This window comes from Eubalaena glacialis, chromosome 18 (genome assembly GCF_028564815.1).
Source record: "Eubalaena glacialis isolate mEubGla1 chromosome 18, mEubGla1.1.hap2.+ XY, whole genome shotgun sequence".
Classification (NCBI taxonomy): Eukaryota; Metazoa; Chordata; class Mammalia; order Artiodactyla; family Balaenidae; genus Eubalaena; species Eubalaena glacialis.
The window spans coordinates 65,636,440-65,708,528 of NC_083733.1; the positions used below are offsets into that span (position 1 = coordinate 65,636,440).

Genomic DNA, 72,089 nt, shown 5'->3' on the forward strand with positions numbered 1-72,089 from the left:
GAATTTAGGAATTTTTTAAGGAATTGGCTGCACCAATTTACATTCCCACCAACAGTGTAGGAGGGTTCCCTTTTCTCCACACCCTCCCCAGCATTTACTGTTTGTAGATTTTTTTGATGATGGCCATTCTGACCACTGTGAGGTGATACCCCATTGTACTTTTGATTTGCATTTCTCTAATAATTAGTGATGCTGAGCATCTTTTCCTGTGCTTTTTAGCCATCTGTATGCCTTCTTTGGAGAAATGTCTATTTAGATCTTCTGCCCAATTTTTATTGGGTTGTTTGTTTTTTTGATATTGAGCTGCATGAGCCGTTTGTATATATTGAAGATTAATCCCTTGTCCCTGACTCCATTTTAAATGAGGTTTCTGTTTATTAATTTTCACACACCCTTACTCTGTTTGGGGACCTCAAGGAAATAACTTACATTATTTTATTACTTCCATCAGTTAATAAGTTCCTGGTAATGGAATAACTGGCCACCCATCCCATGGCCATGGCAGTATTTATCTACGAATAGTCCAAGGAGGTACCAACCACAGGGTTTGGGGGAACTAGGGTAGCCCAAAGTGAGAAGGACCTGTCTACTATCACCTGGTTTGTCTTTGTTTCCTCTGGTGGAAGAGCTCTTCAGGGCATGCTTCTCAGATTCAGTTTTTATTTCCTGTTATACTACCTGACAAGCTTCACACACTTGAGGGTGACACACTCTCTTCATTTCTTTGGCCAATGGTCTCACCAGGACCCAGTTCAAGAATGTGTTTTCTGTCTTCTCTGTTCTCTTCTGGAAGTAAAGAAATAGGAAAAGGAGAGGAGGAAAGAGAAGAGAAAACAGAATGCGTGGAGATGGGAGAGTAGAAGAGTTGAGAAAGGAGAGGTGGGAAGAGTAGGGGAGGGAGAAAGCAAAGGTGGGGGATTTAAGGAGAGGAGGAGAGAGAACACAAGAGGTGGAGGTGGGGAAAAGGGGAGGAGGAGGAGGAGGAGAAGGAGGGAAGGCGAGAAAGCAAGCAGGGGGGAGGGTGGTTGGGAAGGTGAGTGCAAAGCAGTTAGTGTGATCAACTCTCCCCATTTGCCTAGGAATTTCCCAGTTTTAGCACAGAAATCCTGCTTCTCGGGAACTTGTTCAGTCCTTGAAGAAGCAGGACAATTGGTTGCTTGAACAGCAGCAGCAGCAGCAATTACCAGAGATAGTCTGTGTAACCAACCGAATCTGGCAGAGGTAACAGTATGTTATTTCTGTGGTTAGGTTATAAAAGACATTGTTGATTCCACCTTGGTCTCTCTCTCTTTCTGGAGTCACTGCCTCTGGGAAAAGCCAGCTGCCCTGTTGTAAGCAGGCCTCTGGAGAGAACAATTAGGCTTCCTCCCAGCGGATCACCTGAGTGATCACATTCCAATTTCCTTCGCTTACAAGACACATATCTCCATCCACTCGCACAAAAAACTTTTGAATTTTGCCATCTTCAACTTGTTGAGGAAACATCTCAGCTTCCCATACATGTGGCCCTTACAGTTCTTCTCTTTCGCCTTAAATTGTTTGAAACATTAACTTAGAACAGGCAGGAAGCAGCTCTGCTCCAGAGGAAATCAAGGAGATTTAAAGGAATCAAAAGGCAGAGAAAACAAGCACAGTTGGACACAAGGGGCAACAGATCCGGAAACAGCCAGGGGCGGAGTGAGGGGAAGCCAGGCCCCGCCCCCACACTGACCCCGCCCCTACTCTGTTGTGCTTCCTGCCTAGTCCCGCCCATTCTCCTCGTCCCCCCCTCTCGTTGGGCGCAGCCCAGACACCGCCCTCTGTACCGCCTCTTCCGCCCACGCGGGCTCAAGGTCCCGCAGACCCGGAAGTGAATCGGAATGAGCGGCAGACGCGTTCCGGTGAGTGAGTTTCGCTTTTTTTTTTTTGGTTTAAAAGCCGGATTTCGCAGCCCCACAGCCTCCTGTCCTCCACACCTGCGGTTCGGGGGTCTCTATTTTTATTGGGGTTTTACTACATAGGCATGATTGATAAGAATCTCCAGGATTCTCCCCTCCTCAGAGGTTGGGCTAGTATTACCTGGCTCAGAGCCCCAAACCTCTAGTCACTTGGTTGGTCTTTGTGAAATGACCAGCCTTCCAGCCTGAGTCATCCCATTATCAAACTAGGGGCCCACCATAAGTCATCTTTTTAGCATAAATTATCAGGGCCCACCATGAGTAATAAAGACACTGCAACCACTAAGGAAATTGCCAGTGTTAAAATGTTAACTTCTGGAAACCGGGGACCAAGCCCTGCCAAATTCTTCAGTACACAGCATTGAAACCTAAATCTTTCCTTTATGCCCTCTGATTTTTGATCTTGCTTTGGAATACCTCACCTGTTGCACGATTACAAAAAATATTACGTTACATTTAGTCCTAATATTTTATTGTTCAGAATAACGTCTAAGTCTCTCTTTAGTTGAGATTCTTTGGATATCTTGTAGCTATTTTATTTCATTTATTTTAAAGTTTCAGGTAGTATATGCAGTAATAGCTTCATTTGAAATTTCGCAGGTCCCTCTATTTAGTTTTTTTCTTTTTTTAAATTCAAAATTATGTTGAGTCTCCTAGATACAGCAGACTTTTGTTTGAAAAATCCATATTTCCTTCGAGTTTGAATTGCTCTGAATTTGCAATCACTGAGGTCTTTATGTCACCACATCTTCCAGGTAAGAATTGTGATTTTCAGACTTTATGTCCTTCAGGAAAGTTTTATAGTTTCTTCTAGGTCTAGAAATGTATTGTAAATAGGTGTCGTGGTATATTTGCTAATGGAAATGCAGACTGTTTCTCATGGCGTTTGTATTGTTTTAAATTACCGTTACTAAAGAAGAAAAATTATTTTCAGTATGTTGTTATTACTTCTTATAGTTAAAACACCTTTTTCTAGGTTGCCGTCGTGTCATCTGAATAATAACATTTCCAACTCTTTGACTCTATTTTTGTGTTTCCTTCTTTTCCCTCTTCTGCTGGTCCCAATTCAGGCATAATATGCAATGGTGAATGGCAGGAGTCCTGGCCATAATATCCCTTGCATCATCCTCATCGTCAGTGGAAATGCTTCTTCTGTTACATACTACTGATCATGGTGTTTGCTGGAATTCTCTTGCTTAATAACTTTTAAGTTCCTATTTGGCATGATTTTTTTTTTTAAAGGAATTCCTTTATTTTTATTATTTATTTATTTATTTATTTATTTATTTATTTATTTATGGCTGTGTTGGGTCTTCGTTTCTGTGCGAGGGCTTTCTCTAGTTGCGGCAAGTGGGGGCCACTCTTCATCGCGGTGCGCGGGCCTCTCACTATCGCGGCCTCTCTTGTTGCGGAGCACAAGCTCCAGACGCACAGGCTCAGTAGTTGTGGCGCACGGGCCTAGTTGCTCCGCGGCATGTGGGATCTTCCCAGACCAGGGCTCGAACCCGTGTTCCCTGCATTGGCAGGCAGATTCTCAACCACTGCGCCACCAGGGAAGCCCTGGCATGATTTTTAATTATCCAATAAGTTCTTCAAAAATTTGCCTTTATAAATCTTTTCTTCTGTTTTAATCTGTTAAACTATGGTGTTAATAAATTTTCTACTCTTCAATCATTGTTTTATTATTGCATAAAGTTTATTTGGCTTATGTTAATGGCCAAATATCAAAATTTAAATGAATAGAACTTTTTATATTTATTGTACATATTTGTACAATAAATATTTAGTGGAGATTGAAGGTAAAACTTTCTATATTTTAAAAAATTTCTGTAGTTTTTTTACACTAGGAAAATATAGAATAATGTTGACAACAACCTAATTAGAATTAAGTACAATTTATAAATGTTTGTTTTACCAAGAATGCTAAAATACACGAGTAAAAAATTGATAGATTAAAAAAACTTATTCAGAAAGATCTGTCATTCACAGAAGATTGCTTTTATCGAAAGTATGTTTATGTGTGCATGTGTGTATGCAAGCAGAAACCTACGGTGTGTATAAAAGACACATCATCATTTCATGAATAACTTTTATATTTATTTTAACCTTTGAAAATTGTTCTTAAATACTTTCCATGGCCTTAGATTTTTTTCTACACTATTGCATTACTGAGTTAATAGTAATAAGGAGAGAAATACATTATGTGCACACGTGTGTATGTATATAATGATCTGTTTTTTATATATAAATTTATTTATTTATTTTTGGCTGCGTTGGGTCTTTGTTGCTGCGCGGGGCTCTCCCTAGCTGTGGCGAGTGGGGGCCACTCCTTGCTGCAGTGCGCTGGCCTGTCCCTGCAGTGGTCTCTCCTGTTGCAGAGCACGGGCTCTAGGCACGCGGGCTTCAGTAGTTGTGGCACACGGGCTCAGTAGCTGTAGCTCGTGGGCCCTAGAGCGCAGGCTCAGTAGTTGCGGCGCACGGGGCTTAGTTGCTCCGCAGCATGTGGGATCCTCCCGGACCAGGGCTCGAACCCGTGTCCCCTGCACTGGCAGGCGGACTCCTAACCACTGCGCCACCAGGGAAGTCCTATAATGATCTTTTATGCAGTTTCACGTTGTTAGCTTTGAACTTCCTTCAAGTTTTCTCGTTTAGGAAACCCACTATCAGTGCACTTTTAATGCTGCATCTGTTACTTAACTGTGATTCTTTAGGTTCAGTTCTAAATTTGGACCACCTAGTTCAGGAGCTGGCTCTGCCATTGCTTAGCTGTGTGACCTGAGGTGAGTTTCTTAGAGTCTCTGTGACACAGATGTCTCCTCGACAAGGTGGGAACAGATATTTCTCTAATGTTACTACACAAAATGGTACACAATTAGAGTAATGCTTACTACATGGTAAATGTTGAAAACCTTTTTGTCTTTGCTATTATAACCATCATCACAATTTTTAGATTCTAAACTTTCTTTAAAGCCACTGTGAACTTTGTAATCCCTAAAGACACCACTTATGTGCCAGCTCATCAAAGAAATTAAATATCATTGGTGTGTAGAATGTACCAGCTAGCACTCCTATATAGACCACCTTGTGATGATGAGTTTTTTATTTGTAGATTTCTTTTACCGCCCACGAAATGTGAAATGCATAGTGATTTTGTGAATTTTATGCTCTGTGGTTGAAAAGTGTAAGAGCACAGAGTTAGGGATATATGACCTGCTCAAAATTATCTTACACTGATCTGTCAAAATGCTCTCTACAACCAAATCAATCCTTACACCTCTCTCCTATCATTTTGTGTGAAGATAAGAACTCTCCCCATGGTCCCTTAGTGAAATGTGTTTTTCATTATAGGTGCTGTTGACCTTCAGGGATGTGGCCATCGAATTCTCTCAGGAGGAGTGGGAATGCCTGGACCCTGCTCAGAGGGCCTTGTACAGAGATGTGATGTTGGAGACCTACAGGAACCTGCTCTCCCTGGGTGAGGATAACTTCCCTCTAGAAGTTGGGATCTGCCCTGTATATCATTACATTTTTCCCTTGAGAGTCTCTGGGGAGCCCTGCTTTGCTGATTGAGTTTTAGATCCTTGTTTTTCAGGGAGATTTGAAGCTGTGTTGATTCAGACATGAAAAGCTTCATGATGTGGGATCTGGACTTTAACCTTCCCCTTTCTTCAGATGATCTGCCCACTTTACACTAGATTAGTGATGCTTCCACAACCTGAATAATTACAAAACCTTGTAGTAAAATAAAAAATATCTGATTCCCTGGTTTTACCCCTGTACTTTTGATTCAGTAATTCTTGGGAGAGAGTTAGATGTCTATATGTAAAATATTCTTTAAGCATTCAGAAGAAGGCAGTTGGTAGACAAATTAGTGAAATATTTTTGTAGGTCCACCTGTACTATTCTCTCATTTTAGGTGAACAAAGGGCTGGGTTTATATTCTGGAAAAGCCCCAGCACATCATGTTTCTCCTTTCTTATAAGCAGGCATCTGTCTTTCTGATCTTAATATTTTTTTCCATTTTGAAGCAAGGGAAAGAGCCCTGGGCTGTGGAGGGTGAAGTAAAATTAGTGAAAAAAACCAGATGGGGGGAACGTTTCAAAGATGTGAACACAGCTAAGAGCTCAGATGGTCAGAGAGGAAGCTACTTCATCAAATATTGTTTGAGAAGCTTTCCCCAAATAAGCGAGGTCTGTGGGAAAAGAAAAGTACTTGTGAGCAGTCAAAGGAAATCTCCTCCTATTACTCTGTTCTGCAGACATGCAAAAAGTTATCCTCCAACCTTCCAGTGGTGTTTCAGCTGTTGCAGAGACAAAGGCAAAGTCTTTTTCACGCCCTACAACACTGTATTATCTGGCTCCTGTGACCTTTTTGGTGCCTTGGCTTTGAGAGGGATGAGGAGGGCTGTTTCAGAGGGACCCTCTTTCCCCTTTGGTCTCTCCTTTTGTACTCAATTCCATCTGATTCCAGCTAATCCTTCAGTTTCTCTGTAGTCCTGGCTCCAGGGCCTGACCAGGTTTCCATCCTCAGTTCCCGTATTTGGGAGACCTTCTTAGGAGATGGAGAAACATTGGCTTCCCTTCCATTGTATTTGGGTCCCCGAGCAACTGCATGGGACTATCTCAGGGCCTCTCTGCTTCATCAGGCTGCACAGCCATTTCCTTAGGCGTGCTTTTGCCACATGTCAGGAGTGTATAACAGGTGGGGCGGATCTTCTGAGATTGTTACTCAGCAGTACTGTGAAGACAGTGGACACAGAGATTGTCTCTTTGAAACCCAGTCCCACATGGGAAGCATATCTGTCTTTCAGGCACGCAGCCTGGGGTCTGTGGGCAGAGCACACAGCTCCTTTTAAAGGACCCTGCAAAATCTGACCTCCTTGCTTTACTTCCATATCTTGTCTTTTCCTCCTTCTAATGCTCTACCTAGTCTGGGAATGTGGACAAACCTTGGCTCTTCCAGATCTCATATTCTCCTAAGTTTGTGTAATTTTGCTTTTCTGAAATTGGAATATCATCCTCTTTTTTTGCTGTGATAACTCACTTTGGATGATGGACAACTGGTGAACTTACCTATGGAGGGAGTTTACTTTGTAACAGAAAATTTTTGAAGAACACTCTGATTAATATACCACAGTGCCATCCCGCTACTTACAGAAGTGCCTATTTAAGCCACTGAGTGATCCCAAGTCCTAGGATGCTGAGATAGAAAGTATCAGGAGAGTCTGACCAATAAGTGTTTGTAGTTGTCTTTCTGCTCTTTGTGGAGTGTTACACTGTCTTTGAAGGAGAGCGTGGCATTGTTGATCAAATATCTAGTTAGCATTCCCTTTGAACCAGCAATCACAGGCATACACATTTATCCCAGGGAGAACGTTGTCGCAGCTGTGTATCTGTGAGGCGTTGGTCAAACTATTCTTCATGCCAAATTGTTCATCCCATGCATGCACCATTGTTCAGTCTTCTTCAAACAAATATGATTGTGATGCATCATGTTGACGGAACTTAGGAAGGTAAATGATGCCCCCATTTTTTAAGTCTACCCTAATTTGTTATGTTTAAGCCCCTGCCGTTTTCATTATGCACATTTCCATGTTTTGTGAATGAACTTTAAAAAATTTATTTAATCATTAATTACATATTTTTGACGACACTCAGGATTCTGTTTTGTATCTGCAATTCATGGGGCTGTTGGATGGAGTAATAAATATTTTTAATATATTTTACAACATTTCCTTTTTGAGCTTTGAAGGTTATGGCTCAGAAGCAGTTTCCCCCAAATTTATTCACTACTGAATTTTGTGAAAAAATTATCTTAGTCCCTTTATTTTTCTTTCACCTGATGTAGTATCTACTATTAAAGTACCTTTTTTCTCAAATTGATTGGGTTTTTAAAACTGGGCCTATTGCATATTTTGAGAATATACTTTTTTCTATTAAGTTACTGTGTTCATCCCAGAAATACCATTAAATTGATTTCCCATAACTTGTATAGGGTATATTAAGCTTTTCTTTTCTTTTTCTGTAGTATACCTTAAGTTTTCTAAATACAACTTCTTGGATTTTATTTGAATCTTACTGACTTTTTATATTTTGGTTCAAATGCTTTATTCTAATAATGAATCTCCCTTTCTAGATGCATTTTGTACATCTTGGTATATTAAACTAATATTTAAATATCTTATTGTATTTCACTGGGAACTTAGCCAATCTCTTCTGCTCCATGTACGTCCTCACCACTATTGCTTGTAACACTTGTGTTTTCCCCAAAATTTCTAATGTTTTGGAAACTACATTCTTCAGTTAACACTTGATGGCTATTTTGATCCTCATGTTTTAAACTGGATTCCATAACAAGTTCACCTGGTCCTTGTTCACCCACATCCTGGTGCTCTCTTGTTCTCTGGCTACAGTCAGCTGCTTATGTTACTGACCACCTCTTCCCACGTCGACCTCTTCCATGGCACTGCCAAAAGTTGTTTCTACAATCTCCTGCTACTAACAACTGCCCTTCAGTAGAATCAGTAGAATCCATTCCCCACTATGAGTCATTGAGTTGTTTTTCCCTTGAGGTTGCTTATGTTCTGATGATCATTATGAAGTCCGAATTTATTAATTTTGGATAAGTACATGTTAATTTCCATTGATTCATAATAACTATATATCCACTGCTATGTATACTAAGAGCATTCCTCATCTCATGTCTCTATGTTTGTGATTGTATTAAGAGATCCAAATACATGATTTCAGATAGAGGAGGCTAGCAAAATAAACACTATTATCTTTATATAACAAATGTAAGGACACAGCCTCAAAAAGGTTAACATGCCAAAACTGGTGAATTTCTATTTAGAAAATATGTTATGTAATTAATAATTTTGTTTGTATGTTATTTCTTTTTAGCTAAAATAATCACATCTTCCCTAAAGTTCAAACCTTGACAAAAGCCTGCTGCTAACTTTGTTTCCCTTCCACTCTTTGTCCTCACCTTGCACTCATGGTTACCCTCCACTGATGGATTCTTTTTTTTCTTTTTTTTAATTAATTTATTTATTTTTGGCTGCACTGGGTCTTCATTGCTGTGCGGCTTTCTCTAGTTGTGGCGAGCGGGGGCTACTCTTTGTTGCGGTGCGTGGGCTTCTCATTGCGGTGGCTTCTTTTGTTGTGGAGCATGGGCTCTAGGTGCGCGGGCTTCAGTAGTTGTGGCACGCGGGCTCAGTCGTTGTGGCTCACAGGCTCTAGAGCGCAGGCTCAGTAGTTGTGGCACACGGGCTTAGCTGCTCTGCGGCATGTGGGATCTTCCCGGACCAGGGATCGAACCTGTGTCCCCTGCACTGGCAGGTGGATTCTTAACCACTATGCCACGAGGGAAGCCCAGTCGCTGGATTCTTGACAGTTTCATTGCATCTGCAGGTGTATGTACAAAGTGGATTTATTCATTCTCCTTTTGATGGCCATTTCTAGAATTTTGCTTTTAATACCTATTAACATTTTTGTCCATATCTCATGGAATATTCAAGACTCTTGAATATATGCCTATAAATGGGAATCCAGGGATATTCATTTTGGTACATTTCAGGGCAAATAGCAGAGTAGTGGTAAATGTCCCACTGTATCACGCTGACTCCCTCTTTAATCTCTTCCATTATTCCCCCACACCCATGGTATATTTCCCACAGAATGGGTCAGTGTATTCTTTTTTGCACTGTCCCAGCACAGTTGTAAGCACAAGCTCTGTTCTTCCACCTTTCCTCAGATTGTTTATTGATCTGGATGGAGCATACTGTTACCTCCTTAGCACATTGATTTTAGCCGCTGAACGTCCAAGTTGCTTCAGAACTCCCTCCCCTTACCTCTTCCCCCACCCTGTATAAAGATCTCTACTCTTCCAGAGGACAGCTTGATCAGGACAACACCATGGTCTACTAGCTGTCTAAACCAACACGTTCAGCAAGTGATGGCTCAGGTGCCGCTTTCCAGGAGAGAGAGTTCAGTAGCACTGTTAGTAACACAGCTGCCTTCCTGTGATTTTCTTGAAGCATCTCTCTATCCTGCTGGGATTTGCTGTGACCTTTGTGCTTACTTCCTGAGTGGGCAGTGGTGGGCTCTTTAGTGCCTAAGAGCGTGTGATGTGAGCCTGCAGCCCAGGTTCAAATCTTGGCTCTCAAGTTTACTTTCTGTGTAAATTGTTATTGGCTATATAAACCCCACAGGCCATTGTTTTTTTAATCTGAAAAATTATGATAATTTACCTCAAGAATATTTAAATGAGTTAATGACTTCAGAGGCCTTAGAACATTGCATGGTATATAGTAAGGAATGAAAATGTAGCTTTATTTCCTAAGATTTTTAAACTTTCTCTTATGTTTAAAACTATGAGATTTACCTTTGCTTGCATTATATTTTGTCTGTATTCATTTTGTAATTTATTCCATGTCACTGTTGTCTCTGACCCTAGTTAATACATTTTCAAAGCACATACTCTGTAGTACACATATTTTGTGACTGCAGAATTGCATACGTAAAGGTTTCTCCATAGTTAGGAAATTGCTCTTTTTTATTGACTGTTATTTAACTGCAGGCATGAAATCATAATTCTTACTTCTGATTACTTCCCCAATTCTTAGCCTTTAAAATATCATGTATTTAGCTGAACTGGATATTTCAAAAGTCAGTGGTTCTTAACATATTTTCCAGTTCTCATATTATGTACTCCTCTAGAACAGAAGTCCCTTCTTTGTACTGAAGGAAGAAGTATTTAGAATACACAGATTACATTGTTTTATAATTGTATTTACTTATTATTTATCTTCTGGATTTATCATGGGTTTCTAAAATGTTTGATCTTTTTAAATTATGATTTATAGATAATGGGTTTTCAGTATGTTTTATGTATTGTGACTGTCATACACGAGTGGTTGATTTTTCAAAATGCCTATTCTGCATGAGTATAGATAGTTTTATTATAGGAATTCAGAACAATATTATGTTATTCTTACAATGATTTTCTATCAAGTTCTTTTTTATTTTCCCAGTGCTATTTTTATTTTATACTTGTGAATAGCCACTTATCTAACAAACTTAAATAAGTTTGTTAGAGATTATTTACCATTACAGTATATAATGTTCTGCTTTAACATTTATTTGGGTACAATTATTATACAGTAAATGTTAATATAATATTGCTTTTCTTCAAATATGAGACACCCATGTGTCTACTGACAGTTGGTGTGTACTTTGAGGTGGTAACAGAAGGATACCACCTGTTTCAGGGCCTATGTAAATTTTCATACTGTGAGTGGTTTGATCCCAGGGTGTTGTAACTAGGCTTTCCTACAAATGATTTTGTCTACCTGTAATCACCTGGGGTTTTTTAAATATTTATTTATTTATTTGGCTGCGCTGGGTGTTAGTTGCGGTGTGCGGGATCTTTAGTTGCGGCCTGCGAGATCTTTAGTTGCGGCATGTGGAATCTTTAGTTGTGGCATGTGGGATCTTTAGTTGTGGTATTCAGGATCTTTTTTTAGTTGCAGCATGCGGGATCTAGTTCCCTGACCCGGGATTGAACCTGGGCCCTGCATTGGGAGCATGGAGTCTTAACCGCTGGACCACCAGGGAAGTCCCTGTAATCACCCTTTCTTTATTGAGGAATCCTATTCTCTTTGTATTCCTAATATTTGCATACTATGGTTGAGGAGTTTTATAACTGTAAGTATTACTTTTGGTCTAATACGATGTTTTCAGTATAAAATATTTATTTTACAACTCTAGTTAATAGGAAACCTATGGTTGTTTATATCTTTCAGATATCTCTACTCGATGTGTGATCAAGGAATTGTCACCAAAAGAGGATATTAACAAAGGAGAATTATTCCGAACGTTGATGTTGGGAAGACACAAAAGAAATGACATCAAGGATTTTGATTTCAGGGAAGTCCAGCAAAATATGCATGAGTTTGAAAGTCACTGTGGATATGATGAAACAAATTACAAAGGAGTTGTTACAACCTATAACAAAAATCTCACTAGTAGAAGAGATCAACAACAGAACAAATCCTGGAATGATTTCCTTCTAAAGCAGAGTGTATCTGTAAGAAAAAGTACTTATCAATATTATAAACATGAGAAGTCATATATAAGGTATTTGTTAAAACTAAAAAATAACATAACCTATGCAGAAAACACATATATAACATGTTTTGAGAATGAAGTTGGATTAAGGTTTCAGTCTCATCTGGCTGAACTTCAGAAGTTTCAAACCAAAGAGAAAATTTATAAATGCAAGCAAGTTGAGAAGTTGATCAACAATAGTTGTTCTGCTCCACCACTTAAAAGAATTCTTCCTAGTGTCAGCATCAACATTTGTAGTAAATCTGGGAAAATTTTTGTACATCCTTCATTACTTATACAACATCAGAGAGCACATATTACTGAAAAGCCTTACAAATGTAATGATTGTGGGAAAGCTTTTAGAGAAGGCTCAAACCTCACTAGTCATCAGAGAATTCATTCTGGGCAGAGACCTTACAAATGTAATGAATGTGATAAAGCCTTTATCCAATTTGCAAACCTTGCTAGACATCGGAGAATCCATACCAGAGAGAAACCCTATAAATGTAATATATGTGGCAAGAGCTGTAGTCAGAATTCAAATCTTGCAAGTCATCAGAAAATTCATACTGGAGAGAAACCTTACAAATGTAGTGAGTGTGGCAAAGCTTTTTCTGGGAATTCAAGCCTAACTCAACATAAGAGAATCCATACTGGAGAGAAACCTTATAAATGTAACGAATGTGGGAAGGCTTTTAGAGGAAGCTCGAATCTCACTAATCATCAGAGAATTCATTCGGGGCAGAGACCTTACAAATGTAATGAGTGTGACAAATCCTTTAACCGAGTCTCACACCTCACTAGACACCAGAGAATCCACACGGGAGAGAAACCATATAAATGTAGTGTATGTGGCAAGGTCTGTAGTCAACATTCAAATCTTGTAATTCACCAGAGAATTCATACAGGAGAGAAACCTTACAAATGTAATGAGTGTGGCAAAGCCTTTATGGAGCGTTCAAGCCTTACTCAACATAAGAGAATCCATAGTGGAGAAAAGCCTTACAAATGTAAGGAATGTGGCAAAGCCTTTAACCAGTCCTCTAACCTTGTCATACATCAGATAATTCATACTGGAGAGAAGCCTTACAAATGTAATGAGTGTGGCAAAGCCTTTAATGTGTGTTCAAGCCTTACCCGACATCAAAGAATCCATACAGGGGAGAAGCCTTACAGATGTGATGAGTGTGGCAAGGCATTTAGCCAATTTGCAAACCTTACTAGACATCAGAAAATGCATACTGAAAAGAAACTTTGTAAACCTAATATATGTGGTAATGCTTTTATCCCAAGATCATGCATTGGAGATCATCAGATAATTCATGGTGGAGAGAAACCTCACAAATGTAATGTGTGTGGCAAAACCTTTTATGCATATTCAAGCCTTACTCGACACCAAAGAGTCCACAGTGAATAGAAACTGTATAAAAGTCACGTATTTGGCAAAGCCTCTAAGTAGGGCTCACACTTAACTAGACAACAGAATATACATCTTTGAAAGAAAGCACATAAATGTAATGGGTATGGCAGGGCTTTTATCCAAAGATCAAGCCTTATGTAATGTTAGAATTCCTCCTGGAGAGAAACTTTATAAATGTAATGAATGAGTTAAGCTTTTATCAAATGTTCACACTTTTGGGGTCATGAGATGATTCACATCAGAGGGAAAACATACGGTCTGACCTTAGGATTCACCACAGAATTTATATTGTAGAAAAATCTTAGAAGTAATGAATATGATAAACTGTTTCACCATTTTCTTACAACAGGCTGCACATCAGATTCATACTAGAGGAAACTAAGTTCTTATCAGAGGTTATTCAAGTTAAATTCTGCTTAGTAATGAAAAATCAAAATCATAAAGCCTGTAATGGCTGTCAAAGTTACAAGGATACCTGTGGAAAAGTTCTGTGATCTTAATTTAGTAAGTGTTTATTTGAGATTTCTTGAAAAAGCTACTTTACTTTTTGATGGCTTTCAACCTGAGTTTTGAAATCTGTTTATTTTATGCCTTCATTACTGTTGTTTCGTATGTCACCATGAAGGTCTCTGGGAAGGATTTAATCAGATGAAAGAACATCCTTCCTTGGGTGAGGTTCACATCCAAAGTTTCCCGAAAGAGTGAGAACACTGAATTTATGAGACAATACAGTATAAATTTGAATGAGGGCTTGAGTGGCATATAATAGATGTAAAACTATGATCTAAGTCATCATGATTAATGTATTATGGGCTCTCTTCAGTTTTGTTGGTATGGGGTTTTTATGGTGATATGGGTGGGGCTGAAGAGAGGGTATCTGAATGTGGTTTAAACTTTCCACCAGTGCCAAAGAAAGGAGACCCAGGCTTTCTAATCATCTTGCCTAAGTTAGGTAGAATGGGAAGAGGGGTGGGAGACTTAAAAGCTGTTAGTAGTCAGATAATAAAAAATGAATTCAAGACTAATTCAACACTGAATGTTTACTCTTGAAGTTTCTTACTCCTTGGTTGGGAAAGACCACAATTTTCCTCATGTTAATAACTGTACACATTCTTTTCTGTTGCACATATAGGATCCTTTATACAATATAATTTTTGAAAGTGTTTGTGAAATACTGTTTAGGTAAACTGCCTGTGGTATTCTTATGGTGGTTTCATGAAAGTAATGTGTAGAAATGTTTATCAGACAATAAATATGATTTAATAATTTTATTAGAGCAAGTTTTCAAAAGCTATAAAAATCTCAATTTGAGATTATGGTAATAAGGCTTATGGTTCATAGTTCTTTTTCAACTGTGTTAAAATTTACTTTTATGTTCTTATAAAATTTTTCCTTACCACTTTTCTACTCACACCTTTTAAATTAATTTATATATCTAGTTTACATTTCACCTCTATAGTCAGTAAAACATTTGGAGGATACATAGACAAAGTGGTTTTTAAAAAATAATTAATTAATTAATTAATTGCTTTTATTTTTGGCTGTGTTGGGTCTTCGTTGCTGCGCGCAGGCTTTCTCTAGTTGCAGCAAGCGGGGGGCTACTCTTTGTTGCTGTGTGCGGGCTTCTCGTTGTGGTGGCTTCCCTTGTGGAGCACAGGTTCTAGGTGCACAGGCTTAAGTAGTTGTGACACGCGGGCTCTAGAATGCAGGCTCAGTAGTTGCGGTGCATGGGCTTAGTTGCTCTGCAGCATGTGGGGTCTTCCCAGATCAGGAATCTAACCCACGTCCCCTGCATTGGCAGGTGGATTCTTAACCACTGCGCCACCAGGGAAGTCCGGCAAAGTAGTTATTTTGAAACTTTCACAACGCAAGATAGTGCTCATATAACAATGTTAGGTACAAAGTAGGTGATCTATGAACGTGAAGAAAGAGGGTCTTTTATGTCTTTAGTGCAGTGAAAGAACTGGAATGATACAGGATGATGAATTGAAATCTTGTAATTTGGAGGCAGGAGACCTATTGCTATCCTAGAAGTCGTACTGGAATTTTCGTTAAAAATATGCTTATTTTACCTTAAAATTATCTCAAATTATTTCCCTTCTTGCCATTATTATTACTACTGTCATCACTTGATTACGTTGTTGCAGTGAATACTAAGCCCTGTATCTCCAAGGTTTTGCAGACCAGAGTCAGTAGATCAGAACGTTTTTCTGAATTCAATGTAAATATTAGATTTTTTGTTTATTTTATTTATATGTAATTCATATGACATGAAATTGACCCCTTGACAGTGTACAATTAAGTGGGTTTTGTGTATTCACAATTTTGTAAAACCATCAGCACTAATTCCAGGACATTTTCATCACCCTCTCCAAAGAAACCCCATACCCTTTAGCACTCCTCACTCCCACTCCTTGGAAACTACTAATGTAATTTCTGTCCCTATGTATGTCCCTATTCTGGATATTTCATATAAGTGAAATCTGTATGTGGCCTCTGTCCCTACCTTCTTTCACTGAAAATATTTTCTTTTAGAAAAAATTTTCAAGACTTATCCATGTTGTAACATGTATCATTATTTGATTCCTTTTTGTGGCTGAATAATACTTCATTGTATAAAATTCTTTGAACTCCTTCCATTCCTTGGCTATTTAAATAATGCTTTTGTGAATGTTCATTTACAATTTTTTTGGACATATGTTTTCAGTTCTCTTGGGTATATGTATAGGGGTAGAATTACTGTGTCATAAGAATAACTCACCTATCTCTTGAGGAACTGCCAAGCTTTTCTAAAGCAGCTGCACCATTTTATATTCCTACCAGCAATGTATGAGGATTAATTTCTCCACTTCATCAACAGTTGTTATTTTCTATCCCAGCAGGTGTAAAGTGTCTCATTGTGGTTTTTATTTGGCATTTTCTAATGGCTAATGATCTTGAGCATCTTTTCATGTGTTTGTTGGCCATTGGTGTATCTTGTTTCGAGAAATATGTATTCAAATGCTATGCATATTTTTTACTTGGGTTATTTGTCTCTTTTAGATTGTTTTAAGAATTCTTTATATATGCTAGATATAATCCCCTTATTAGGTATATTATTGGCAAATATTGCTTCCTATTTTGTGATTGTCTTTTTACATTCTTGATAGTGTTCCTTGACACACAAGGTTTAAATTTTGATGAAACTTTATTTTGGGGAGTGGTTGCTTGTGTTTTTGGTGTGTTATATCTAAGAAAACATTGTATAACCCAGTGTCTGGAAGAGTTATACCTATGTTTTCTTCAAGGTATTTTATAGTTATAGTTCTTACATTAAGTTCTTTGATCTCTTTTGAATTAACTTTTGTATAGGATGTGAGGTAGGGATTCAACTTTATTCTTTTGCATGTAGATATCCAGTTGTCCCATCTGTTCGATATTTTTAAGCATCAAAATTCCTTTACTAGCCTTTAAAATTTCATCAATCATTCTTATGTTGGGATGAAACTGTGGGAGGACCAATGGACTACAGAACCAATATAGTCATGCTGGTTGAGATTTCTAGACTTTGAAAACAAAAAATAGTATTCTCGGGGATTGTAACCTGTGTTTGGTTAGGAAGACATGTACATACAATTACTTGAGAGTAAGAAGCATTTATAAATTAGGGCAAGAATTTAAAACGAGTTTGAATCGTGAAATGTATGAAAGACTGGTGGATCACAGAGTTGCTGGCAACTACATCCTGAAACTCCAGGGTGGGTGGAGAGGCCAAAGTTTATGGTTATGTCTGAGAAGTTACTGCTTCTGGCTTCCTTAAATGTGTAGTTAGGGATGGTGGGGAGGTTTGCAAAGTTTTTATCTAGTCACTGAGTTCTTCTGAGATTAACATTTTCTGCTCCACTTCTGCCTTCCAAATTCCATACAGGTTTTTCTCATTGGCAGACTTCAGTGAGAATCATACAGCACCTAAAAGCAAAGTATTGGTCACAGCAGACTAAGGCAAGGAATAATGGAATAAGCAATAGAAAGACCAAAAGCATGGGGGGAGGCTGAGAAAAAAAAGATGTGTGTGGAATAAGGGCTTCTCGGATAACCCACATGTACTGAGAAATAAAGTACCTGAGAAAACCATAAGCTATCTTCTCTGGTGCTGCACAGAAAGTAAAGGTGAAAGCAGAGTGGTAAATGGCCTGGTTAGGTATTGAAGGAGCATCAAAACTAAGAGCCAATCTGCAAATAATAAAAGAGTAATTTCTTCTCTCCCTCCCTCCCTCCCTCCCTCCCTCCTTTCCTTCCTTCCTTCTTCCTGTCCTCTCTCCCTCTCTCCTTTTTTAAGTTTCTTCTCCGGGCATTGAATGAAATCTCTCAAACCACAATATGATTACTAAGCTAATGGAAGAGAGACTACATTGACCACACATGATAATGAAGACAGTCTTTACAAACTTAGTTTGGAAAAGCCACTAAACAAATTACAACCCACAACAGGCAGCAAAAACAAACCATAAAGGGAATGGAAAATCTGATTTATAGAATTCCACATTATAATATTTAAAATGCCAGTTTTCAACAAAAGTTAATGAGGAATGAAAACAAACATGAAAGCATGGCTCAGTCACAAGAAAAAAAGTTAAGAGAAGCTATTTTGAGGATCCCTGGACATTGAACTTCAAACTGAAGAAAGCCAATTAGTAACACCAAGATAGAAAACACACTGGTGAAGTGAAGTATATAGTTAAATTCAGAATACTCTAATAGAGTGGTATGTTAACCACTTAGCTCAAGTATAAAAGTTAAAAGGAAAAAGTATAGAGTGGTATGTTAACCACTTAGCTCAAGTATAAAAGTTAAAAGGAAAAAGTATTTAAAAATAACTAATATTTGTTAATATTAAAAAACTTAAATTGTGACAGCAAAAACGTAAAATGTGACAGGGAATTAAAGGTTAAAGTTTTTCTAATGCAATCAAAGTTGTTATCAGTGTAAAATAGGCTTTTATTTCTGAGATGGTTTATGTAAGCCTCGTAGTAACCACAAAGCAAAAACCTACAGTAGGTACACAAAAAAATAAAATGGGATCAAAGCATACCACTATAGAAAACCATCAATTCCTGAAGGAAGTCAGCAAGAGAGGAAGAAAGGAACAAGGGAACTACAAAACAGCCTGAAAAATAAAAAAATAAGAGGACACCTTCAAGATGGTGGAAGAGTAAGACATGAAGATCACCTTCCTCCCCACAAATACATCAGAAATACATTTACATGTGGAACACTCCTACAGAACACCTACTGAACGCTGGCAGAAGACCTCAGACTTCCCAAAAGGCAAGAATCTCCCCACATACCTGGGTAGGGCAAAAGAAAAAAGAAAAAACAGAGACAAAGAATAGGGACGGACCTGCACCAGTGGGAGGGAGCTGTGAAGGAGGAAAGGTTTCCACACACTAGGAAGCCCCTTCACTGGCGGAGACAGGGGGTGGTGGTGGGGGAAGCTTTGGAGCCATGGAGGAGAGCACAGCAAGAGGGGTGCAGAGGGCAAAGCAGAGAGATTCCCACACAGAGGATTGGTGCTGGGATGGATGGGGGCTGGGAGCTGAAGCTCAGGCTTCAGAGGTCAAATCCCAGGGAGAGGACTGGGGTTGGCTGCATGAACACAGCCTGAAGGGGGCTAGTGCACCACAGCTAGCCTGGAGGGAGTCCGGGAAAAAGTCTGGAACTGCCTAAGAGGCAAGAGACCATTGTTTCGGGGTGCACAAGGAGAGGGGATTCAGAGTACCACCTAAACAAGCCCCAGAGAAGAGCATGAGCCATGGCTATCAGCACAGACACCAGAGGCGGGCATGAAACGCTAAGGCTGCTGCTGCAGCCACCAAGAAGCCTGTGTGCAAGCACAGGTTACTATCCACACCTCCCCTCCTGGGAGCCTGCGCAGCCCACCACTGCCAGCGTCCTGCGATCCAGGGACAACTTCCCTGGGAGAACACACGGCGTGCCTCAGGCTGTTGCAATGTCATGCCGGCCTCTGCCAGTGCAGGCTCGCCCCGCATTCCATACCCCTCCCTCCCCCTGGCCTGAGTGAGCCACAGCCCCGTAATCAGCCACTCCTTTAACCCCATCCTGTCTGATCGAAGAACGACACCCTCAGGCCAAATCTAAAGCTGAGCCCCAGGAGATGTGCGAACAAAGAAGAGAAAGGGAAATCTCTCCCAGCAGCCTCAGGAGCAGCAGGTTAAATCTCCACAATCAACTTGATGTACCCTGCATCTGTGGAATACCTGAATGACAACGAATCATCCCAAAATTGGGACAGTGGACTTTGGGAGCAATGATATATATATATTTTTCCTTTTTCTCTTTTCGTGAGTGTGTATGTGTATGCTTCTTTGTGTGATTTTCTCTGTATAGGTTTGCTTTTACCATCTGTCCTAGGGTTCTGTCTGTCTTTTTTTTTTTTTTTTAGCATAGTTTTTAGTGCTTATCATTGGTGGATTTGTTTTTTGGTTTGGTTACTCTCTTCTTTTTTCTTTTTTTAAATTACTTTTTAATTTTTTAAACTTTAATAATTTTTTAATTTTTTATTTTAATAACTTGATTTTTTTTCTTTCTTTCTTTCTTTCTTTCTTTCTTTCTTTCTTTTCTTTTCTTTCTTTTTTCCCTCCTTTTCTTCTGAGCTGTGTGGCTGACAGGGTCTTGGTGCTCCAGCCAGTGTCAGGCCTGTGCCTTTGAGGTGAAAGAGCTGAGTTCAGGACATTGGTCCACCAGAGACCTCTCAGCTGCACATGATATCAAATGGCAAAAGCTCTCCCAGAGATCACCACCTCAACGCTAAGACCCAGCTCCACTCAATGACCAGCAAGCTACAGTGCTGGACACCCTATGCCAAGGTGTCATATGCCACCCGAGCAAGACAGGAACACAATCCCGCCCATTAACAGAGAGGCTGCCTAAAATCATAATAAGGCCACAGACACCCGAAAACACACCACCTGATGTGGTCCTGCCCACCAGAAAGACAAGATCCAGCCTCATCCACCAGAACGCAGGCACTAGTCCTCTCCACCAGGAAGCCTACACAACCTACTAAACCAACCTTAGCCACTGGGGGCAGACACCAAAAACAACAGGAACTACGAACCTGCAGCCTGCGTAAAGGAGACACCAAACACAGTAAGTTAAGCAAAATGAGAAGACAGAAAAACACACAGCAGATGAAGGAGCAAGGTAAAAACCCACCAGACCAAACAAATGAAGAGGAAATAGGCAGTCTACCTGAAAAAGAATTCAGAGTAATGATAGTGAATATGATCCAAAATCTTGGAAATAGAATGGAGAAAATACAAGAAATGTTTAACAAGGACCTAGAAGAACTAAAGAGCAAACAAACAATGACGAAAAACACAATAAGTGAAATTAAAAATTCTCTAGAAGGAATCAATAGAATAACTGAGGCAGAAGAACGGATAAGTGACCTGGAAGATAAAATAGTGGAAATAACTACAGCAGAGCAGAATAAAGAAAAAAGAATGAAAAGAATGGAGGACAGTCTCAGAGACCTCTGGGACAACATTAAATGCACCAACATTCGAATTATAGGGGTCCCAAGAGAAGAAAAGTAAAAGAAAAGTTCTGAGAAAATACTTGAAGATATTATAGTTGAAAACTTCCCTAATATGGGAAAGGAAATAGTCAATCAAGTCCAGGAAGCACAGAGAGTCCCATACAGGATAAATTCAAGGAGAAACACACCAAGATACATCTTAATCAAACTATCAAATATTAAATACAAAGAAAAAATATTAAAAGCAGCAAGGGAAAAGCAACAAATAACATACAAGGGAATCCCCATAAGGTCAACCGCTGATCTTTCAGCAGAAATTCTGCAAGCCAGAAGGGAGTGGCAGGACATATTTAAAGTGATGAAGGAGAAAAACCTACAACCAAGATTACTCTGCACAGCAAGGAGCTCATTCAGATTCGATGGAGAAATTAAAATCTTTATAGACAAGCAAAATCTAAGAGAATTCAGCACCACCAAACCAGCTGTACAACAAATGCTAAAGGAACTTCTCTAGGCAGGAAACACAAGAGCAGGAAAAGACCTACAAAAACAAACCCAAAACAAGAAAATGGTAATAGGGACATACACATTGATAATTACCTTAAATGTAAATGGATTAAATGCTCCAACCAAAAGACATAGACCAGCTGAATGGATCCAAAAACCAGACCCATATGTATGCTGTCTACAAGAGACCCACTTCAGACCTAGGGACACATACAGACTGAAAGTGAGAGGATGGAAAAAGATATTCCATGCAAATGGAAATCAAAAGAAAGCTGGAATAGCAATTCTCATATCAGACAAAATAGACTTTAAAATAAAGACTATCACAAGAGACAAAGAAGGACACTACATAATGATCAAGGGATCAGTCCAAGAAGAAGATATAACAATTGTAAATATTTATGCACCCAACATAGGAGCACCTCTATACATAAGGCAAATGCTAACAGCCATAAAAGGGGAAATCAACAGTAACACAATCATAGTAGGGGACTTTAACACCCCACTTTCACCAATGGACAGATCATCCAAAATGAAAATAAATAAGGAAACACAAGCTTTAAATGACATATTAAAGAAGATGGACTTAATTGATATTTATAGAACATTCCATCCAAAAACAACAGAATATGCTTTCTTCTCAAGTGCTCATGGAACATTCTCCAGGATAGATCATATCTTGGGTCACAAATCAAGCCTTGGTAAATTTAAGAAAATTGAAATCGTATCAAGTATCTTTTCCGACCACAACGCTATGAGACTAGATATCAATTATAGGAAAAAAACTGTAAAACATACAAACACATGGAGGCTAAACAATACGCTACTAAATAACCAAGAGATCACTGAGGAAATCAAAGAGGAAATCAAAAAGTACGTAGAAACAAATGACAGTGAAAACACGACGGCCCAAAACCTATGGGATGCAGCAAAAGCAGTTCTAAGAGGAAAGTTTATAGCAATACAATCCTACCTCAAGAAACAAGAAACATCTCAAATAAACACCCTAACCTTACGTGTAAAGCAATTAGAGAAAGAAGAACAAAAAAAACCCAGAGTTAGCAGAAGGAAAGAAATCATAAAGATCAGATCAGAAATAAATGAAAAAGAAATGAAGGAAACGATAGCAAAGATCAATAAAACTAAAAGCTTATTCTTTGAGAAGATAAACAAAATTGATAAACTATTAGCCAGACTCATCAGGTAAAAAAAGGGAGAAGACTCAAATCAATAAAATTAGAAATGAAAAGGGAGAAGTAACAACTGACACTGCAGAAATACAAAGGATCATGAGAGATTACTACAAGCAACTATATGCCAATGAAATGGACAACCTGGAAGAAATGGACAAATTCTTAGAAAAGCACAACCTTCCGAGACTGAACCAGGAAGAAATAGAAAATATAAACCGACCAATCACAAGCACTGAAATTGAGACTGTGATTAAAAATCTTCCAACAAACAAAAGCCCTGGACCAGATGGCTTCACAGGTGAATTCTATCAAACATTTAGAGAAGAGCTAACACCTATCCTTCTCAAACTTTTCCAAAATATAGCAGAGGGAGGAAAAATCCCAAACTCTACAAGGCCACCATCACTCTGATACCAAAACCAGATAAAGATGTCACAAAGAAATAAAACTACAGGCCAATATCACTGATGAACATAGATGCAAAAATTCTCAACAAAATACAAGCAAACAGCATCCAACAGCACATTAAAAGGATCATACACCATGATCAAGTGGGGTTCATCCCAGGAATGCAAGGATTCTTCAATATATGCAAATCAATCAACGTGATACACCATATTAACAAATTGAAGGAGAAAAACCATATGATCATCTCAATAGATGCAGAAAAAGCTTTGGACAAAATTCAGCACCCATTTATGATAAAAACCCTCCAGAAAGTAGGCATAGAGGAAACTTACCTCAACATAATAAAGGCCATATATGACAAACTCACAGCCAACCTCATTCTCAATGGTGAAAAACTGAAACTATTTCCACTAAGATCAAGAACAAAACAAGGTTACCCACTCTCACCACTATTATTCAACATAGTTTTGGAAGTTTTAGCCACAGCAATCTGAGGAGAAAAAGAAATAAAAGGAATCCAAATCGGAAAAGAAGAAGTAAAACTGTCACTGTTTGCAGATGACGTGATACTATACATAGAGAATCCTAATGACGCTACCAGAAAACTACTAGAGCTAATCAATGAATTTGGTAAAGTAGCAGGATACAAAATTAATGCACAGAAATCTCTTGCATTCCTATACACTAATGATGAAAAATGTGAAAGAGAAATTAAGGAAACACTCCCATTTACCACTGCAACAAAAAGAATAAAATACCTAGGAATAAACCTACCTAAGGAGACAAAAGACCTGTATGCAGAAAGCTATAAGACACTGATGAAAGAAATTAAAGATGATACAAACAGATGGAGAGATATACCATGTTCTTGGATTGGAAGAATCAACATTGTGAAAATGACTCTACTACCCAAAGCAATCTACAGAGTCAATGCAATCCCTATCAAACTACCAATGGCATTTTTGGTAGTCAAACTATCAAACTACCAATGGCATTTTTCACAGAACTAGAACAAAAAATTTCACAATTTGTATGGAAACACAAAAGACCCCGAATAGCCAAAGCAATCTTGAGAAAGAAAAACAGAGCTGGAGGAATCAGGCTCCCTGACTTCAGACTATACTACAAAGCTACAGTAATCAAGACAGTATGCTACTAGCACAAAAACAGAAATATAGATCAATGGAACAGGATAGAAAGCCCAGAGATAAACTCATGCACATATGGTCACCTTATTTTTGATAAAGGAGGCAAGAATATACAGTGCAGAAAAGACAGCCTCTTCAGTAAGTGGTACTCGGAAAACTGGACAGCTACATGTAAAAGAATGAAATTAGAACACTCCCTAACACCATACACAAAAATAAACTCAAAATGGATTATAGACCTAAATGTAAGGCCAGACACTATAAAACTCTTAGAGGAAAACATAGGCAGAACACTCTATGACATAAATCACAGCAAGATCCTTTTTGACCCACACTAAAAAAAAATCTCAAACCTAACTTTACTGCTCAAGCGACTGGAAAAGAAGAAAAAAACTAAGCTCAAGTTAGTAGAAGGAAGGAAATATCAAAGATCAGTGTAGAAATAAATAAAATAGAGACCAGAAAAAAAAATAGAAAAGGTCAAGGAAACTAAGGGCTGGATTTTAAAAAGATGAAATTGATAAAATTTTACCTACACTAAGAAAGAAGACTCAAAATCAGAAATGAAAGAAGAGATATTACAACAAATAACAAATACAAAAGATCTATGAACAGTCCAACCAATTTGATAACCTAGAAAAGTAAATTCCTAGAAATATACAACCTACTATGACTGAATCACAAACAAAATCTGAACAGACTAACGACAAGTAAGGAGATGGAGTCAGTTATCAAAAATCTTCCAACAATGAAAAGCTCATTGCCCTCTTGGGGCATGCAGGCAGGTTTGGTTTTCTGACCATAACTCCAAAAATTCCAGGATGTTTTCATGTGCCTGAGCCAAGGAAACTTCTTCCGTGGTTAAACACAGACTTTTTTTTTTTTTCTATAAAGTCACAGTAATTTTTTTTTTTAATGTTGAGTTGAGACCTAGTTATTAGCGCTAGAAAATATAAAAGCAGTTCAAATATGGAAATAAGCTCTGAGCAATTCCTCCAACATGAACAGATGGACTCTGTTGGAATCATTCAACATGTGTAGAAAAGAGCAAAGAAACTTGAGGGAAAATTTTCACTAATATAACAAATTAAGGGAAGAAACTAGGCTGTTGAGTATTAGGCTAAACTGGTTAAAGTAAGTTGTGAACATCTTGGACATCTTTACCAAGTGAACTTTAAAATTGGAGTAAAATTATATACTACATATAAATAAATGTGAATATTTTCAATATATAATAAGAATTAGAAAATCATAGAAACCTCATAATCTGAATCTGAAAAATACATTTAAAAGGAGAAGTACTTTGAAAATTAAAAAGAAAAATAATTAATTTCAGGTCAAATTTGGGAAACAGGAATGGAATAAATATGCGCCCCTACTGGGAAGGACACTTTCCAGTGGGAATTGGAATTGGAACACCCAGCACAGTCATTTGATGTGACATGGGACACAAGAAACTCATCACAGAACAGGAACCTGTCACCTCTCTGAGCACAGGGGTCAGGGGACTTCCCAAGCCAATGGCTGCCAAGGGAAGTTCTGGGGAGAGGCAGGTCCCTACCCAGGAGAACTTGAGGATGAGGACTCTCAGGGAAGGAGTGTGATCTATAGAATTCCAGGCCCAGGGAAAGGATGCAGCATCTAGGGCTGCACTTGGAGCACTACAGCAGACGCTGCCCTTAAGGAGCCTGGGAGAGTTTGAAGGGCATGAAACCATCTTCCAAGTAAGGGCTTTGAACAGCACGAGGGATGTGTGTTGGAGGTCGGGGAAGAGATTTAAGTAGGAAAATTACTCAGCAATATAGAGACAAATACAAATTAAAAATAAGAGACTTAATTCTCCCTGTTGAAAATAATGGAAGCAATCCCTCCTCATATTTTTCTTAGAGCTTTAGGAAACTTTAGAAAACCTGTACTTTCTCCTTCCTTTGACATGTGTATAAATCCTTTTGAAAACGAATAGATCATTAGTTGGCATTATAACCCAAGAATGTCTTCCAAGGACCTAGGAGCCTTCTCTTTGGAATGGAACATCAAAGAAGATAGCACCCCTATCTCCCAGGTTCTGTGGGATGTGTCAAACAAAATTCACAGCAGAGCTGCAAAGAAAAGCTTTATTTTTGGTCTGAGAATTGTAATTTGGTAGACAAAAGATTTGAGTAGGAGTTGAAAATGTGTTCCAAGGAGGAGAGAAAAGGCAGGGGTTGATAAAGGCAAAAACCCAAAAGGTTGCAAAAGTTGTTTTGAAAGAATTATCATTAGTGCTCGCAAGCTGAAGCTATTTGTATTTATACATGGTTGGTTGCTAAAGGCTCTTGTTGGGAGGGAGAAATTTTCCTCTAACCATCTAGGTTCTTTTAGGTTTTAATAACATGTATATATGGGAGAGGCCCAGGAAAACTGAGTGACTTGCCAAAATGGACTTAGCCCTCACCTTAAATGCCATCTTCAGCTAAAGACAAAAGATGTTGGTAGTAGCGTTTTGGGGCAATTCACATGAAGAGGGAAAAACAAGTGTTTGGTAAACAAATGTCTGCTGGGCCAGGGAGAGACAATGGGACACAGTGAACTCTGATCTCTAGGCCCTGCCAAGTTTCCCCAACCATACCTAGTCCATATTCTTTGTAGATCTCTCTGCTGATATCTCTATTCCAGGAAAAGGCCCTCTATCTACATTCTTTTAGGCAGTTAGGAGGAAGGTCAGTGTTTTTTCCTGAGCCTTTTGGGTACTGATTCTTTTCAGCTTGAAATAACCCGCTTGCCAAAGAGACATTTTGGTGTGGCAAGTTTTGACCCCCTACATTATCACTAGCGGGAGGTAGAAGTCTGTTACTGTGACAACTTCCAGATTATTCTTGTAGAATCCTTGGACTATTTATGGTTTGGCTTAGTTCAAAAGTTCATGGTTCTCGCCTCCCCCTCCCCCCCACCCCCAAGAATGTGCCTAAGCCCTGCCTTCTTTAACTTCTGCCAGGTCCATTTTAAGTAACTCTCTTAGCAATATGGACTCCATTTTTTTTTTTTAATAGATTTTATTTATTTATTTATTTATTGGCTGAGTTGGGTTTTCGTTGCTGCGTGCAGGGTTTCTTTAGCTGCGACGAGCGGGGGCTACTCTACGTTGCGGTGCGCAGGCTTCTCATTGAGATGGTTTCTCTTGTTGCAGAGCACGGGCTCTAGGAGCATGGGCTTCAGTAGTTGTGGCACACGAGCTTCAGTAGTTGTGGCCCACAGGCTGAGGTGCTCCGCGGCATGTGGGATCTTCCCAGACCAGGGATCGAACCCGTGTCCCCTGCATTGGCAGGTGGATTCGTAACCACTGCACCACCAGGGAAGCCCCTGGACTCCATTTTGAGGGTCCTTTTTCCTCAAAGGGTGGGAGCCTAACTTCCGTCTCCTGGAACCTTGCTCCAAGCTGCAAAATTATCTCTTGTCATAAAGTTATGAGAAGTTTGTTTTTTCCTCTGGACAAAAGATGGTCACCCCAACTACCAATGAATCCAGCATGAACTGTGTGTTACAAATAGTGTGGTCAAGTACTCTCACCTCATGACTAGCTATTGTTTATCTTGGGAACATGTAGGCAATAGACTTTTCTGCCTGGCTATAAAATTGTGATTTGTTTTTATTTTATTTTTCTTTGTGATTTGTTTCTGATTTTGCAAACTCTTTAGTGTCAGCAGATTGCCTGTGATTTGCATCACATTCTGGTTTAATGCTTATTCAATTAAAAAAAAAAACCTTTCATTTCTCTACTGCTTTTGTGAAGAGGTTTTCTGATCTGGGAAAATATTTCATTTTAAATTATATTTCCCCAACAGCAGGCAGTGTCCACACAGCCTCAAGGCAGAAAGGCCACTAAAGGGGATCAACCTCAGAGCGATTTTAACATGAGGTGGATGCAGACCTCCAGGACCTGCAGCTGAGAACATCTCATGGTGAAGCTGGGGCTCTTGCGGGACAAACTACTGTGGGAATTTTAACGTCTGGAGACATCCCCCGTTATCCATGTGGACAGTTTGTGAATGAGAGGGCCACAAATGTCAAGTCTGAACCAGAAAGACGGAAACACTTGCATAAGGTGTGACCACCACCCCCATCCTCTCCACCTTCTTCCAGGTCTTCTGGAAACGGTGCATGCACTGCCATTCCCTATCGGTGCAGGGGGCGGGCTCTGGGCGTGGCCATGGCCATCAAGTGCAGCACCTAGACTGTGGCCAGGTATCCCAAGGTAGCTTGCTAGGGTGGGCTTGGAGACCAATATGGGGGTGGGACCTGAGAAAAGGGAGGGACATGGACTTCACTACACCCCACCTTCAGAGCATTTCCGGGACTGGTGATCATTTATATGTTTTATGGTAAATCATCCTGCCAAATTCTCTAGGGATAAAAATTAAAATATCTTTAAAACTACTACTGTGTTGCAGCTTTATACACCAGCCAAGACCAGCGAGTAGTGAAGCTAGTGAACCAAATCAGCCAATAGAAACCTTGGAATGAGGAAGAGGAAGGGAATCTGAAGGGAAGTGAGAGTATTTCCTCTCCTACTTGTCTCTAACAGGGCTCAGCTGATAGGAGAGAGGATGCTAGGACATACTAAAGTTTTGAATGTTACCTGCATCTGACATTTTAATTACTGCTTTTATTGTCTAATCATGACCCTAAAAATTGTTGACGGTGTCTGCAGATTTTTTTCCATGAGTGTCAGAAACATGGCAAAGGAAAAAACACTTTTCCTATTATAACAGCTGGGTTCTCCTTGTTTATATAACAGTTACATAGACCTCTGACTTTGGTAATTTAGAGCAATGTCTTTCAGTACAGTACTTAATGTCTCTTGTATGTGACAGGGACAGATACAATAGCCTTAATGAAGATGCAAGGCCATTCAATGTCATTCAAAGACATATATCTCAAAGTTCTTGAACAAGTTCACTGTTAGTATTAGCCTAAGTTTCTGTTTTTTGTTTATTTTTTTAACATCTTTATTGGAGTATAATTGCTTTACAATGGTGTGTTAGTTTCTGCTTTATAACAAAGTGAATCAGCTATACATAGACATATATCCCCATATCTCTTCTCTCTTGCATCTCCCTCCCCCCCACCCTCCCTATCCCACCCCTCTAGGTGGTCACAAAGCACCGAGCTGATCTCCCTGTGCTACGTGGCTGCTTCCCACTAGCTATCGGTTTTACATTTGGTAGTGTATATATGTCTATGCCACTCACTCACTTCATCCCAGCTTACCCTTCCCCCTCCCCGTGTCCTCAAGTCCATTCTCTAGTAGGTCTGCATATTTATTCCCATCCTGCCCCTAGGTTCTTCGTGACCTTTTTTTTTTTTTTAGATTCCATATATATGTGTTAGCATACGGTATTTGTTTTTCTCTTTCTGACTTACTTCACTCTGTATGACAGACTCTAGGTCCATCCACCTCACTACAAATAACTCAATTTCATTTCTTTTTATGGCTGTGTAATATTCCATTGTATATATGTGCCACATCTTCTTTATCCATTCATCTGTCGAGGGACACTTGGGTTGCTTCCACGTCCTGACTATTGTAAATAGAGCTGCAATGAACATTGTGGTACATGACTCTTTTTGAATTACGGTTTTCTCAGAGTATATGCCCAGTAGTGGGATTGCTGGGTCGTATGGTAGTTCTATTTTTAGTTTTTTAAGGAACCTCCATACTGTTCTCCATAGTGGCTGTATCAATTTACATTCCCACCAACAGTGCAAGAGGGTTCCCTTTTTTCCACACCCTCTCCAGCATTTATTGTTTCTAGATTTTTTGATGATGGCCATTCTGACTGGTGTGAGGTGATATCTCATTGTAGTTTTGATTTGCATTTCTCTGATGATTAATGATGTTGAGCATTCTTTCATGTGTTTGTTGGCAATCTGTATATCTTCTTTGGAGAAATGTCTATTTAGGTCTTCTCACCATTTTTGGATTGGGTTATTTGTTTTTTTGATATTGAGCTGCATGAGCTGCCTGTAAATTTTTGGAGATTAATCCTTTGTCAGTTGCTTCATTGGCAAATATTTTCTCCCATTCTGAGGGTTTTTTCATCTTGTTTATGGTTTCCTTTGCTGTGCAAAAGCTTTTAAGTTTCATTAGGTCCCATTTGTTTATTTTTGTTTTTATTTCCATTTCTCTAGGAGGTGGGTCAAAAAGGATCTTGCTGTGATTTATGTCATAGAGTATTCTGCCTATGTTTTCCTCTAAGAGTTTTATAGTGTCTGGCCTTACATTTAGGTCTTTAATCCATTTTGAGTTTATTTTTGTGTATGGTGTTAGGGAGTGTTCTAATTTCATTCTTTTATATGTAGCTGTCCAGTTTTCCGAGTACCACTTACCGAAGAGGCTGTCTTTTCTCCACTGTATATTCTTGCCTCCTTTATCAAAAATAAGGTGACCATATGTGTGTGGGTTTATCTCTGAGCTTTCTATCCTGTTCCATTGATCTATATTTCTGTTTCTGTGCCAGTAGCATACTGTCTTGATTACTGTAGCTTTGTAGTATAGTCTGAAGTCAGGGAGCTTGATTCCTCCAGCTCTGTTTTTCTTTCTCAAGATTGCTTTGGCTATTCAGGGTCTTTTGTGTTTCCATACAAATTGTGAAATTTTTGTTCTAGTTCTGTGAAAAATGTCATTGGTAGTTTGATAGGGATTGCATTGACTCTGTAGATTGCTTTGGGTAGTATAGTCATTTTCACAATGTTGATTCGTCCAATCCAAGAACATGGTATATCTCTCCATCTGTTTGTATCATCTTTAATTTCTTTCATCAGTGTCTTATAGCTTTCTGCATAAAGGTCTTTTGTCTCCTTAGGTAGGTTTATTCCTAGGTATTTTATTCTTATAGTTGCAATGGTAAATGGAAGTGTTTCTTTAGTTTCTCTTTCAGATTTTTCATCATTAGTGTATAGGAATGCAAGAGATTTCTGTGCATTAATTTTGTATCCTGCTACTTTACCAAATTCATTGATTAGCTCTAGTAGTTTTCTGGTAGCATCTTTAGGATTCTCTATGTATAGTATCATGTCATCTGCAAACAGTGACAGCTTTACTTCTTCTTTTCTGATTTGGATTCCTTTTATTTCTTTTTCTTCTCTGATTGCTGTGGCTAAAACTTCCAAAACAATGTTGAATAATAGTAGTGAGAATGGGCAACCTTGTCTTCTTCCTGATCTTAGTGGAAATAGTTTCAGTTTTTCACCATTGAGGACGATGTTGGCTGTGGGTTTGTGATATATGGCCCTTATTATGTTGAGGTAAGTTCCCTCTATGCCTACTTTCTGGAGGGCCTTTATCATAAATGGGTGTTGAATTTTGTCAAAAGCTTTTTCTGCATCTATTGAGATGATCATATGGTTTTTATTCTTCTGTTTGTTAATATGGTGTATCACATTGATTGATTTGCGTATATTGAAGAATCCTTGCATTCCTGGGATAAACCCCACTTTAGCCTAAGTTTTTAATGTTCCTTTTTAAAAGACCCATTATAGATGTGCAAATCTTGTGGTCAGAGCATTCTCTCTATTTGCAATCATCTTTTGTATAACGTCTCTCCTTACCTAAGTCCAGATATTTTTTAAAATTTTGGCAGTTGTAAATATTGTATATTACAGTGTGCTTTAAAAATGTAGTGTCTCGGGACTTCCCTGGTGGTCCAGTGGCTGAGACTCCGTGCTCCCAATGCGGGGGGCCTGGGTTCGATCCCTGGTCAGGGAACTAGATCCCACATGCCACAACTAAAGAGCCTGCCTGCTGCAACTAAGACCTGGTGCAGCCAAATAAATAAATAAATAATGTTAAAAAAAAAAAAAAATGTAGTGTCTCTATTTTTCTGATACAGAGTTTAGTGCACTAGGTCAAACTACTTCCTGTGTTTTTCAAATTTTTGAAGTCTTTATTTTGAAGTGTTTAATAATCTTTAATAATTTGCATCTGTTTTTATAATACTACAGGGAGACATATGTCAAAATCTTCCTGTGATTAAGGAAATATCCTTTTTTTTTCTTGTGAATTAGTTTGTTTTGCTCCCTTGTAAATTTTACAAGCAACAAAACTTTCCTTAAGCAAGGTGGATTCATGAATTTCACCTATGATCAGCTTCTCTCCAGATGTTCTGTTTGATGAAAAATTTCACCATCCATTTATTTATTTGCATGAGAACATGGGAGTCCATGCTGAAATCTCTTTTGTGCCAACATGGCTAGTTGGCAATAATACATAATACAGCATAATTTACACAATCTACCTTCTAAAGATCTGAAAATCTAGCCCTAACACTATATATATGTATACATTTTTTTCATTAAAAAATGTGTCTAGTTCAGGAAACAAATGCATGGAATAATTTGATAATAGGGTTGGATTGAGCATTCAGTTAAATCTTAGTGAACTGCAGAGATTTAAAATTGAGCATGTGTAGAATAAATGTAATCAAGATAAGAAATCTATCAAAATGGTTCCTTAGTTTCACAACTTGGAAGAATCTTTCCGTGTGTCAAAACCAATATTTGCAATAAAGATGGGAAAGTTTTGATCCATTCTTCATTGATAACAAAATATCAGAGTTATACAATTTAGAAAAAAACTTAACGAATGCAGCGAATTTGGAAGGTCTTTAGGCAGCATGAATCATCATTGGTCATCAGAAATGCATACTGGGGGATATCTTAAAATTATAATGAATGGAGCAATGTATTTAAACAAAAGCCAAACATTACTAAACATCAGGAAATAAATACCCAAGAGTAATTTTAAAAAATATGTGTGTGGTGAAGTTCTCGTCCAAAATTCAATCTGTGGGGGATCGTCAGAATATTATTTTGGGAGTGAAATCTTTTCAATTTATGAGTAATGATTCTGAAGCCTTCTTAAATATCAGTTAATTCAAATGTAATGAACATCGAAAAGCTATAATCAATGCTTAAAACTTGTGAAAGATCATATAATATATACTGCAGTGAAACCTTACAGATTAAGTATACGTTAAAAGACTTTTTATTCAAAATGCTTTTATTGCATTAAAAAATTCTTACTGGAGAGAAATCTTCTACGTTTAGGGATTTGAAAGAAACATATATTTCATGGTGGGTATTAACTCATGGAAATTGCCTTAAAGATTATAAAAGAGATCATTGGAAATTCGATAAATCTAGCTTGCTTCCTTTAGGATTCATATAAAATAATATAGACATCCCTAACAAACGCCCCTGGAAATATTGCAATAGTATTTTTAAGGTGAAAACAACTTCAATAGTCTTCTAAAGAGTACATATGGGGTTTGTTATTCACACCTGACAGAACACTGAGAAATAGAAAATAAACAAAAGAGCTAAAATATAAAACAATGTTTTTATTAAAAATATTCTTCCTAGTTACTCTTGGATAAATGTAAAGTGAATTAGAAAATGTTATATTTAGAAATTACTGACAAATGAATTATGACGTCACAAAAATTTATCTCAAAGGTACTTATCATTCGCCTCGGGTGTGGAATAGAATAACAAGTACTATAAAGAACAATACAGTTGATATCAATTTTTGATTTTTAATTTTTTTAAAGCAGTGGTTGGTGACCTAAATCATCACATGCCTCATGCCTCTACCTCCTCATGCCTCTACCTCCCCCTGCCCAGGTCTTGTACCTATAAAAGTCTCTGGGACTGAGTACAGGGCTGAGCAAAGGGTGAATGGGGAATGCAAATGGATATGATGTTCTGATGGACGTCCGTACGAAGTGGCCCATTTCCCACCCGTAGAGTTTTGCATTTCACATTCAAGTTTGCATTTCTTGCACAGACAACTGCACTCCTTGCTTAATTATATCGCTTAAATTAAATTCTAATTGCAGGAGGCGTTCCTGGATCCAACTGTCTCCCCACATCGACTCCGAATCCAGGTCCGGATTCCCAGACCGCAGAGTCCGCCTCGCCTCTCTCTCAGGACCCGGCACCCCTTTACAAAAACGATTTTTGACTAAACTCGTTTTCAACTACTTAAAACGTAAACATCTTAGCTGTCAACAAGTGGCCTCTCAACTCTAAGTTTTCCCCTTAAATTGTTTGAAACATCAACTTAAAACAGGCAAGGAGCAGCCCGGCTCCGCGGCACAGGAAAGAAATTCAAAGTGATCGAAACTCGGAAAGAAAAGCATGCCCTTGGGGAGCTGCCAAGAGGCGCCCCGGCCCCGCCCCGCCCCGGCTCGGCTCGGCTCCGCCCCGCCCCGGCTCGGCCCCGCCCCGCCCCCCGCGGTCCCCGCCTACGCCTGGCCACTATTCGCGCCCCTTTCCGAAGGCGCTCCGCCTAGGCCCCGCCCCCAGCTTTCCCCGGAAGGAGCGCGCACGCGCAGTATCTCGCAGACCGGAAGAGGCTTGCGGGGGCGTAAGGTCACGTCGGCGTCTGTGAGTTTTCGTCTTTTTGAGTTTAAACCTGAGCGTCTCAGTCCACAGTCCTATACGCCTGGAGTCTTGGGGTTGCTACGGACGTTAACATTTCTGCACCCGTGCCTCTTACCTCCGGTAAGTTCTGGCGTCCCGGTGAGAGTTCTCGAAGCCTGACCGCTTCGCTGCTGGGTCGGGGGTCCGCGTTCATTTTCGGTTAAAATCTTTCCGAGGCCTTCCCTCCCGTGGATTTTGGGCCTTCGGGCCATTAGACCCGCCTGCCGCGTTGTTGTCCTGTAAAACCCTTCACTGACCACTCCTCCCGCCCCGCGCTGTTCAGCGTCGTGGCAGATGGACTTTTGAGATAGATTCAGACACTTTGCGCGTCTCCCCTCATCGTGGTCCCTCTTGGCCGATAGAGGCCTGGCTTCTCTCCCTGGCCCTGGGATTCAGCAGACCCCACCGCCTTCCTGGGAACCTCCCGCCGTCCCCGCCTCCCCCTTAATAAGAGGCCCAGTGTCCCGGAAGAGCACACTTGTCCGAAGGATGGGATTTAGGACTGAAGAACTCGGGGTGCCCCAAGAGCAAGTCACCTCCCCCGCGCGGGGATCTGGTGCTTTGTGGAAGTGATGATTGCAAAGGGGGGACCAGGAAAGCGGCAGGACAAGGGAGTGAGGAAGATCAGGAGAAAGAGAGACAGAGGGAGAATGAAGAGAAATAGAAAAGTGAGAGGGAGAAAAGATCAGTGAGGCGGCGCATAAAGAAAAGGCAAAAATAGAGGATCTGGGAAGGACTTGAAGAGAGACAAAGTGAAAGGGAATAACTCGGCGAAGTAGCAAGAGGAGAAAAGAAAATAGAAACACAGAGGAAAGGGAGGAGCTCCAGCCACGAAGGTTAAGGCACTTCAGACAGAGTGGTTAGGAGAAAAACAGTTGGGGGAGCTGAGTGCAGGGACAGAACGAGGGCTTAGGGTTGGCAGAGTGAGAAACAGCGCTGAGAGAACCTAGCCAGCTAGGGATGCCAGTGAGGCGGGGCAGAGGGGGTGTAATAGGAAAGACAATGTAATGGAGAGCAGAGGGGACACAGAAATGCGGGGAGAAAAAGGCAGACATATATAGAGATTGGGAACAGACTGGGGAGAAGGAGAAACTGAAGTTGAAATAGGTTTCAAGCCTTGTGCAAAACAAGTGTAAGGAAAGGAATAGAGAAAAGGGGAGAAAGCAGCGGGAGTGAGAGAGGAAACACAGAAAAGGAGAACGATGGAGAGAAACAAGGAAAGGGAGGCATAAACAGATTAACAGAAATACAGAGTAGAGTGAAAGAAGGGAAACCTGATTCTGCGTGAGTGGTGACTTGATGGGATATGGCTAAGGTGTGATATATTGACTTGTGGCTTTGTAATGTATTTAGTTTAAAATTTGCTTCATTGTTTTAATTTTACAGATGAGAATGAGAGTTGCAAAACTCCTGTTTATAAGGCTTGTGCGTTTTATAATTATTCGCCTCACAGTGTAGCTTCCATTTGCAGCCCTTTACTCTGACAATGAGGGGAGACTTGTCTGTGAGTTGTGGGTTGCCATCTTTGCTTGGAATGGTGTGAGGGAGGTGAGCCGGGACAAGAAATTACTGAATCCGTCACTACGTGGTGCTTTTTAGGGGAATATTAAAACCGTTGCTTTTTCTTCTTTTAAATGGACATACATTTTTGCACCCCTCTTACATTTAATTCATTTTTTTTAAAAGCATATTGAGGTAAATTTTAGTATACCGAATTCCCCCTTCTCTGTAAATAATCATCAGCTTCTGAAATAAGCTTTGGTGACATGTGATAACCAGCTGTCATCATTTTATTCTAAATATGAGGTAGTCTCAATTAAAAAAAAAAAATTGACCCCAGAAGTCATTAGATTAAAAAAAAAAGTCCCAAATTGTTTTCCCTTTTGAATATATTGTGTCTAGTTCAGATTATAAACCCTGCATTCTTTCTACCCTTTGTCATATGTTGGAACATTCTGTAGTACTTAGTAAATAATTTTAGACTGTTTCAATATATACTTGGTAAGGGTGTCTAGCATCTTAATGGTTAGAACTTAGTTTAGTGAGTTAGTCTAATATTCAGCAGCCTCTTTTGTCCCCTTTGTGTGATTTGTTGAATTAGTGAGCTGTGAGCTACAAAGTAGATGTTCCCCTCAAGTCCCTTTTGTCCATTCTGTGAAAATATTGAGGGATGGGCTGGATTGACTTGAAACTTTGTTCTAACAGAGCCCATCTGTTCATGGTAAAGAAATTTGCACTGATCCTATTTCCATAGCTAACCCTCTTTAAAAGTTTCAGCACCAAAATCTGTGTTCATCATTTTATATTTCTTCAGTGTTTCACTGTCTGCAAAAGAGGGAGTAAATGCTTGGGATCAATGTGATTAAAACCACAAAAGAGGTGTCTTTTGCTCAGGTGTATTAAAGATGATCCTGGAATTTTTTAAAGAGGAATGAGATGATAAGGACAAACTTCTCACTGTCTCTTCTAGGCCACCCTTTCAAAATTCAGTTACATGCAGTTCTCACTCAGCTCAGATGTTCTCAAGGTAACTTCCCTTCTGGGCCTCTGTGAACCTACCTACAACACAGAGGTGATGAACAAGATCAGGATTGCTGAATGACAGCGATCCCTAAAATGATTGACAATATTGTATGGATATCTATGTGGCATTTTTCTGCAAGAGGGTGACCATTGTAATTATAAGCTTAAAAGAGTGCCAGGCCAACAACGATGATGAAAACTACTAGGAAAGATGCAGGGCTCAGAGACAGAGTCTGTCTCAGAGTTCTATCTCTGCATCAAGTAAATCTGAAGTTAGACCATTTCAGTACCTGGCATTAACCCCTCTACTGGCTTCCCATTGCCTGTGGGACAAAATCCAGGCTCCTGGATATGACACCAGAGAGCACAGGCAACAAAGGAAAAAATAGTTAAATGGGCTTCATCAAAATAAAAAAACTTTGTGCATCAAAGCACACTATCAACAGAGTGAAAAGGCAACCCACAGAATAAGAGGAAAATTTTACAAATCATATATCTGATAAAGAATTATTATCTAGAATATATAAAGAACTCCTACCACTGAAAAACAAACAAAATTGAAAAATAGGCAAAACACTTGAATAGACATTTCTCCAAAGAAGATATACAGATGGCCAGTAAGCTCATGAAAAGATGCTCAATATCACCAATCGTAAGAGAAATGCAAATCAAAACCACAGTGAGATACTACTTCACACCCATTGGGATGGCTGTTATCAAAAAAAACTGGAAATAACAAGTGTTGGAGAGAATGTGGAGAATTGAAACCTTTGTGCATTGCTTACAAGGATAAAATGATATAGAAGCTGTGGAAAACAGTGGTAATTTCCTCAAAAAATTAAACATAGAATTACCATGTGATCCAGCAGTTGCACTTCTGGACATATACCCACATCACAGGGACTCCACCAAAAAGATTGCTATGGCAGAAAGAAACCTCACCCTTTTTTATGGCCAAGCAGACACAACCCATTATGTACATGTTCTCAAGATAAACAGTGATTAGTCCTCAAGTAAGAGGACATGATGGCACCATTTGTCAAACATAGTTCATCAACTTTTGCTTCCAGCTGTTGCTGGAACCCCATCCAGTCAAGCTTTCCCATCTACCATCCCACTTTCCTTGTCAGAGGCTGTAATGTCCTCCCTATTTCTAAACCCACTGGTTAATTCACAGTCTTTGTCTTGTCCTATCAGCAACTGTTGATCACTCCCTCTTCCGTTAAACACTTTTTTTTCTTTTTTTTCTCATGGCTTGCAGGACATCCCAGTATTTAAAAATAAACTTAAACTATCATTTGAAGTCTGGCCATCTGTTTCAATTTTCTTTTCTCCTTGTTCACTTTTCATTTTCTTCTCCTGGTTTTGCCTCAACCCCTGGTCGCTGATGGGGGCAGGGCCCCAAGCTCCATCTGGGACCTTTTCTCTGGCCGCACCCAGTGACTTTCCATATCATCATATCTTATGGCTTTAGACACCGTGACATCTCCCAATTCCACATCTCCTTCTCAGACCTCAGCCCTGAACTCCAGACTCCTGTCGTCCAGCTGTACCCTTCGCATCCCTGCTGGTGCGTCTCACAGGCATCTTCTTGCCACACTGTCCAGACATTAGCTCCTGGACCCTGCAGTCCTCCACATTTCCGTTGAGAGCTGTGGCATGCTTCTTGGGGCCAGTGTGACCATCTTGGATGCTTTTCAAATATACAGGATGTTACATTATTCGTATGTGTTTTAACTTGAGATACAAAAGAATTAGATGTTAAGATGGGTGAGACAATACATGGTATCCAAAATTCACTTGGGATGGGGTAGAAAAATGTCTGAAGACCACGGGCCTTGCTGATCTGCTTCCTGCAGTACTTGTGTGACATCATCTCCTGCTTGTTTCCTCCCTCCTCACTGAGATTGAGCCACACAGATGTCTTTGCTTTTCCCGGGGTCAGGGTCACCACTGCCTCAGGGATCCCTAGAACTCTCTGACCCCTCAGATGCACGTGGTGAACCTCCTCCCCCAGATCTTTGTTCTGATAACACACCTGCCCCCATTCTCAGTGGGGCCTTTTCTGAGTCTCTCGTTTAACTTTCCAGCGACACACCTACCCCCGCCCTAGCCTGTAATGCCTGCTCTGTGTGTTTCTCTCTGCTCTTTCCCCTTCCACTATCCAGATACAGGGGGCAGGGCCCGAGGAGAGAGCAGGGCCACGGAGTGGGAGGTGTGCTGGGGTTGACCCCTCTGACTGATGCGCAACGCTGACTTTACGTTAGATTGCTGAGCCATTTTCAGGTACCTCTTTTGTGCCCAGTTCCCGTAGCGTTTTCGTCTAGGTCATGGCTGACTGGGGCCCAGCCTCGATGATGTTTACGTGGCCTCAGGTGATTGAATCTGTATCCAGCCCTGAGCACTAGGGCTGTGGCTCATCTGCTTCTGAGGACTGAGACCAGCCCTTAAACTAGCGGGGTGGAGGGGGTGCTGTCCTCTGCATGGCCTGCGGTCAGGACTGGGTCTCTGACTTGAAGGGGAGGGTCCGTCCTTCCTAGGTCCCCACTGCTGCAGCTTGTGTGTGCCTTAACCAGGAGGGGAGTGAGTTCTGAAGAAAGGGGTCAAAAACCTTACCGCAGAGGACTGTCTGTTCCACGTGTGAGGTCCTCCCTGTGCGTGGTTGTGGTACAGGAAGGGGGTGTGTCGATTCCAAGCATTAAACAGCATCTTTTGATACTCAGGATTGACGTCTCAGGACTCACCTTGCCTGAGAAAGAAGCCCTGAAGAGGAAGAAGGGGAAAGGACAAGGAGTCAGGAATGACTCTTTCTCAGGTAAAATCCTATTCTTAGTTTACTGTTCAGTCCTCTCTGTCCTGAAATGCCATTTGGACTTGATAATCTCTCACTCTCAAGTATCCTGCCTGACAGGTTTGCTCAGACTCGCCCCACGGCCTTCCTTCAATCTTCTCTCATCGCCACACAGATTCTATTCTGTATTTTTACACACTCTTATGTATTTATGGAGATCAAAGTTAAGTTTTCTAATGTATTTTTTCTCAATTTTTGCAGTGTTTTTTTAATAACCAGGCTACTATAGAATAATGTTGAGAATCTTAATTAAATTTAGTACAATTTATACATGTCCATTGTACCAAAAATGCCGAAATGCACAAGTAGTAAATAATAGAAAATGAAGGTGTATTTAAAAATGTCATTTTAGACACTACCACTTTTATTCCAGTTAATTTTGGCGTGTATGTTTATAGTCCACCCACTTGTGTACGTGAGCAGGAACCCGTGGTGTGTATAAACGACACCATCATTTCATAAATAAGTCTTATATTTATTTTAACTTTGAAAGTGTGTCTTACATGCTTTCCACGTCCTTAAGTTTTCTCCTACCGTGCCATGTTAATGAGTTAAGAGCAGTAAGAATAGTCCTCATTGTACGTATGCATGTGTGTGTACGTGTATATGTATTGACCTTTCAGCCAGTTCTGTGTTTTCAGCCTTGAACTTGTTTCAGGTTTTCTCAGTTAGGAAACAACTGTGTCATCGTACTTTTAACGTCATATCTGGTACTTAAATGTATGATGCTGTAGGTTCTGTTCTAAAGCCGGACCACCTGGTTCAGGTGATGGCTGCTATTTATTAGCTGTTGAATAACAGAGTTGGGTCCTCTGTAAGGTGGGAATAAATTGGATGCTATGTTGTTATATGAGTTAATACTTGTAAAACATTTCGAGTAATGCTTACTGTGTGGTAACTTTTGGTTGTTACTGTAATTATCATTATCCCATTTTTTCAATTCTCACCTTTCTTTAAAGCTACTGTGGACTTTGTCATCCTTAAAGACATTACTGTACCTCATCTGGAAGTTAGTTATCATTTGCTATATGATGCCTGGAACTTGTGTATAGACAAACCTTTGTTGAATTTTTTTCATTTGCGTGTATATATATATATATTTTTTTTTTTTTTTGCATGCAATTTTAAATTCCTCAGTAATTTAGTAGATTTGACATCCTCTGATAGAAAAGTGTAATAAAGCAAAATTAGGGATATATTGTTCAAGATTCTCTTTGTGGCTCTATCAGAACACTCACTTCTATCTAATTGATGCTGGCACCTCTCTCCTCTTCTCATTTTGTGTGAAGATAAGTACTCTCCTGATGGCCTCTTGGTGAAATGTGTTTTCATTTCAGGCACTGTTGACATTCAGGGATGTGGCCATAGAATTCTCTCAGGAGGAGTGGGAATGCCTGGACCCTGCTCAGAGGGCCTTGTACAGGGACGTGATGTTGGAGAACTACAGGAACCTGGTCTCCCTGGGTGAGGATAGTTTCCCTCTGGAAATTGGGATCTGCCCTCGCGTGTCTTTGCATTTATCTTGAGTCTCTCGGGAACCTCTGCCTTGTTCACCTAAGGTTGAAGCCTTGTTGATTCAGAAGTGAGAGGCTTTATAATGGAGTGTCTGGAATTTAAACCTTCTCTTTCTTCAGTTGATCTGTCCACGACATGCTAGGTGGTGGCGGTTCTGGAAGCTGAGTAAGCACAAAATCTTATGGCGAAATTTTAAGCTGTCTGCCTGATTTTACTCCTGCACTATTGGTTTAGTAGTTCTTGGAAGAAAGCTACATATCTGTATATTTAAAACATTCTTTAAGCATTTGGAAGAAGACCATCATTGAACAAATTTGTGAAATATTATTCTATCCCATCTGTATTGTCGTTTTCAGCTGGACAAAGGGCTGGAATTGTATTATGGAAAAGCCACAGCACATCATTCACCTTTTTTCATGTAAGCAGGAAACTGTCTTTCTGAGGTGAATATTACTTTCATCTTGGAGCAGGGGAGAGAGCCCTGGCCTCTGAAGAGTGAGGTGAAAATAGAGAAAAAAAAAAAAATGAGGTGGGTGGGAATGTATCAACGATACGAACATAGGGAAGAACTCAGACGGCAAAGAGGTGGCTACTTCATCAAATGTTTTTTAGGGAATTCTTCCTAAATGTGAGAGGTCTTTGGGAAGACAGAAGTTTATTGCTGTGAGCTCTCGAAGGAAGTTGTACTTCCCCTCCTCTTATTCATGTGTCTTAAAAGTTTCCTCCCATCCCAGTGGTATTCCACCTCGTTGCAAAGACAAAAGCAAAGTCTTTATCCTGACTCACAACTTTCTGTTACCTGCCGTCTGTGACCGTTTTTGTGTTTGGACTTTGGGGGACCAGCCTTTCATTCTAGACTCAGTTCTCAGTCCACACACATCCGAGCTGAGGTCTCCCTTGTCCCGCCTCCTCTCCTTCTCTAGCTTCCATCCCCATTTCACATACGTGAGAGACCTTCTTTTGGGGATGGGGGACACCGGCTGCTCATCCACTGCATCTGGGGCCCCAGGCGAGTACAGGGGCCTGTCTCAAGCCCTCTCTGCCCCTTCAGGTGCCTCAGGCATTTCTTCGTTTCTGCTTTTGCCTTTAGGAGCATGTATCATGGGACTAGCATGGATGTTTTGAGATTGTTCCTCAGCAGTATTGTAAAGACAGTGGGCGGAGAGAACCTTTCTTTGATCCCCAGTCCTTCACGGGGAGCATATCTCAGGCACATTTTGGGGTTTGTAGGCAGACCCCAGGGTCCACTTCAACATCCCACAAAATCTGAATCCCTTACTTTACTCTCGTATCTTTTATTTTTCTCTCTCTTGCAGTGCTTACTTAGTATGCAAATGTGGAAAAACTTGGGCTCTACCTGATTTCATATTTTTTTGAGTGTGTGTGATTTTGCCTCTGAAACTTGCTTCTGAAATACACCTACTTGGTGTCTGAGATGTTATTCTCTGTTTTCTGCTGTGATAACCCACCCTTTAGGTGCTGGACAAGCTCTAGTGAACTCTCCCACGAGGAGTTTCACTGGGTAAAAGAAAATTCTGAGTGGAGAATGCTTTGATTTAGATGTTACAGTATCATCCTGCTTCATGGGGAAGTGCCCTCTGAAGTAACTGAGTAGAGTGGTCAGCATGTTCCAGGATGCTGAGATAGAAGGTATCATGAGAGCCTGACACAAATGGTTCCAGTTGTCCTTCTGGGTTTTGTGGATCACCACAAAAGTGTCTCTCAAGGGCAGTGTGGCAATGTTGATTAAATATACTAACGATCATCCTGTCTGATTTGGGGTTTTCTCAAGTACAGAGATTTATTCCAGGGAAAAAATTGCAAGTTCATAACCACATATCAGTGAGACCGTTGGCCAAACTGTTGTTCTTGCAACAGTGTTCGTTACATGTGTATGCCATTGTTTATTGTTCAAAAAAGTATGATTAGCATTCATTCCCTGCTAGGCAGTTTCTCAACATTTTCCTCTGTCCCCAGTCCCTGGCAACTACCAGTCTGCATTCTGTCTCTGTGGATTTATCTATTCTGTGTATATCATATCTTTTGCAATATTGCCTTGACTCTTCAGGGCCTTTTGCAGTTCCGTATGAATTTCATCATCTTTTCCATTTTTCCAGAAAATGTTCTTGGAATTTTGAGTGTTTACATAGAATCTATAGACCATGTTGGTGAATATTATCATAAATATGGAATGTCTTCCCATTTATTTAGGTCTTCTTTAATTTCTATTAACAATTTTTTTAAAATTTTTATTGGAGTATAGTTGATTTACAGTGTTGTGTTAGTTTCAGGTGTACAGCAAAGTGAATCTGTTACACATATACAGATATCCGCTCTTTTTTAGATTCTTTTCCCGTATAGGCCATTAAAGAGTATTGAGTAGAGTTCCCTGTGCTATACAGTAGGTCCTTAATAGTTATCTATATCAGCAATGTTTTGTAGTTTTCAGTCTATATGTCTTTCATCTCCTTACTTAAATTCATTCCTAGGTATTTTATTCTTTGGATATTATTGTAAGTGGAATTATTAAAAAATTTTTTTTTCAAATTGTTCATTGTTGCTGTATAGAAACACAGCTGATTTTCATATGTAGATACTGTATCCTGCAACTTGGCTGACATCGTTTATAAGACTAGTAGGTCTTGTGTGTGTGTGTATTTTATGGAATTTTCGTTATACAGGATTGTGTCATCTGCTCATGGAGATAATTTTCCTTTTTATTCTCCAATTTGTATACTTTTAATTTCTTTTTCTTGCATAATTGCTCTGGGTAGAACTTCCAGTACAACATTGAATAGCTGGATAGCAGTGGTGAAAGTGGGCATCGTGTCTTATTTCTTATTTTAGGTGGAAAGCTTTTATTATTTCATCATTGACTGTGTATGATATTAGCTGTGAGTTTCTCATAAATGATCTTTATCAGGTTGAGGAAGTTCACTTTTTGTATGCTGAGTGTTTTCATCATGAACGGTTTCTGGATTTTTTTCAAATATCTATTCTGCATACAATGAGATGATTATGTAGGTTTTCCCTCCCCTTTCTACTATTGATGTGGGCTATTATATTGATAGATTTCCATATATTGAACCAACTACCCTTGAATTCTTGGTACAAGGCTGCCTTTTTTATGATGTATAATCTTAATATGCTATGTATTCAATTGGCTAGTATTTTGTTGAGGATTTTTCATCTATATTCATAAAGTATGTTGGTCTGTAGTATCTTTTCTTGAGCTGTTTTTGTCTGGCTTTGGTATCAGAATAATGCTGACCTCATAGAATGAATTAAGAAATGTTCTCTCTTTTCAGACTTGTGGTTGCCAAGGGGGAGGAGAGGTGGGGGAGGGATGGATTGGGAGTTTGGAATTAGCAGATGCAAACTATTATATATAGAATGGATAAACAACAAGGTCCTACTGTATAGCACAAGGCACTATATTCAATATCCTGTAATAAACCATAATGGAAAAAGGAAAAAAAAAAGAAGTGTTCTCTCTTTTACTTATTATAGGGCAGGTCTAGTCGTAAGAAAATCCATCACCTTTTGTTTATCTTGGAAGTCATAATTTCTCCCTCATTTTTAAAAGATAGTTTTGCTAGAGATAGAATTGGCTGACAGTTTTTTTTCCTCTTTCAACACTTCAAATACGTCATCCATTGTTTCTGGACTCCATGGTTTTGGCAAGAAATCAGCTTTTAATCTTACTGAGGATCTTTTGTATATGACAAATACCTACCTTCTCCCTTGCTGCTTTTAAGATTCTCTCTTTCCCTTTGTCTTTTAACAGCTTGATTATAATTTGTTACGTGTGATTCTCTTTGAGTTTTCCTACATGCGGTTCATTCAGTCTTTAGATTTGTAGGTTCATGTCTTTATTCACATTTAAGAAATTTTTGACCATATTCTGATATTCTTTCTGCCTTCTTTCTCCTTCTCTTTGGGACTCCCATTATTCATATGTTCATCCACTGATGGTATCTACAGGTCTCCTAAGCTCTGTTCATTTATATTCAGTCTTTTTTTTCTTTCTGCTCCTTAGACTAGGTAATTCTGACTGATCTGCCTACAAGTTTGCTGATACTCTCTTTTGCCTAATCAAATCTGGTGCTGAACCTCTCTAGGAAATTTTTCATTTTGATAAATTTACCTTTCAGCCCCAGAATTTCTGTTTAGTTTCTTTTTATAATCTCTATCATTTTATTGATATTCTCTATTTGTTTAAACACTGTTTTCCTTACCTTCATTAATTCTGTGTCCATCATTCCCTTTAGCTTAATTAGTTGATTTAAAGTGTTTGTTGATTAAGTCCAAAGTTTGGGCTCCATTGTGGACAATTTATGCTATTTATTTATTCATTTTTCTGTATGGGTTATAATGATACTTTATTATTACTTTGCCTGCTTTGTAACCTTTTGTTTAACAAATGGGATATTTTGAGTATGTTGAAACCTTGGAAATCATAATCCACTCCTTCCCCCACGCTCACCCCCTGGATTTTGTTGTTGTTTCTTGTGACTGCTGTTGTGTCTTTATTTCTCTCAACTAATTTTGTGTGATGTGTTTTCATTGCTGTGTGTGGCCACTGAAGTCTTTGCTGACTTATTGGTCAGTTAGTGATTTGACAGATTTCCTTAAACACCTGGAACCAAAACCAAAACAAAACCACCTTATACTCTTTGTAGATGAGCTCTTTGTGTTGGAGAATTCCTTAAACACTCAGGCAAGGAGTTTACAACTCTGCCTTAGCATTCACTTCTTGCAGAAAATCTGATTTTCAGCTGTACATGAGGGCTTAGGAGCTTCTCAGGTCTTTTCTTATATTCCCAGTCCTAGGCATGCCCAAATCTGTCTAGATTCCCTGGAATATGTGGCAGATGTTCAAAGTCCTTAATTCCCAGTACAACTCACTCCCCACTTTTTTCCCAGGGTTTTCGATTTGTCCATTGTTTGCCCAAGTTGTTATCCCTTGCCCTAGGTGGCAGTGGCTAGTATATTTACCTTTAAATGTTTTTGACCAAGCCCTCAAGTTAGCAGTTCCACCTAGGTATAGTTTTGCAGGTACTTTGAGCCAATCCTTTAGGTATCCATCAGGCAGATCAAAACAAAAAAAACAAAACCAAAAAAACAAAACCCAAACAGTTGAAATTCTTTATAAGCTCTGTTCTGTCACCTCTGGTTCTGGAAACCTGTACCAGCCTGTGGGGCTCTCATCTTCACGGCCACTGCCTAGCTGAGGAACAGGGATGGGTCAAGGTAAGAAAAAACAGCTGCCTTTTTCTTGGTTAAGAGTGTTCCTGGTAGCTGGAATCCTTTGATTAATTTCCAGAGTTCTTATAAAGTTGATTCTGACAGTTTTTGTGAGTTCATTTCTTGTTTTGTACAGAGAAGTACATTTGGCATTCCCTGCTTTGTCAGTTTTGTTGTCACATTTCCCCATTAATTTCTGTAATATTACATATTTACCTGGACCTTTTATTTCAAAATCAGTGATTTTTAACATATTTTCCATTTCTCATATTGTGTGCTCCTTCTGAAATATGTCCTTTCTTTTAGTCTTATAGGTGAATTCTTTAGAATTCCACAGATACTGTGTGTGTGTCTGTGTGTGTGTGTATTTAACAAATGTAAATTCTTATTATTTATGATTTATGGCTGGATTTGTCTCACATTACTAAAATGTTTATTCCTGTTTATTTTGATTAACAGATAATTAATATTTAGCATATGTTATGTAATATAAGCACAGTGAACTAATCGTTAATGTTGCAGTATGCCTATTTTTCATGGGTATAGTTGTATAACAAGTATTCAAAATAATGTTTTGATATGCTTACAGTTTTGTTTTAGTGTTGTATCCAAGTATTCACTAGTGTTTTTTTTAATATTAATTTTCTTAAGAAACTTTTCCTCGCTCCCTTCCTCCCTTCCTTCCTTCCTTCCTTCCTTCCTTCCCTTCTTCCTCCCTCCCTCCCTCCCTCCCTCCCTCCCTTCCTCCCGCCATGCAGCATGCAGGATCTTAGTTCCCCGACCAGGGATTGAACCTGTGCCCCCTGCATTGGGAGCGTGGAGACTTAACCACTGGACCCCACTGATTATTTTTAATATCTTTTATTTTTCAAATGTTAGACAGTTGTATGCCTCCCATGAATTGTGTGCTTTGGGGTCCTGTGGAGAAATTCCTTTTCTTTCAAGGTTATTGTAACTTTTGATAACAGAGCATTTGAAAATAGGCTTCCCTGAAAATAATTTGAATTGTGTGTAATCACCCTTTCTTTTTAGAGGAACCTTATTCATTTGTGTTCCTAAACATTTGCAGACCACGGTTGTACAGCTTGATAAGTCTGTTAATCACGAGTTTTACCTTTGGTGTAATATTATATTACTCAGCATGAAATATCTATCTTCCAATCTGGTTAAAAGGAAGCCTTATGTCTTACAGATATGTCTACCAGATGTGTGATCAAAGAATTATCACCAAAAGAGGACATTAATCATGGAGACTTACTTCAGACATTGGTTTTTGAAAGACTTGTAAGTCACGATTTTGATGATTCTGATTTCAGTGAAGTCCAGCAAAATATGCACAAGTTTGCGAATCAGTGGGAATATGAAGAAAAAAGTTACAAAGGAGTGACTACAACCCCTTGCAAAAATCTCACTGGTAGTAGAGATCAACAACATCATAAATCCTGGAATAATTTTCCTTTAAAGCACAATGTTTCTGTAAGAAGTATGTCTCAATATTACAGATATTACAAGTCATATATGAGGAATAAGGAACTAAAAAGTAACGTAGGCTCTTCAGGAAACAAGTTTTTGAAATGTTTGGAAAATAGGCTTGGATTAAGCCTTCATTCACATTTGGCTGAACTGCAGATTTTTCAAACTGAGGAGAAAATATATGAATGTAATCAAGTTGAGGAGTCTATGAAAAACGGTTCCTCAGTTTCACCACTTCAAATAATTCCTCCTAGTGTCAAAACCAACATTTGTAATAAAAATGGGAAGGTTTTAACGCATCCTTCGTTGCTTACACAACACCAGAAAACACATATTAGAGAAAAGCCCTACAAATGTAATGACTGTGGGAAGGCTTTTAGCCATTGCTCAGTCTTCGCTAATCATCAAAGAATTCATTCTGAACAGAGACCTTACAAATGTAGTGAGTGTGGCAAAACCTTTAACAGATTCTCAAACCTCACAAGGCATCAGAGAATTCATACTGGGGAGAAACCATATAAATGTAATGTGTGTGGTAAGGACTTTATGATACGTTCACACCTTTGGGGTCACGAGCGAATTCATACTGGAGAGAAACCTTACAAATGTAACGAGTGTGGTAAGGATTTCACCACACGTTCACACCTTTGGGGCCATGAGAGGATCCATACTGGAGAGAAACCATACAAATGTCATGAGTGTGGCAAAGCTTTCACTGGGAGTTCAAACCTTACTCAACATCAGAAAGTTCACACTGGAGAGAAACCATATAAATGTCATGTATGTGGCAAGGCCTTCAGTCAGAATTCAAGCCTTACAGTTCATCAGAGAATTCATACTGGAGAGAAACCTTACAAGTGTCATGAGTGTGGCAAAGCCTTTAAGCAGTACTCAAGTCTCAACAGACACCAGAATATACATGGAGTGAAGATACAGATGTAAAGTGTGTGGTAAGGTTTTTATTAAATGTGCATATGTTTGGAGTGACAAGAGAATTTATACTGGAAAGAAACCTTACAGGAGAATATATTAAGGCCTTCAGGAAATGACCTGGCCTCAGGATCACCAAAGATTTCATAATGGAGAAAACCCTTACAAATATAATGAGTGAGGTAAATTGTTTAAGCAGGTTTCAGAATGTACTGTGCATCAGGGAATTATTAGTAGGGAGAACTAAGTCTAGTCCTTCTTGAAGATTAGTCGAATCATGTTACACTCTGCAGAGTAATTAAAAGTTAAAATCATTTAAAATTCATGAGATGGTGGCGGGGGGGTGTCAAAGGATCAAGGACGTGTGGAAAGGCTCACTCATCAAGTTTTCATGAAATGTTTTTATTCTTAGATTTCTTGGTAAGGCTCTATTTTTAGTGACTTTCAATCTGAGGTTCAAAATCTGTTAATGATGTTATATCTTCATCACAGACCTCTCATGTGCTGCCATGATGAAACACACCTGTAAAGGAACTTTACACCTGTAAAGGAACTTTTTAAAAATTTCGGTCCTAATGTAAAAGGTGATTTGTTTTAAATTTTCTTTCCTTTATTTTTGGTTTTTGTTTTTAATTTTCAATTGCACTTGTTCATTGGTGGTATATATACATTAACCTTGTATCCTGCAGCCCTACTGTAGTGTTTTATTGTACCACACTTTAGGGTATTATTGTATTATAGGGTATTTATTGTATTGTAGTGTTTTATGTACCACACTTTAGGGTATCATGAAATTGTTCAATTCCAGTGATAGGTGCCACCCCGTTTTGTTCATGGCGTAAAGAGCCTCTCTGTTACCATACTAATGTTGACACAGTCTTACAGTCATTAAATCCGAATTGGTCATGGGCCAGGTTCCTGTTGTTCTGTGTTGCAGTCAGAGCATCTGCATTTTATTAAGATCTCAAAAGCTTGATGCATAATTGATATTGGCATATAGAAAAATCTTTACTCATAAATGGAAACTTGTCACGGCCAAAACTACAAAATAACATACCACTAATCTAAAACATGCTGACAAGTTACGAAAACAACTAAATATAGGTCTAGATTATTGGAAGAACGTAGCTAACCTTCTTTTTCAGTATATCATGATGGTTAAATACTATACTTTGTTACCGTCTCCACTAAGTTGAAGTCCCCATATCTGCTGCTCACCAATGTGTGAATTTAGTGAAATCACGGAACTCCCTGTGCTTAAGTTTTCTTCCTCTTTAGAATAAAAATAGTAGTAGTTTCCATCTCCAAGACTTGTGAAGGATGAAGACATTACTGAGCTTCCTAGCAGTGATTCTTACATTGTAAAGGTTTTTCAGAGTTACATGTTCAACTCTTAGAAGGCTCTTAATGAAAGTAAAACTTAAGTAAATATTTCTCAGTAAGAACTAATGGTAAGTGGAGAATGTTGAATTCAGTTGAAATGATAAACGTAACCATTGCTTCATGTTCTCCTGCAGCATCCCCCAGAAGAAATATGTCAGTCATTGGGAACTAACAGATCCTCCAGGTTTTTTTGGCAATAGAAATGGTCTTCTTATCACAGACTATGATTAGAATCCTGGAGAATTTCTCTCTTCTTTACCATTATATCTTGCTTTCCTTCTCTAGGTGAAGGTTAGGGTCCACAGATTTGATGGTCAGGCACTTGCCTGTAGCCACCTCCTTCATCTTCATCTTTACAGGAATCTCCAGGACAGTGATGGCTTTTGAGCAGAAACATTTTCTCAGCGATTTTGGTTGCAAATTTGTTTACTGTGTCCACAGAGTGATACTGTACTATATTTGTGTAAGATGTAACTATCGGAGGAAACTAGGTGAAGGTTCTGAATGCCTCTACTGTCTTTGTACCTTCCTGTACATCTGTGATTATTTCAAAATAAAAAGTTAAAGGGAATGTGGTTTGCTGTGGCTTTTACAAAATTCAAATCCAGCTGTTTGTTGATATGAGAATAAAGGATATGATAAATGAGGCTAACAATAATTCTTACAACTGTCTACTCATCACCTCTTCCTGTTTCATGAGTATTGTAAATGTGGATGTGCCTACATCCCACATAATACAGGCCTATTCTACTTCCAAGAACTCCTGAATCAGGAGCACAAGGGTAGAACTAGAGAATTCGGTGTTTAAAGTGTTTGCCGTATTATGGATTGGTGGATACTTCGTTTTGGAACCACCACCAATCCTGCATGAAGTGAGCAGACCTTCTGAAGAAAGAGGAAGACCGAAGTCTAGAAGCACCACTGTGATTCTTTTCATTTCTGAATCAACAGAGCTTCAATCTCGTCCTTAAAAACAGGGATCAGAAGCTTGGTTGTTCAAGGCAGGGCTTCTCAAGAGCCTGACCGTGGAGAAAGATGCACAAGCACAGGTCTTACCATTTGGATGGAATGTGTCTTCTAATACAGTTCGCTAATACCGTATGTCTCTGCACAAAAACTCTGAGCGGGGTCCGGGCATTCCTAGTGCTTTTAAGGGAATTTTATGGGCATATTGGTGAATGTCATAGTTTCTGAAATAAAACACACACACTTCCAGTAGTGACAGTTGGGGAGATTCTTTTAATTTTATACAGCATGAGACAAGAATAGGAGTATAAAGATAGTTCTGGTGTACTATGAGGATTACTAGTTGAGTTTTGTGGCAGAACTTCTGGGTCCTGACAAGTTGTTTAACCTTTGTGAGTCTCAGATTGCTCCTTTGAGGTGGCACCTGCCCTGCAAATCTCAGTTGAGTATTGTGAGGCTCACGGGGACCTTCCTGTGCAATCATTTGGTAAATAGAAGGCACTATGCTTGTGTGAGCCTTTCCATTATAGGGCATGTAACTGTATTCTAATTCAAGGGATTCTCAATTTAAGAGCAATTTATGCTCTTGTAAGAGCATACCACCTCCAAAGCCGTTCTCAGCACCTTGGTGTGAGTCTCTTTGGGTTCATCTTGCTTGGGACTCTGTGGTTCTTGTACCTGGATATCTGTTTCTTTCTTCAGGGTCAGGAATTTTTCAGCCATAATTTCATCAAATATATATTTTTTAAAATTATTTATTTTATTTTATTTTTGGCTGCATTGGGTCTTTGTTGCTGCACGCAGGCTTCCTCTAGTTGTGGCGAGGCGGGGGGCTACTCTTCCTTGCGGTGCACAGGCTTCTCATTGCGGTGGCTTCTCTTGTTGTGGAGCACAGGCTCTAGATGTGCAGGCTTTGGTAGTTGTGGCTCGTGAGCTCTAGAGCACAGGCTCAGTAGTTGTGGCGCATGGGCTTAGTTGCTCCGTGGCACATGGGATCTTCCTGGACCAGGGCTCGAACCCGTGTCCCCTGCATAAGCAGGTGGATTCCCAACCACTGTGCCACCAGGGAAGCCCCCATCAAATACATTTTAACCCTTTTCTCACTTCTACTTCTGGGACCCCTATAGTGGGAATGTTAGTACACGTGATGTTGTCCCAGAGGTCTCTTAAACTGTCCTCATTTTTTAAAAATTTGTTTTTCTTTTTGATGTTATGGTTAGATGATTACCATTATTCTGTCTTCTGGATTACTTATACTTTCTTCTATATCACCTAGTCTGCTGTTAATTCTTTCTAGTGAGGTTTTCATTTCAGTTATTGTATTCTCCAACTCTGACTGATTTTTTATTATGTTTTTTGTTCCTTGTTAAAATTCTCACTGTGTTCATCTATTTTTCCCCTCAAGTTCCGTTAGCATTCTTGTTACTAACGCTTTGAACTCTTTATCTGGTAAATTGTGTATCTCTCTTTCATAAGTTGTTTTTTCAGTTATTTTTTTTTTCTTTTTCTTTCATTTGCAACAAATTCCTCTGTCTTCTCATTTTGGTTAACTTTCTTTGTCTCAATGAAATTAGGTGAGTCAGTAAGCCTGTCCTTATGTGGGAGCATCTCTGTGCAGTTGCGTATGCCCAGTGGCTTTGGTGGGAGAGCTGGATCTGAAGTAAGCACAGGTCGCATCTTCCCCAGGGTTGCCATCAGCTGTCACCTTGGTGGGAGCTGTGGCTGGAGATGGAGGAGATAGAGCCAGAGCCAGGTGCGAGCAGGAGCTTTCCCTCCCCTCTGCTCAGTGGCCATCACCACCCTATTAGGGGTGGGGTTGGGTCCCAAGGTGCTGGAGCAGAAGCCCTGAGGGTAGGGTCCAAGCTGGTTCTGTTTCCTCTGAGTGTGTGCCCTCCATCCTCCCGGCAACAGCACCTTCAACCCAAAAGGAGCGGTGCTGAAGCAAGAGGGGTCAGAGTAGGTGCCCGGTGTGGGCTGGAGTGTGCTGGGACATTCCTGGCATGTCAGTCAGAGTTCCAGACAGCTCCTGATCCGCCGCTTCGATGAGCGCCAGTAATGACTGCTCTCCCCCTGTTCAGATGCAGTGCCGGGTCTAGCCTGCTTTTCACCACCCCCCCACCCCCCGCTGCCCCAAGTGCACACTCCCCTGAAGTGGTAGTCTTTTCCCTAGTGGGGAGCTGCGCTGGAGCTAGAGGGGCTGGGGTGGGCACTTGGTGTGGGCCAGGGTATTCACTGGAGCAATCGGGACACTGGCCAGAGCCCCGGGCAGTTTCAGTCTGCTTCCTTCACCACCTTGTTGCTGGGAATAAGTGAGCATGAGTGTGCCCTTCACAAGTGGAATCTGTTTCTTACAGCCCTCCTTGAAGTCCCACTGGTTTTCAAACTAACCAAGGGGAATTGTCTTCCTGGGGTTGGACCCCAGGGCTGGGGTGCCCCGTATGTGGTTTGAACGTCTTACTCTCCAGGGAGGATCTCCAAGCTTGTGATATCCCTGTGGATCCCACCCTGATTGCTTCACCTCCCTTCCTGCGTGACTCTGTGTATATCTTTCTTTACAGCCTTGGTTGTACAGGAGTCCTTTTACCAGTTTCCACTTAGTTTTGCAAGAGAATTTTCCCCCATGTAGGTGTAAAAATATTTTTGATATGTTCATAGGGGGAGATGAGCCCAGCATCCTCCTCCCCCACCATCCTGATCTCCTTCCCCCAGATCTAACATGGTTTGACTCTTCAGTTGGATTTTTTTTGTTGTTTTCAAGAGATCTAGTTAAAACATTTGGATTAAAGTAAAATAATGAAATATATATGTCATGGCTTTTTAACCTATTAAAAACACAACATGACCATATAATAGACTTTACAGTAAGTCATCAGTATAATTAAATGGTACTATTACAACATTTATTAAGGTACAATTTCCCAGTACTATTACTTGATGAATAACAAACATAATCTAACATACTATATATATATAATATATATATAATGTATATATTATATATATAGATTATGTTATGTATAACATACTATGTATATATATACACACATATATACATATATGTATATATATACATATATGTATATATGTGTGTATATATATATGTATGTTTATGGTCTAATATGTGGTAAATATTTCAAAGTGCCTCTTCTCAGCTAAAAATTTGTATTTCTCTATTTCCAGGCCACAAGGTTCAACATACCAATATCCATTATTTCAAACTCAATCTTTGTTTTTCAAATGATTGTATCTTTAACACTTTACAGAGATAGCTATATTAAAATATTTCCTATACTTGAGACAACTATTTTGCTCCTGCAGAAATCCACCTGCCATTAACTCCACACAAACAAAAAGGATTCATGACTTTCTTCCCCAAATAACTATTCCTCCACTGTGTGTGTTTAGTAAAAACCTCCACTTAATTCCTCATGTAATTGACATGAGAGTACTCCTTCAAATCTCTTTCTTTCCAATACAGTCAGCTGACATCCTCACACTATACAGAAGAATCTATCTTCTACAGATGCCAAAACCCGTGCCATCTTATCCCAAACATCATGTCTTTTTAAATTTTCTCACTCACCTCATGTTTTTTTTTTCTTTTTTTAAAATTGTCCAAAACATCTTTATACTCTCTTTTTCCCCACTCCATTTAATCTGACCATTGCTACATGAAAAAAAAAAATTAAATATGCTGTCTTTCTATATATTATTATACTTCACATGAGCACCATCTTTATAACGATGTAACATACAAATTTCATAACTTGGCTCCAAATATACCTACTCTCTGAAACTGATTTCCATTCCATCTTCACTCCATGATACCTCATTACTCCCTGAGAACATTTTTCTCTTCAGTTTCTTGAATGACCATCCTACATGCTATTCTTTTTTTTCATGGAACTTTTCCAGAAATTCCATGTTTAGTTAATTTCTGGATAAATTCATTATGTGAAATTGAAAGTTACACACTCAGACATCCTCAGGACGTCCAGATTGTGTCAGGCTCTACTGTTTTTTTGTTTTTGTTTTTTTTTAAATTTCATTGACTCTGAACTACTCCACTACAAACATTAATACAATTCAATTGTGTAAGTAATTACATAATACATAATGTTTCACTTACAGTTGCTACTACTTTTCATCGTTTATTATGGGGCAGAATTTCAGTATGTCTTGTACACCATTCCCTTGTAATGTGACTTTCATAATTTCACTTACAGCTCCGTGAGGATGAGTGGATACGCAAGTGAACATGGTACAAAAACATAACTTTATCTCTTTCTGATAAGATCAGTAGCTTTTGCATTCCTTACACAGGCAACGCAGAGCCTGTATTACATTGACGTTATGGCTCGTGAGAAGAAAGGGACTGACAGTTGGGAAACATGCAGCAACCAATGCAGAGATGTTCACTAGTAACCAACTGGGATTATTAAAAAGAGCAATACAGACTTGGAAGATGGAGAAGAGAGTGTAAAATGATACAAAGGTGTTTACAAGGACAAGGAGTCTTCGGGTTGCTCTGGCCTCGGGTGAATCTGTGCGAAAGATTTTTCCTATGAATGTGTTGGACCTGCTGCTTATGCCTGTACAGGATAAAAATCATGGAGCCACTGGCCCAGAGCATGAGCCCCAGGCATAAAACATCAGGGAATGACAACAATGTTGCAAGGAGTGAAAGTGTAATTTTGTTATTACCTACCCCAGCACAGTATCCCAAATCCTTTGTCGTGATGTTTCTGTTGCTCCATTTGCCAGTCATACACATAGGAAAAATGATATTTACCAGCATTTGCAGGATCCAACACAAGAAAATATAGGAGCCAATGTGCTTGGGAGCTTTCACTTTCATTTATGCCCATCTAGAGTTTCTGGGGCTGATCGTGATGGCCTGGAAGACACTCAAGAGTCACTTTCCATGTATGAACAACTGCAATGAGAGCCGTGCATGTGACAATTTTGCTTTTCCTCACAAATCTATGAGGCAGACACTACTATTCCTTTCATTGTAAAGATGGGGAGAATACAGACACAGAGAGGTTAGGTATTTGTTTAAAAGTACGCCTTGTTTAGGGGCAAAATGGAGAATTTAGTTTGGCTGTGCCTATTTTAAAGACAGAGGGTTTAATTGTCCTGCTGTGCTAAAAAGCATGTTATGTTAGCTGCATTCTTTGACTGATTCAGGTATATATTTAGTCTTATTTTTAATACCTTGATTTTATTTGATATTGCTGGTATGTTATTTTATAATTTTGATTGTAACAACCTTCAATTTAATTGTAAAGATTTATTCTATGGGACAAAAGCAATTACAAATGAGGATTTAGAAATCTTACGAAAATGTCAGATGCGCTGATTGCAGCATAATACTGCCGGGTCCTGCCCAATGACTTGGACTTAATGAATTCAAGAATCGCTGTATATTAGGATGACAAGAGAAGACTTGCTGCCTTTTCGCCAAGAGGAAAAATACAATAGCACCGATCACAGGAATTATTGAACAATCTCATGTCTTGCTTAGATTATGGGATGTCAAATACCAGTACAGGATAAAATCACTTGGGGTTAGAAATGAAATTATTAATAATTTCAGATCATATAATTATCTATTCATTAACATCTGACTTAAGTAAAACTATTAGCAAGGAGGCGAGTTGTGTGAAAGATACTAATATATGACATAATTTCAAAAGTAGATGTATAATAAGAAGTGGGGGCTTCCCTGGTGGCGCAGTCGTTGAGAATCTGCCTGCCAATGCAGGGGACACGGGTTCGAGCCCTGGTCTGGGAAGATCCCACATGCCGTGGAGCAACTAGGCCTGTGAGCCACAACTACTGAGCCTGCGCGTCTGGAGCCTGTGCTCCGCAACGGGAGAGGCCGCGACAGTGAGAGGCCCGCGCACCGCGGTGAAGAGTGGCCCCCGCTTGCCGCAACTAGAGAAAGCCCTCGCACAGAAACGAAGACCCAACACAGCCAAAAATAAATAAATAAATTAATTAATTAAAAAAAAAAAAGGTCAACCCCAGAGTAGCGTTGCAAATAACTGTTTAGAAAAAAAAAAAAGAAGTGGAGTTTGTGCTTTTTTTTTTTTTTTTAATTTTTTTTATTTTTGGCTGTGTTAGGTCTTCGTTTCTGTGCGAGGGCTTTCTCCAGTTGTGGCAAGCGGGGGCCACTCTTCATCGCGGTGCGCGGGCCTCTCACCGTCGCGGCCTCTCCCGTTGCGGAGCACAGGCTCCAGACGTGCAGGCTCAGTAGTTGCGGCTCACGGGCTTAGTCGCTCTGCGGCATGTGGGATCTCCCCAGACCAGGGCTCGAACCCGTGTTCCCTGCATTGGCAGGCAGATTCTTAACCACTGCGCCACCAGGGAAGCCCGTGTGCATTTTATAAGTTTAAATTTAGATCTTTGAGTTTTTATTAGAATCTTCTAAAACCAGAGAAAAGCTCAAAGGATACTTTTGAGTCTGACGGCTTCTGTCTGAAATGCAGGATTTTAGTTACCTTTTCTTTAAATGTTGTTTCCTTCACTTCAAGAGGAAGACAGCCTCACCACCATCAGCAGGCAATGGATGATTTCAGTAGGGACACAATTACTGTCTTTGTTAAGCACTTTATACTCTCAGAGTTAGAGAAAATATTTCTATTCCAGGATTTTTCATTCGAATACACTGTTTCTTTACTGGATTAGATGATTCCTGTAGGTTCACCATACAGCAAATTACAAGCATGGAAGTATTATAGGCACACCTCTAGTGATTCTAGAAACTGTCTGTGATCTCAGTAGGGTGGGCTAAAAGTGATTGGTTTCAGAACTGTGGTCCTTAAACAGCTGAAAGAAATCATCATTTGCATTAAACATCATTAAACTCTCAGTGAGGGTTACATGCAATCATATATGGAGACACTGAGTGATTTGGGATGTCTCGGACCCCGATTTCTCTTCATAGTTCAGTTGATACCTCAGAAATGATTTCTCTTTCCTGTGGGCTTTTCTCAGTGGATCAGTTTCAGACCCCGAAAAATTCCGATTTCCAATATGATCACTATGACTTCCAATATGCCCATTTTCCTTACAGCCTCTGACTGTCAGACTGAAATAGAAAGTACTCACCAGACTCCATCCCTCTGGACAGTGAGCACAGAGTGAAGGTCATGACATCCAGACAGAAGTTCAATTATTATTTCATCTGGAACAGCATTGACAGTGCGGTCTTGGGGAACTGAAGACATTTCTGAACAACTTTTTCCCGGTTGCTAGTTACTAAAACCAATTACAAGTTTCTAATTAGCATCTCCAAAGAGACCACTGAAGTGTTTGGGAAAGGCTCTTCCTTTTCCATGATTTGGGGGGCAGCTGGGGTCTCACATGGAGGAGCACGGGGTACTGAGGTCTGACACGTGAGAGAGTGGCGGTGCAGCACATGTGTCTCATGGATGCTGTTTCCCAGAGCCATTTTTCCACCCCAAAGTGAGTTTTCTCCTAATCTTCACACCAGTGAGTCACACCATATTTAATGAGCAAAGAAACAAAGTACCTGAGAAGGATGTTCAAAGAAATACAGTAAAAGGACGAACTCTAAGTCAAGCATTTGTTGAAAATTATATTGGAACTCTAGATGATCTGGAAATTCTGTAGGAAAATGTACTTTACTCATACTGATAACTCAGTAGTGATAGGAAATCTAAATAGAACAAAAGCAATAGAAAAGGAGAAATTTATGAGGGTTGTACAAACAAAAGCACCAGCATCTGATGCTTTAAAAGGTCATTCCTCCAAATATCAAATAGGCCAATGCTACTGACTGTTCAAGAGCATCGAATGGTTGCCATCGTCCTCTTATTTGTTGCTGGATTTTCCATAATGAACCCTGATTACTCTTGTACTTATTCAAGAAATATAAAACATGACTTCAAATCAAATCTTTGATTTTTCTACAAACAAATCTACATTTTATCTGGGTCCATTATCCAATATCTTTCAATATCCAAGTAAGGTGTAAGAGCCATAATGGTGGACATCCCCTAATATGCACAACCACCCACCCCAACCCACCCACAGTGATACACACACACTTGCAAAGCCACTCATGCATTCACAATCAAATAGTCACGTAAACTCACATACTTACCCACACACATCCTCACAGATCCACCACAAAACACTCATCCCCAGACTTACTATTTAGAGATACACACTCACATTACTACACACTTAGTATGATGCATACGCAAACTCACAGTCTCATTTTCATTCAAAAAAATCAAACTCATATAGTCAGCATATGTGTGTCGATATTGTGTTCATATATGAAGGAAATAGTGGTATTTTCAGACCCCCTTTCATCAAGCCACCCTTTATACTCCTTCCAACTCTGTAATCAACTCAGGAGGATGACATTACAACGTCCAGAATGTAAAAAGTGAAATGCATTGCCACTTTATTTTTTTATTTTTTTGAAGGAATTAAATTTATGCCCAATTAATCGGGCCCATAGTTATCAAATACTTCTTTTTATTTTTTAAAATATTTGTTTATTTTATTTATTATTTATTTTGGCTGCACCGGGTCTTAGTTGTGGCACATGGGATCTTCAGTTGCGAACTCTTAGTTGTGGCATGCATGCAGCATCTAGTTCCCTGACCAGGGATTGAACCTGGGCCCCCTGCACTGGGAGCATGGAGTCTTACCCACTGGACCACCAGGGAAGTCCCGCATTGCCACTTTAGATCAAGACACTTAGCAAAAGAGACTGTTGGAGGAGTTACAACGCACAGGTGTGTGATAGAGCAGGGTAAGAGCGAGAGCACAGGAAAAGGGTGGCATAGAGAGAAGGAGGTGGTGCAGACAGAGAGCCCAGAGATGTGGGAATGTGAAATGGAGGGTAGAGAACAGAAGGTTAAAAGGCACCATTTCGTTCATGTCATGGAGGGGTTAAAGAGCACTGATGAGTTTAAGGGTACGAGGTGCTAGAGCATGAAAGGAACTTAGGGTCCAGGAGATGCTGGGTGTTGCGGTACTAAGGGTGTAGGGTGTCACGGGAACGAAGAAGATGATAGGGATGGCAAGATAATGGGCCAAGGTAGATAACGAGCAGGGATGGGTAGAAAGGCCCAGGAGAATTAATGTCTATGAGGAGCTGAAGAAAAGGAGAGATGGAGCAAGATAATGGGTTGGGTACCTGGTGGTCCAAGGCAGAGGTGGGGGTAGGAAGGGAAGCTGGAGATGTAGGGATAATGGAAGGGAGGTCAAAAGGAGCTAGGGAGGATAGTGGACACCAGTGGGCTAAAGGGCCTGGAGTAAGGACAGGATTACAGTGTTGGCATAGTCATGGTGGTCCTGGGGATGCTGAGGAAACCGGATGGTTGGGAATTCAGGTGGGAGTGAAGGAGGACCCAGAAGATGAAGAGTGCTGGGGGCAATGGAAGGCTAAAATGTTTGGCTGGCATGCCTGGAATGGAGATGTCAAAGATAAACAGCCAGACATTAAAGTAGTGAAAACAGATTATATTCAGTAACTACTGACAGTAGGGGAAAGAGCCGAGCTCCATTCCAATATATGCAAAGGTGAGAGGGTGTTTTGAAGGGAGAATGAAGGAGGGGTTGGTGAGTGAAGGCTTGGTAGAATCAGAGAAGGGAAACATTACAAAGGGTTGATCATGTTAAACGCAATTAGGCCAGCTGTATTTACTACCTGGCAATTATTATTATTATTTACAGGCACAGCTTGTTTTATTGTGCTTTGCTTTATGGTGCTTCCCAGACACTACTGCGTTTTTTACTAATTGAACGTTTGTGGCAACCCTGCATCGAGCAAGTCTCTTGGCAACATTTTCCAACAGCATTTCTAGCTGGCAATTATTGAAGTTAGGATTCTGTTCTCCCGAAGACACTAAAAGACAGAGGCTCTATCCTTCCTGATGATTCTGTATTAAAGGAATCACTTTCTGGTGCCGAGGAAGACACTTCTGAATTGTAAAAGATACGTCTTCACAGCCATAAGCCCCTTAAGTAAATGCACTAAGAAGGAGGTCGGGGCCAATCATTAGGTGTTGGCTAGAATATACATAAAATTCTTTTAGCAGCATTGAGACTTTTCAGGCAGGCATTTTATTTGGATGCAGGGTGGGGAGGGGTAAAGATGGGGTCATCCCAGGGACATGGCATTATACTGCTAGAAGCTATTCTACAGTTTATTCCTGTCTTAGTGCAGATTTTTGGACAGAGTCATTACATGCAGATGCCACACATTGTGTTTTACCTTGTTGTTTACTGTATATACTTGTATGCCCATAAGTATTCTTTTTTTTTTTTTAATTTATTTATTTATTTTTATTTCTGACTGTGTTGGGTCTTCGTTTCTGTGCGAGGGCTTTCTCTAGTTGTGGCAAGCGGGGGCCACTCTTCATCACGGTGCGCGGGGCTCTCCCTATCACGGCCTCTCTTGTGGCGGAGCACAGGCTCCAGACGCGCAGGCTCAGCAGTTGTGGCTCACGGGCCAAGTTGCTCCACGGCATGTGGGATCTTCCCAGACCAGGGCTCGAACCCGTGTCCCCTGCATTGGCAGGCAGATTCTCAACCACTGCGCCACCCGGGAAGCCCTCTGTAAGTATTCGTGAGGTATTTGTTCAGGGATGCAATTAAGTGACTTGGAAACAATTTGACCCTTGTAGATTTGATGTTTAAAATCTATTAGGTGGGGCCTGAGCAGGACTCAATTTAGGAATAATTGTTCCTCACTACTGAGAGAAAGCCTGCTAGTTTAATTTACTCAAGGCCTCCTGAATTTTGACTTTTTCAAGTCTAACTATTTGGAATACGTACTATACCTGGCCCTCTGTGAACCCCAGGTACTATTTCCTCTAATCATATATATATATATTTTTCCTGTAGTATCAGCTAGTTTCTTCACATGTTTGTATAGTCAGTACTCTGCTGGATATTTCAGGGAGGCTTCTGCAGACTTCTGGGGTCTGTCTATGTGCAGATCTCTCCTGTCTGGTAGTCTGTTCTTTGAACTCTCTCTGCCTTGATCTCCAAGGACTCTCAGCTCTCTCTTTGATGTAGGAATTCTGCTGTCCTCCCTGTGCCATGGCCTGGAAACATCCTACTGAAAATAATCTGAGCTATCATGTGACTCACTTCTTTTGTTTCTCATTTCTCAGGGATCGTTTCCTTTATTGCCTGATGTCCACTTTTTTTTTTTTTTTACTATCATTGTTGCATGTATTATATCTCTGTATTTGTTGTTTCAGGTGAGCGAGTGAACTAGTTCTTGTTATTCCCTCAGAAAGAAGTTCATTTAATTTAAAAAGTCCATTACTGATTTACTTGACATTTTTGTTGAGGTGTGAAAACAGGAATGGATTGTAGTTTATCTTTGCTCTTCAGTAAAAATATGCCAATATTCCAACACCAATTAATTGAGAGGTTTCTCTCACTTTTCTGTTTGATATTAAATTTCTTCATACATTTTGGTTGACTTCTGAAATTTCTTTTCCAATGATCTGTCAGTCAGATATATGCACATAACACACTTTTATTTACAGAGGCTTTGTAGTATGATTTACTATCTGGTAAAACCAGCTTTCTTCATGTTCTTTTTCAGGATTTTCCTGAATACATTTTTTTTTTTTTTTTTTGCTTATTCAATAAGTCTCTACTCCAAGAAAAATATCTGGTATTATATATATTGGGTTTATCTAATCTTTCTATCCATGATATGACTTCAGCTTTCCCTTTCTCCAAATATGTGTGTCTGTGTGTGTGCATTATCATATAAAATACTTGATAATTTTCCATGTATAGGCTGTTCTCATTTCTTGTTAGGTTCATTTCTATCTTATTTTATACTTTTATCAATTGCAGTCTCCTTTTCTTAGTAACTTTTAACTGAGTAGGATCTGTAGATGTGAAGACTCATGCATTGTATGTTAATGTTTTATTCTAATATATTTTTTATTTTATTTTTAAATAAAATTTAAGTTAATTCCTTGGGGTACATATTATTATTATTTGTATATTTGACAAGCAAATATGAATTTATCCTTTTATTTTACATGATTAATTGTGTTCACTAATGACTCCAATAAAGTGGTAAACATTTTTTAAAATTTATGTATTTTATTCATTTATTTTTGGCTGCATTGGGTCATCATTGCTATGCGCAGGCTTTCTCTAGTTGCGGAGAGCGGGGGCTACTCTTCGTTGTGGTGCGTGGGCTTCTCATTGCTGTGGCTTCTCTCATTGTAGAGCACGGGCTCTGGGCACATTGGCTTTGCTAGTTGCAGCACACGGGCTTCAGTAGTTGTGGCTTGCAGGCTCTAGAGCTCAGGCTCAGTAGTTGTGGCTCACGGGCTTAGTTACTTCGTGGCATGTGGGATCCTCCTGGACCAGGGCTCGAACCCGTATCCCCTGCATGGGCAGGCGGATTCTTAACCACTGCACCACCAGGGAAGTCCCTAAAGTGGTAAACATTTGAAACAGTGTGAACCTTCTAGTTTTCTTTCCTAGTGACTTTAGTGGAAATTAATCTACTATTTCTCTGTAGGTGGAATAACTGCTCTAGAGCTCAGTGATATTGATCCAGTTAAGGACATAGTAACTAATATCTTATTGGTTTTTTTTCATTATTATCACCTACTGAATTCTGCCAAAGAGCTTTGTTTGCCACTATCAATATAATTATATGTCTTTCTCTAACTTTTAAAAAATGATTATATTAATGTATTGCCTAAAAATTAAACCACTGCATTGCCAGTATAAGCTGCATTTGATTATGATATAATCTTTTATTAGTACCAATACTTGTAAATATTATATTCAGTAATTTTGGATCCCTAGATATATGTGAAATTTGTCAAATATTCATGGCGATCATTGTAAGATTTTAAGAATTTATTTGGTAGATAGCCTCATCCACCAGAGGGCAGACAGCAGAAGCAAGAAGAGCTACAATCCTGCAGCCTGTGGAACAAAAACCACATTCACAGAAAGATAGACAAGATGAAAAGGCAGAGGGCTATGTACCAGATGAAGGGACAAGATAAAACCCCAGAAAAACAACTAAATGAAGTGGAGATAGGCAACCTTCCAGAAAAAGTATTCAGAATAATGATAGTGAAGATGATCCAGGGCCTTGGAAAAACAATGCAGGCAAAGATCGAGAAGATGCAAGAAACGTTTAACAAAGACCTAGAAGAATTAAAGAACAGACAAAGATGAACAATACAATAACTGAAATGAAAACTACACTAGAAGGAATCAATAGCAGAATAACTGAGGCAGAAGAACCGATAAGTGACCTGGAAGACAGAATGGTGGAATTCACTGCTGCAGAACAGAATAAAGAAAAAAGAATGAAAAGAAATGAAGACAGCCTAAGAGACCTCTGGGACAACATTAAACACAACAACATTCGTATTATAGGAGTCCTAGAAGGAGAAGAGAGAGAGAAAGGACCTGAGAAAATATTTGAAGAGATTATAGTCAAAAACTTCCCTAACATGGGAAAGGAAATAGCCACCCAAGTCCAGGAAGCGCAGAGAGTCCCATACAGGATAAACCCAAGGAGAAACATGCCGAGACACATAGTAATCAAAGTGGCAAAAATTAAAGACAAAGAAAAATTATTGAAAGCAGCAAGGGAAAAACGACAAATAACATACAAGGGAACTCTCATAAGGTTAACAGCTGATTTCTCATCAGAAACTCTACAAGCCAGAAGGGAGTGGCATGATATACTTAAAGTGATGAAAGGGAAGAAACTACAAGCAAAATTACTCTACCCAGCAAGGATCTCATTCAGATTCGATGGAGAAATCAAAAGCTTTACAGACAAGCAAAAGCTAAGAGAATTCAGCACCACCAAACCAGCTCTACAACAAATGCTAAAGGAACTTCTCTAAGTGGGAAACACAAGAGAAGAAAAGGACCTACAAAAACAAACCCAAAACAATTAAGAAAATGGTCATAGGAACATACATATCAATAATTACCTTAAACGTGAATGGATTAAATGCTCCAACCAAAAGACACAGGCTTGCTGAATGGATACAAAAACAAGACCCACATATATGCTGTCTACAAGAGACCCACTTCCAACCTAGGGACACATACAGACTGAAAGTGAGGGGATGGAAAAAGATATTCCATGCAAATGGAAATCAAAAGAAAGCTGGAGTAGCAATTCTCATATCAGACAAAATAGACTTTAAAGAATGTTACAAGAGACAAGGAAGGACACTACATAATGATCAAGGGATCAATCCAAGAAGAAGATATAACAATTATAAATATATATGCACCCAACATAGGAGCACCTCAATACATAAGGCAACTGCTAACAGCTATAAAAGAGGAAATTGACAGTATCACAATAATAGTGGGGGACTTTAACACCTCACACCAATGGACAGATCATCCAAAATGAAAATAAATAAGGAAACTGAAGCTTTAAATGACACAATAGACCAGATAGATTTAATTGATATGTATAGGACATTCCATCCAAAAACAGCAGGTTACACTTTCTTCTCAAGTGCGCACGGAACATTCTCCAGGATAGATCACATCTTGGGTCACAAATCAAACCTCAGTAAATTTAGGAAAATTGAAATCATATCACGCATCTTTTCTGACCACAACACTATGAGATTAGAAATGAATTACAGGGAAAAAAACGTAAAGAAAACAAACACATGGAGGCTAAACAATACGTTACTAAATGACCAAGAGATCACTGAAGAAATCAAAGAGGAAATCAAAAAATACCTAGAGACAAATGACAATGAAAACACGACAATCCAAAACCTATGGGATGCAGCAAAAGCAGTGCTAAGAGGGAAGTTTATAGCTATACAAGGCTACCTCAAGAAACAAGAAAAATCTCAAATAAACAATCTAACCTTACACCTAAAGAAACTAGAGAAAGAAGAACAAACAAAACCCAAAGTTAGCAGAAGGAAAGAAATCATAAAGATCAGAGCAGAAATAAATGAAATAGAAACAAAGAAAACAATAGCAAAGATCAATAAAACTAAAAGCTGGTTCTTTGAGAAGATAAACAAAATTGATAAACCATTAGCCAGACTCATCAAGAAAAAGAAGGAGAGGACTCAAATCAATAAAATTAGAAATGAAAAAGGAGAAGTTACAACAGACACCGCAGAAATACAAAGCATCCTAAGAGACTACTACAAGCAACTCTATGCCAATAAAATGGACAACCTGGAAGAAATGGACAAATTCTTAGAAAGGTATAACCTTCCAAGACTGAACCAGGAAGAAATAGAAAATATGAACAGACCAATCACACATAATGAAATTGAAACTGTGATTAAAAATCTTCCAACAAACAAAAGTCCAGGACCAGATGGCTTCACAGGTGAATTCTATCAAACATTTAGTGAAGAGCTAACACCCATCCTTCTCAAACTCTTCCAAAAAATTACAGAGGAAGGAACACTCCCAAACTCATTCTATGAGGCCACCATCACCCTGATACCAAAACTAGACAAAGATAGTAGAAAAAAAGAAAATTACAGACCAATATCACTCATGAATATAGATGCAAAAATCCTCAACAAAATACTAGCAAACAGAATCCAACAACACATTAAAAGGATCATACACCATGATCAAGTGGGATTTATCCCAGGGGTGCAAGGATTCTGCAATATATGCAAATCAATCAATGTGCTACACCATATTAACAAATTGAAGAATAAAAACCATATGATCATCTCAATAGATGCAGAATAATCTTTTGAGAAAATTCAACACCCATTTATGATAAAAACACTACAGAAAGTGGGCATAGAGGGAACCTACTTCAACATAATAAAGGCCATATACGACAAACCCACAGCAAACATCATTCTCATTGGTGAAAAACTGAAAGCATTTCCTCTAAAATCAGGAACAAGACAAGGATGTCCACTCTCACCACTATTATTCAACATAGTTTTGGAAGTCCTAGCCACAGCAATCAGAGAAGAAAAAGAAATAAAAGGAATACAAATTGGAAAAGAAGAAGTAAAACTGTCACTGTTTGCAGATGACATGATACTATACATAGAGAATCCTAAAGATGCCACCAGAAAACTACTAGAGCTAATCAATGAATTTCGTAAGGTTGCAGGATACAAAATTAATGCACAGAAATCTCTTGCATTCCTATACACTAATGATGAAAAATCTGAAAGAGAAATTATGGAATCACTCCCATTTACCACTACAACAAAAAGAATAAAATACCTAGGAATAAACCTACCTAGGGAGACAAAAGACCTGTATGCAGAAAAGTATAAGACACTGATGAAAGAAATTAAAGATGATACCAACAGGATAAAGAAGATGTGGCACATATATACAGTGGAATATTACTCAGCCATAAAAGAAACGAAATTGAGTTATCTGTAGTGAGGTAGATGGACCTAGAGTCTGTCATACAGAGTGAAGTAAGTCAGAAAGACAAAAACAAATACCGTATGCTAAGACATATATATGGAATGTAAAAAGAAAAAAGAAAAAAAAATGGTCATGAAGAACCTAGGGGCAAGACGAGAATAAAGACACAGACCTACTAGAGAATGGACTTGAGGATATGGGGAGGGGGAAGGGTAAGCTGGGACAAAGTGAGAGAGTGGCATGGACATATATACACTACCATACGTAAAATAGATACCTAGTGGGAAGCAGCTGCGTAGCACAGGGAGATCAGCTCGGTGCTTTGTGATCACCTACAGGGGTGGGATAAGGAGGGTGGGAGGGAGGGAGACGCAAGAGGGAAGAGATATGGGGACATATGTATATGTATAACTGATTGTTTTAAAGCAGAAACTAACACACCATTGTAAAGCAATTATACTCCAATTAAGATGTTAATAAAAAAAAAGATGACACCAACAGATGGAGAGATATACCATGTTCTTGGATTGGAAGAATCAATATTTTGAAATGATTTTGAAATCAATATTTTGAAAATGACTATACTAAAGCAAAGCAATCTACAGATTCAATGCAATCCCTATCAAATTACCAATGGCATTTTTTTACAGAACTAGAACAAAAAATCTTAAAATTTGTATGGAGACACAAAAGACCCTGAATAGCCAAAGCAGTCTTGAGGGGAAAAAACGGAGCTGGGGACTCCCTGACCTCAGACTATACTACAAAGCTACAGTAATCAAGACAATATGGTACTGGCACAAAAACAGAAACAAAGATCAATGGAACAAGATAGAAAGCCCAGAGATAAACCCACGCACCTATGGTCAACTAATCTATGACAAAGGAGGCAAGAATATACAATGGAGAAAAGACAGCCTCTTCAATAAGTGGTGCTGGGAAAACTGGACAGCTACATGTAAAAGAATGAAATTAGAACACTCCCTAACACCATATGCAAAAATAAACTCAAAATGGATTAGAGACCTAAATGTAAGACCAGACACTATAAAACTCTTAGAGGAAAACATAGGAAGAACACTCTTTGACGTAAATCACAGCAAGATATATTTTGATCCACCTCCTAGAGTAATGGAAATAAAAACAAAAATAAACAAATGGGACCTAATGAAACTTCAAAGCTTCTGCACAGCAAAGGAAACCATAAACAGGACGAAAAGACAACCCTCAGAATGGGAGAAAATATTTGCAAACAAATCAACAGACAAAGGATTAATCTCCAAAATATATAAACAGCTCATGCAGCTCAATATTAAAAAAACAAACAACCCAATCCAAAAATGGGCAGAAGACCTAAATAGACATTTCTCCAAAGAAGACATACAGATGGCCAAGAAGCACATGAAGAGCTGCTCAACATCACTAATTATTAGAGAAATGCAAATCAAAACTACAATGAGATATCACCTCACACCAGTTAGAATGGGCATCATCAGAAAATCTACAAACAACAAATGCTGGAGAGCGTGTGGAGAAAAGGAAACCCTCTTGCACTGTTGGTGGGAATGTAAATTGATACAGCCACTATGGAGAACAGTATGGAGGTTTCTTAAAAAACTAAAAATAGAATTACCATATGACCCAGCAATTCCACTACTGAGCACACACCCAGAGAAAACCGTAATTCAAAAAGACACATGCACCCCAATGTTCATTGCAGCACTATTTACAATAGCCAGATCATGGAAGCAACCTAAATGCCCAACGACAGACGAATGGATAAAGAAGATGTGGTATATATATACAATGGAATATTACTCAGCCATAAAAAGGAATGAAATTGGGTCATTTGTTGAGAAGTGGATGGATCTAGAGACTGTCATACAGAGTGAAGTAAGTCAGAAAGAGAAAAACAAATATCGTATATTAATGCATATATGTGGAACCTAGAAAAATGGTACAGATGAACCAGTTTGCAGGGCAGAATTTGAGACACAGATGTAGAGAACAAATGTATGGACACCAAGGGGGGAAAGCGGCTGGGGGGTGGCGGTGGTGGTGTGATGAATTGGGCGATTGGGATTGACATGTATACACTGATGTGTATAAAATTGATGACTAATAATAACCTGCTGTAAAAAAAAAATTAAAAAATAAAAAAAGCAATGATTCCCTATGTTTCTAGATATAGTAGGTTGCCATCTTTCAGAAAATAAAAAAGTGTATTTTGGATAAGTCCCCAGTTACTTTACATACTTCTGAAGAATCAGGACAAATATAACTGATACTGTTTTCACAAAGCAATTATATATTCTTCCTTTTATCCATCAGTAGTTAAGTGGGAAAAGAAAATTATTTGAAAGCATTATTCTTCAATACTTTTGAATGGCCAAAGTAGCATGGGTTTATTTCATATTTAAGAGTTGTAGAATATCACTAGTAAATTTTATCATTTGTTGCTGTTTTTATGAGGGAGCTGCTTTATAATATTGCTGTTTTTTTTTTAATTAATCGATGATTGATTGATTGCTATGTTGGGTCTTCGTTTCTGTGCGAGGGCTTTCTCTAGTTGCGGCAAGCGGGGGCCACTCTTCATCGCGGTGCGCAGGCCTCTCACTATCGCGGCCTCTCTTGTTGCGGAGCACAGGCTCCAGACACGCAGGCTCAGTAGTTGTGGCTCACGGGCCTAGTTGCTCCGCGGCATGTGGGATCTTCCCAGACCAGGGCTCGAACCCGTGTCCCCCTGCATTGGCAGGCAGACTCTCAACCACTGCACCACCAGGGAAGCCCAATATTGCTGTTTTTGGTGTTCCCTGGGGACAGGGATCAGTTCAGAATTTGTACTCTTCTTGAATCAAAAATGATAAAATAAATATATACTACTAGAAAGTATCCATGTCGACTAGACTTCCCTATTAATTAGCAGTTTGTACAAATCTTGTCTGTGATTTCTATTGTAAGTTCATTGCATCATATTCTTCCTTTCACACCTCTTTTCTTACAAATTCCTTCTCTGCCCCTTCGTATCCTTCCATACTACTACGAATAATCTTCTTTATTTTGCTGAGCATAAATGCACAGTTATATGTTGGGAACAGTAATCTTCTCAGGGAAGCACAAAATCCAGTTAAATTTGTGTGTTTTATTGCTAGTCCCTTAACTGTCAAATCTCAAAATTTTCTACTTCCACCTGCCTGCCTCCAGGTGTAATTGAAATGGAAAAACTTCTTCCAAACACTAAACCTGTCTCTTTGGAGATGCTCAGTAGAAACTTCTAATCATTTCTGGGAATTGAGAACTGGGAAAAACTTTTTAAGACATAGTCTCAAATGCCCAATTGTGCAGTGTCATTGAAAGTACCGGTGAAGTCATAATTGCATTTCTGTGGGGGGGAAGTGAGAATTACAATCCCATATCTTATGGTCTGGCTGCTTCCTTCCCATACAAGCAGAAGGTATCATGACTGTCACACTGAATCCACTGTCCTGGCAGAAGAAAGGAGTCAAGTGAGTATTTTCTATTTCAGTATAAAAGACAGATTTTATAATGGAATAAGGCTTCTGTATCTGTATCAGTCTTTGTCTGGAAAAGGGATTTTTCTTTTTCTTTTCTTTTTTAAAAATTTTTATTAGAGTATAGTTGATTTACAATGTTGTGTTAGTTTCAGGTGTACAGCAAAGTGAATCAGCCATACATATACATATATCCACTCTTTTTTAGATTCTTTTCCCATATAGGCCATTACAGAGTATTGAGTAGAGTTCACTGTGCTAAACAGTACATCCTTATTAGTTTGGAAAAAGTATTTTTCTGAAGTAGAAACTGGTTCAGTGCTAAGCCCCACATAGGAAGGAATCATAATTCCTGAAGCACAGGCTGAGCTTGTGAAGAGAGAATGGAGGTCCAAGACCATAAACCAATCTCTAACAGCTCCTAACATATTTTAATGTAATCCTCACTGATTGTTGGGATTTCTTCCAGGTAGTAATAAAATCTAATTTTTATGACCCTTAAGACTGTAGTTCACAAATTAATCTGCTATTTAATATGCTCTATATAAATCAG

General features: G+C 39.3%; 3 protein-coding genes across 3 annotated transcripts; 2 read left to right on the forward strand and 1 right to left on the reverse strand.

Moving 5' to 3' along the window:
- Window positions 1-1,854: 1,854 nt before the first annotated feature.
- LOC133078691 (zinc finger protein 501-like) lies at window positions 1,855-13,832 on the forward strand. Its single transcript, XM_061173843.1, is given in 8 exon segments — window positions 1,855-1,880; window positions 5,286-5,412; window positions 5,924-5,949; window positions 5,951-6,059; window positions 9,107-9,138; window positions 9,749-9,757; window positions 12,141-13,288; window positions 13,373-13,832. Coding segments are annotated over 8 exon segments (1,563 nt in total). The 5' UTR covers window positions 1,855-1,859; the 3' UTR covers window positions 13,464-13,832.
- A 20,825-nt stretch (window positions 13,833-34,657) lies between these two features.
- LOC133077764 (zinc finger protein 677-like) lies at window positions 34,658-49,274 on the forward strand. The gene is made up of 4 exons (XM_061172519.1): window positions 34,658-34,804; window positions 39,970-40,061; window positions 41,435-41,561; window positions 48,052-49,274. The coding sequence occupies exons 2-4, from the start codon at window positions 40,047-40,049 to the stop codon at window positions 49,272-49,274; spliced, it is 1,365 nt and encodes a 454-aa protein (XP_061028502.1). The 5' UTR covers window positions 34,658-34,804; window positions 39,970-40,046.
- A 6,633-nt stretch (window positions 49,275-55,907) lies between these two features.
- LOC133077765 (vomeronasal type-1 receptor 4-like) lies at window positions 55,908-56,520 on the reverse strand (the record flags this gene model as incomplete). Its single annotated transcript, XM_061172520.1, is given in 2 exon segments — window positions 55,908-56,154; window positions 56,156-56,520. Coding segments are annotated over 2 exon segments (612 nt in total), but the record flags the coding sequence as incomplete, so codon positions are not given.
- Between the last annotated feature and the right edge of the window lie 15,569 nt (window positions 56,521-72,089).

Excerpts from the sequence above, each read along its gene's own strand:
- LOC133077764 (XM_061172519.1), top strand. Across the intron at positions 41,562-48,051 it reads CAGGAACCTGGTCTCCCTGG|ATATGTCTACCAGATGTGTG; the intron begins GTGAGGATAGTT and ends TATGTCTTACAG.